The following is a 62,554-nucleotide window of genomic DNA, read 5'->3' as shown; positions in this document are numbered from 1 at the left end:
CAATCTGTCGGAAGGCTGAACGATCTATCAAGGGTGCGAATAGCGCGGTGGGAGGGTCTTCATTTGGCTTAGTAGGAAGAAAACAGCCACACTGTACCCAGCTAGCACATAACGCTCTGAGAACCATATGTTTCTTAGAGCTTGGTGAAAGTGTGGTTGTCCTATGGTTATTTTGCATCAGTGGAAGCTGGTGGGAGGAGCTATAGGAGGACATGCTCATCGTAATGGCTGGAATGGAATCAATGGAATGGTATCAAACACATCAAGCATATGGAAACTACGTGTTTGACTCTGTTCCATGTATTGCATTCCAGCCATTACAATGAGCCCATCCTCCTATAGCTCCTCCCACCAGCCTCCACTGTTTTGCATACAACCTTCCCACAACTTTCTGGGAATGGTGCAGGATAGTTGCTTGGCTTTGGAAAATTTTCAGCACATTTAAGGAACTAGAAATATTTTCTTGGTATTTCATTGTGGCGCGTACTCCTGAGTGGCGCAGTGGTCTAAGGCACTGCATCACAGTGCTAACTGTGCCACTAGATCCTGGTTCGAATCCAGGCTCTGTCGCAGCCGGCCGCGACCGGGAGACTCATGGGCGGCGCACAATTGGCCCAGCGTTGTCCAGGGTAGGGGAGGGAATGGCCGGCAGGGATGTAGCTCAGTTGATAGAGCATGGCGTTTGCAACGCCAGGGTTGTTTGTTCGTTTCCCACGGGGGGCCAGTATAAAAAAATATGTATTCACTAACTGTAAGTCGCTCTGGATAAGAGCGTCTGCTAAATGACTAAAAATGTAAATTCATTACTTTAACAGAATGTTTCCCAAAAGTTCAAACATGGTTACATTTTTTATTTGGTAATGATCTGGGAACGTTTTACAACTGGTTTGACATTGGGAATGGTCTCAAATAGTTCAGAGAATGTCAAGAAACAACGTTCTTCTGTGGGAATTTCAGTAGGCTACTTCAGCATAACGTTTCCTACAGGTTTTCTTCATGGTTCTGTTTAAAGTCATGTGCTCAAATTGCTCCAAGAACGTTAAGAAACAATGTTCTTCTGTGGGAATTTCAGTACTTCGGCATTACGTTTCCTACAGGTTTCCTCATGGTTCTATTTAAAGTCATGTTCCCAAACTGTTCTGAGAAAGTTAAGAAAACGTTCAATAAAAACCATAAGAAAACTTTAGTAACGTTCAGAGAATATTCTAAGAATGTTATTTAAAAATGTTTACATTCTGTTCTAGGCATCAACAAAACTCTCTATTATCTAGCTTGTTAAGTGTGTTCAGGTGTGTTGGCCGCGTCCACTAATTGGCCACACCTGATCTTAATGAGTGCAAGTTTCCTTTGAAATGGGGTCTGTTTGAATAGACTAAAATTACATGGCATGCTAGCTCCATCCTGGTGGAGCAGTGAACTAATTCCATGGCTAGAGAACAGAAGATTATAGGTTTGAATCTCACAGATACCGTGTCAAAATAAATGTGTTCATCATTATTAATGCTTACGGAAATTAAATTACATGTGCCCTATCTGTGCTTGAAGTTCAAAAAAGTTAACTCAAAATAACTGTTATTCAAAGTTTTATTGAAACATTTAGTGAAAGTTGTATGGAAGTTATAAAAAAAAACTCAAAATAGCCTAGAATTTCTGTTTTCAAAGTGTTAATAAAACCTCCCAGGAAAACGTTAAAGGAACCACCCTGTAGCCTAAAAATAAATGTTCCCAGAACAGGTACATTTTTCACTTCTGTTCTCAGAACATGTAAAAAACATTCAGTTTAAAAGAACATTCAGTTTTACCAGTCAGGAAACATATGGCTTTGTTCGCACAACCAATGTAAGACCAAAAACATATGTTACCACAACTTCTAAGGAACCAAATGTGCTAGCTGGGTAACCACTTACTAAACGGTATTTGCTGTCACCACTCTGTGAAGTAGCCTAGTCTACCTACATCAAGCGGGAACGCAGAGCCAGAATTTCGCAATCGCTGCCAGTCCAGTCCAGTCTAGTCTATGCTCGTTCTGAGGAGACAGAGCCCAGGTACAGATAGAAAAAACAATCAAACAGACACTGAAGCTGAATGTGGATTGCTGCTGTAGGCTACTTTATGCATACATGACACACAGCGGATATTAAAGGTGAGATTGAGATTCTATTGTTGTCGTGCATATTGTAATGTATGGTAGGCTATATTGATTCTGTAAATAATATAAACTTCTTTATCGGATATGTCTACAAATGTTGCAATGCGAAGGCTATCAACATTAGGCTAGGTGAGACAATGTTAGGAAGAAATATCATACACTCTGTCTCGAGCCTGCAGCGCTCTGTTGGCTTGGTGCTTTGTCCTTTCTCCGAAAATAATGTTAAAGGAAATGTAAACCATGCGTTATCAGACCGATTGCGGTATTACAACATTGATTGCCCTCTGATGGACATACATCTTTATTTTTCCCACAAATCATTTAGCCTAGATTTGAAACTGTACCTTTTTTTTTGCATATATTTCAATTTCGTTTACAAATACGTTTATAATGCAATGCATTGATGGGTGAGGTCAAAATGAAACTACATCGATATTTTTTTTTTTTTGAACGCTGATAACTATTTCGAATGTTCTACCCTGTTCATAATTTGATGTAATAATTGTGTTATGCAGTTGTTTAACAGTCTTTTTGTAGTTGCTTGTAGGCTATTTGACTTCAGAGACTACTCCGCTCTATATCCCCGTTTCACAGACAGAGAGAAAAGAGAAAGCTGGACAGACAATGACATAATAGGTAGGCAACTGGATAAATATTTTTGCATTGTCTTTAGTCCATCGCATTATTTCCGTATCGCTGGTATAGAGCCTCTTTTGTAGACAGCAAGGCAGGCAGTGATTGTGGATGTAGGATATTGACCCTTTCAATGTGTAGGCCTAAGTGTATATAACTTTTATCTAGTTTTTGGAGGGCAAAGAGCTTGTACTCCTTTCTCTTCTTCATACACACACACACACACACACACACACACACACACACACACACACACACACACACACACACACACACACACACACACACACACACAAGTGGTGCGCGCGTCAGCTGTTTGGTCACCCGCACCCCACCCGCAATTGCTAATAACCCACCTGCAACCGCCTGACTAGGCCTATACTGTGCATTCGGAAAGTATTCAGACCCCTTGACTTTTTTCACATTTTGTTACTTTACAGCCTTATTCTGAATTTGATTACATTTGTCCCCCTCCCCCTCCCCCTCCCCTCAATCTACACACAATACCCCATAATACCAAAGCAAAAACAGATTTTTAGGAATTTTTGCAAATGTAAAAAATAAAACTTTAAATACACATTATACAATGCCAGTCAAATGTTTGGACACACCTACTCATTCAAGGGTTTTTCTTTATTTTTACTATTTTCTACATTGTAGAATAATAGTGAAGACATCAAAACTATGAAATAACACATATGGAATCATGTAGTAACCAAAAAAGTGTTAAACAAATCGAAATATATTTTATATTTGAGATTCTTCAAAGTAGCCACCATTTTCCTTGATGACAGCTTTGCACACTTGGCATTCTCTCAACCATTTTCATGAGATTGTCACCTGGAACACCTGGAATCACCTGGAATGCTTGTCAGAGGAACTTGTCAATGATCTCAAGGCAGCTGGGACCATTTTCACCAAGAAAATAATTGGTAACACACTATGCCGTGAAGGACTGAAATCCTGCAGCACCCGCAAGGTCCCCCTGCTCAAGAAAGCACATATATATGCCCGTCTGAAGTTTGCCAATGAACATCTGAATGATTCAGAGGAGAACTGGGTGAAAGTGTTGTGGTCAGATGAGACCAAAATGGAGCTCTTTGGCATCAACTCAACTCGCGGTGTTTGGAGGAGGAGGAATGCTGCCTATGACCCCAAGAACACCATCCCCACCATCAAACATGGAGGTGGAAACATTATGCTTTGGGGGTGTTTTTCTGCTAAGGGGACAGGACAACTTCACCGCATCAAAGGGACGATGGACGGGGCCATGTACCGTCAAATCTTGGGTGAGAACCTCCTTCCCTCAGCCAGGGCATTGAAAATGGGTCGTGGATGGATATTCCAGCATGACAATGACCCAAAACACCCGGCCAAGGCAACAAAGGAGTTGCTCAAGAATAAGCACATTAAGGTCCTGGAGTGGCCTAGCCAGTCTCCAGACCTTAATCCTATAGAAAATCTGTGGAGGGAGCTGAAGGTTCGAGTTGCCAAACGTCAGCCTCGAAACCTTAATGACTTGGAGAAGATCTGCAAAGAGAAGTGGGACAAAATCCCTCCTGAGATGTGAGCAAACCTGGTGGCCAACTACAAGAAACGTCTGACCTCTGTGATTGCCAACAAGGGTTTTGCCACCAAGTACTAAGTCATGTTTTGCAGAGGGGTCAAATACTTATTTCCCTCATTAAAATGCAAATCAATTTTTAACATTTTTGACATGCGTTTTTCACGATTTTTTTGTTGTTATTCTGTCTCTCACTGTTCAAATAAACCTACCATTAAAATAAATGTTGTCTTTATCTGAAGAAGGTGTACATTTGAGGGTAATGGGGAGCGGACACGGCAACATTTTAGCCTTGATTTATAAAAAAGCAGGTTGATTTTTAAAAATTGTTTTTAATATCTGTGTTTTTGCCTGTACATTGTTTGAGTCATTAATCTTATGCTAAACTAAGATAAATAACTTACATTTTTCTAAACTAATCCAATCAGTTAGTTTTTACACCCGTTACTGAAATCGTTGTTCCAGTCTAAATGGAATGCGTAGTCTCCTCCCAATGTTCCTAACCCTGGCAGTCATTCTGAATGCAGGTTGCGGGGGAATAAAAATTCCAACTGTTGGCTGTTCTAATGCTGGCTGGATTCCGTTAAGAATTATACATCACTTCGCATAATGTGACTTGCAGGTAGGTTTGCAAAATGCAGGTAATGTTCCCAAAGGTCTCAGGATTTTCAGATATCCCAGTTTGTAGCTTCCTGGAAATGGGAGGGAATATGCAGGGAATCTGGACTCTTCAACCACAATGTCTGAGAAAGATACTGGAGTTTTGCAACCCTAATTGCAGGCCAGATGTGGCATGTAAACCAAGAGTTTCAGGGCACTGTATACAGCTAATATAGGCCTCAAGAGATATGTATTGTTATAGTTTCATTTGAATGAAAACATTTGCCTAGAAACTCACTTGGTGACAGCCACGGGACTGATAAAGAACACATTCAACAACCATGTCTCTATCACTAACAAATACAGTCATGGGTGGTAACTACAATTCACTCGAAAAGGCAAGGCACACTGGGAAATTATATTGGAGGCGTGGCTTAGTGGGGGATTGGCTTTCAGTTATCGCTTTTTGGCCACCCGTGAGTGGAAATGTTATACCAGTTTAACTCGTCTATGGTAGAGGTTCATTTTTGCTTCTGATAAGTAATATATGTCTACCATATCCAGTCTGTTCTCCTGTATGTCATGTACAAAGGAGTTTGTTTCTCTGGACTGCATATCTAACTGGCCCTACATTTACATTTAAGTCATTTAGCAGACGCTCTTATCCAGAGTGACTTTAAAATGTTTTTAGTCTTTCAAGGATATTTAGCATGTACAGAATTTGTTTCATGTAAGATTTTGTATATGGAGCACTCACTGTAATATGTTTACAGAATGCTAAAGTAGATTACAACACAATATGTGTAAAATCAACCATTTATTTTAACACATCCGTGTGTCTAGTTAGGGATGACATGTTGTATTACTTTAACATAATCACTGTGTTGAAAAATTTACAAAAATCATGTGTTAAATGTGCCAAAACAATGATTGTGTTAAAATAATACAGCACGTGTTGTTTTTAATACATCTGTTCTGTGATTGGTCAATAATCTAACACATCTAGGGTCTGTTGTATGGTTGTCATCTTTTAACAGATTAATTGCAGGAATTGACACAAAATGTACAAAAATCATGTTCTGCCAACGTGTCGTCCCTAACTAGACATGCGGATGTGTTAAAAATATATATATTTTCTGAGAGTGTAGGCACTGCTATCATCCTTTTTTACCTTTTCAACAAATCTTTCCTAAACATTACTTTTCTGGCCCTCCCTTCTCTTTATTTTCAACTCTCCCTTTCGCAGCGTTTCTCTTATTGAATTAAACTCCGACATTGTCCTTTTTGACTCAGTGGATCAACATAAACTTTTTCTGCCGGTTTCCAAAAGCGTTTGGTGATTGGCGTGTAGGCTATTTGGCGTTTGTAAAGTTAGGCCCTAAAGCTTACGCACTAATGCCAGATATATTATGAGAGAATAAAATCAATACCTATAGATATGCATTGCACAACAATTCTACATTTATGGATTTTTTTAATGTATTGTTTTCTCTTTATTCAACCTGCCCGCCACCCACCCGCCCTTCATCCACACAATATTTCATAACCCTAAACCCGCCCACCCCCCGAATGTAACCGTGAGGTTCTGAGTCATCTCGCACATCACTAACACACACATTTGTTTTATTATCCTTTTGGAGACCAACATATTTATTCCCATTTAAAATCCTGTTTTCCCTAACCCTTAACCCTTAACCTAACCCTAACCCTAATTGTAACCCCTAATTTAGGACCCCTGGAACCCACAAGGTTAGTAAAACCAAACCACACCTAGACACAGTCTTTATTCTCAGATTATTTATTGATATGCATACTGAGTGATATGTGCAGTTTGAGGTAAAAGATGCTTCAACATATTATATTGTAAATAGCAGGAATACTGTGGTTTGGGATTGGTAGTATTCTAGCCTTCTGTATGGACCAGAGTGAATGTCCCATTCCCTATTTAGGCAGCCTTGAAAGCCTGTTTAAGCTTGAGATATCTGTATTTTTGTATGGGTTCAATCCACTGCATCTGCCTATGTCAGCCTTCCACATCTGCAGTGGAAAGTGGCAGAGCTACAGCGCTGTTTGTCAGACCAGGAGACATCCCAAAATGGGTATTTTCACGAAAACATCTGTAGCGTCCGAACTAATATGACCCCTCTATGGAAAGATGAGACTCTCACAAACACGATGGTATTCTCTGTTTTGTTCTACTGTCACGTTCGTCGGGAACAGAGGAGGACCAAGGCGCAGCGTGGAATGCGAACATATTTATTTTTATAAAGTATCACACGAACAAAACGAAAACGTGACGTCCCTGGTTACATACACAAACCAACACGGAACAAGAAACCACACCAAATGAATGCCTAACGGCTACTTAAGTATGGCTCCCAATCAGAGACAACGAGCTACAGCCGTCTCTGATTGGGAGCCACCCTGGCCAACATAGAAATACAACAACTAGAACAAACACAAATGAAAACTCACACCCTGGCTCAACATACTAGAGTCCCCAGAGCCAGGGCGTGACAGTACCCCCCCCTAAAGGCGCGGACTCCGACCGCGCCAACCAAATACCACAGGGGAGGGACCGGGTGAGCACTCCGCCTTGGCGGCGGATCCGGCTCCGGGCATAATCCCCACTCCCTCTCTAACCCCCCAAAGTACCCCTGGTCCGGTCTGGCCCTGCTGCACACTGGTGGAGCGGATTGCTCTAGCTCCGGCGTGAAGCAGCTGACCCGTGCTGAACCAGGCACCGGTGGAACAGGCACGGGCTGTGCCGGACTGACGACGCACACCACTGGCTTGGTGTGGGGAGCAGGAACGGGCCGGACCGGGCTGACGAAGCGCACCACTGACTTGGTGCGGGGAGCAGGAACGGGCCGAGCCGGGCTGACGAAGCGCACCACTGACTTGGTGCGGGGAGCAGGAGCGGGCAGAGCTGGGCTGACGAAACGCACCACTGACTTGGTGCGGGGAGCAGGAGCGGGCCGAGCCGGGCTGACGAAGCGCACCACTGACTTGGTGCGGGGAGCAGGAGCGGGCCGAGCTGGGCTGACGAAACGCACCATTGGCTTGGTGCGGGGAGCAGGAACAGGCAGGACCGGGCTGACGACGCGCACCATTGGCTTGGTGCGGGGAGCAGGAACAGGCCGGACCGGGCTGACGACGCGCACCATTGGCTTGGTGCGGGGAGCAGGAACGGGCCGAGCCGGGCTGACGAAGCGCACCACTGACTTGGTGCGGGGAGCAGGAGCGGGCAGAGCTGGGCTGACGAAACGCACCACTGACTTGGTGCGGGGAGCAGGAGCGGGCCGAGCCGGGCTGACGAAGCGCACCACTGACTTGGTGCGGGGAGCAGGAGCGGGCCGAGCTGGGCTGACGAAACGCACCATTGGCTTGGTGCGGGGAGCAGGAACAGGCAGGACCGGGCTGACGACGCGCACCATTGGCTTGGTGCGGGAAGCAGGAACAGGCCGGACCGGGCTGACGACGCGCACCATTGGCTTGGTGCGGGGAGCAGGGACGGGCCGAACCGGGCTGGCGATGCACACCACAGGCTCGGTGCGAGGGACAGGAACAGGCCGGACCGTACTGGGGACACACACCACTGGCCCTACGCGGGGATCAGGAACGGGCCGGACCGGACTGGTAACACACCCCAGTACCTCTCGCCGTGCCTCTACACTCTCCTCCCCTTTAGTGACCAGTGGCCCCCGTAACCTGGCGGCCTCCTCTACTAACCGCTCCATCGCGGCCCCCTGCTGCCCCGTCGTCCACGGCGTGAGCCCCCCCCTAAAAAATGTCTGGGCGTCTCTCCTACCCGTGGACCAGGTCTCCATGTCCCTCGCCAGACTTTCGCCCTTCTGCTTCCAAGTCCGGCCCTTCTCTTCCTCACCCGGCTTGACCCAGTCGAGGAGGCGAAGGAGATCTGCTAGAGATCTCCCTGGCGATGGCTCCTGGACACGCTGCTTGGTCCAGTCTTGGTGGTTTCTTCTGTCACGTTCGTCGGGAACAGAGGAGGACCAAGGCGCAGCGTGGAATGCGAACATATTTATTTTTATAAAGTATCACACGAACAAAACAAAAACGTGACGTCCCTGGTTACATACACAAACCAACACGGAACAAGAAACCACACCAAATGAATGCCTAACGGCTACTTAAGTATGGCTCCCAATCAGAGACAACGAGCTACAGCCGTCTCTGATTGGGAGCCACCCTGGCCAACATAGAAATACAACAACTAGAACAAACACAAATGAAAACTCACACCCTGGCTCAACATACTAGAGTCCCCAGAGCCAGGGCGTGACATCTACGACTTGACTGAAGGTAACCCAGTACCGGTTTAAAAAATGAATAGAGGTATGGAAGTCGTTTTGTGCCCCCAAGAAAGGGGGTTAAATATGTGTACAAAAAAATGGAAATAATTCCTGAGCTTTCTTATATCTCCTAGATATAGAACAGAGACTTCAAAACCTTATTCCTTATTATTTATTTATGACTCTTTTTTGCCATTTATGAACGTGCTATTCAATGTGTTTCTATAGGCTATAGCAGTGAAGGCAAAACTCAATATTTAATCAAATAATGTTTTATGTCCTAGAGACCCATACATGGCAGAGAGAGGCCACATTTTAGGGGAACATTTCATTTTCAACATTCCTTTAGCCCCATCCCTCAACTGTTTACCAAAACAAGGGGCGGGGATGACCATTTTGTTGTATTTCCAATCGCAGATCACCCCTCTAAAGATCCACTCCAGTTAGGTGTTAGGTGAAGATACATGATATATTTCTTTAAGTCTCTCCCTTTCATTTAACCATCGTTTTCTGTGAATGATCACCCAGTAGCTTGGTTAAAGCTTCAACAGATTTAGCTACAAGCTAAGGTTATGTGCTGCTTTCTGAGAATGATTCTGGGGATAGCAACAAAGTAAATACAGCCTTGAAGTTGAGAAGTTGAGAGAGAGAGAGAGGAAGAGAGGGGAAGAGAAAATAAGAAGAGAGAGGAGGAGAAGCTTTTGACAGATCTGAGGCTTTGAAAATAGTCATTTAGAGTTTAATGCTCTATGGCAGGTTATTTTTTTGGGGGGGGGGTTCTACCTGCTTTTGAGATGAGTAGGGAGAGACATTTGAAATCAGTCTGAAAGCTGTGATTGTGGCGTCAGAAAAGGTTAAAGCTTTCCGCTTGATGTGACTGTCTGAAGCTGCATCCACCTGACAGGTGTTTGATGATCCAGTTTTGGAGGTGTTGCTGAAAATGCAAGGATATGGAATTGTAGTTCAACCTACTTTCTTTAGGTAAACATATGAATAGGTATGCATCTTTCTTAACTGAGTTTGCAAGTACTTTCCAATAAAACATGTCAAGGCTGGGAGGCAAGAATGCTGCTGGTCTGTATTTGTGTATGTTCACAAAAGTGGACATGGCAATTTGGTCAATGTTTTTGCCTAGTGGCCTTTCTGAAGACAAGATGCAGACATAAGGTTCCCGAGTGGTGCAGTGGTCTAAGGCACTGCATCTCAATGCTTGAGGTGTCACTACAGAGCCCCTGGTTTGATTCCAGGCTGTATCACAACCGGCCGTGATTGGGAGTCCCATAGGGCGGCGCACAATTGGCCCAGCATCTTCCGGGTTTGGCCGGTGTAGGCCGTCATTGTAAATAAGAATTTGTTCTTAACTGACTTGCCTAGTTAAATAAAGGTTAAATAAAAAAATACATAGTAGCAGTGGGAGTACCTTTTTGAATTTTTCTCCACTAAATGGATCAGTGATTGACACCTACATTAATTTAATCAATGGGTTGGAAGGAGGAAATATGACAATTAGAGAATACTAATTACATATGGGTTTCAGAATGAATATGCCTCTGTTGATTTTACAGTTGGATAATGTTATGAATAAATAGAGAAAGATTCAATGCCGGGAGTTATTATAATCTTTTTCATACATCCTTCTACATTCACACCCTTCAGGTGTGTGTTTGTCTAACATCTCCTGGGATCCATCCATCCTCCCTTTCTCTCTTCCTCCTCATCTTGCTTCTCCTCTCCTGTCTTCAATACAACACTTTCACCTCTCTCTTTCTCTCTTTTCTCTCTCTTTCTCATCACCCACCTCTCTCTCTATTTCTCTCTCTGTCTTCCCTCTCTCTCTCTTTCTCTCTCTGTCTCCCCCCCCCCTCTCTCTCTCTCTCTCTCTCTCTCTTTCTCTTCGTTCCGTTTTCTGAAACCGCTCCTCCACCTCTGCTGTCCCCCTAATTAATTTCTACTTTCCCAAGATGGCTTTCTCAGGTCCTCTCTTTCCTCATCTCTTCATCCCCTCCCCCCTCTATTCATTTGCATCCTGGCTCTACGCTCCATGTGGCTGGCTCCTGGAGTCAGCTGGCTAATTGGGTCCCATCTGTTGGGAGAGAGAGAGGTCTGTGCCAAATCCAGGCTAATTTGTGTCAGAATTTTTACAATATTGACTTGAGTTCTGCTGGGGCAACGGCACCATGTTCACTGTTTCAGTGGTCTCAGACTCACAGAAACAACTCTTTGTTTTTTTCTAGTTGCTCATGGACTCTGTGCCATAGACTGACTGGGCAGAAATGATCCAAATAATGCTCCCTCCCTCCGTCTCCCATTCTGTACTCGAATATTTTTTAAGTGTAACGATGAGTTGTGTTGGTAACCTAACCCTTCAGCTTGAAATGCCTCCACTCACTCCATGGAATTGTAGTTTTTCGGTATCATAGTTGGGTAAGACGTTGTCAAGAGGGCGGTCATGTGTGTTTGCGAGGCAGAGGATGCAAGATCAATACCAATACTGTACTTCTGAGTGAGGAAGCTATACTGTTAAACAAGCAACGTGAGCCACATTACATAAGGACTAGGCTGAAGTGCAGACAGATAAAGGCTTCATCACAGCTGCGTTGTTGCTATGTTATTGTTCCTGTTCTGTTCTGACCAAGTAAAAACCAAACATACAGTACTTCCTCCCACATGATCTCTGCACTGTCTATAATCTCACACTGATTGCATCAAGCCTCAGCAGCTCAGAAGCAGAATGAAAACTACCCACCGTATTGAGGATGTGGTGAGTTCTTAAGCTTGGTGATGATCTGCAGTTGGCATGCTAGCACCCTTAAAAACAGGAACTTAAAGAGGAACACCAAAAGACACACAACACAAAAGTGCCTGTTCACACGACATGAGAGAAAGGCAGTCTATCGGATCTTGGCCACTATGCATGACTTATCACACTGCAACTCTTGAATGTTCAATAAGACCATCCGGTGTGTTTGGCTTTCATTTATGTCTGCCTGTTCTTATTAATGCATAATATGTAAAATCTGACAAATGCAACCTGTTTGAAAATGTGTTTGTACCAGTCATATGTGAACCTGCAAGAGAGAGAGAGTTTGTGTGTTCTGGCTTTTTCATGGTATAATTATATTTGGCCTTGTTTACTATAGACTGTTACAAGTCTAGATGCTTGAGTTGACACATCAACCCTGTCACTTTATCTTCCACATCATGCTGACCCATCTCTCTCTCTCATCTCTCTCTCTCTCTATCCCTTTCTATCTCTCTTTCCCTCTATCTCGCTCTCCCTCTCATTTCTCTCTCCCCCCCTCTCTTTCTCTCTGTACCTGATTACTTTGTGATTCATCATGGTTCTCATCTCCTTCCCCTCTGTGAGAGCTGTTTGTAATAAATGTGTTTTATGCACTTAAAAAAAGAATTTCAGACAATTGATGGGGTGCCAGCAGTGATCTTCTATAATGACGGAACGTCTTTGTATCTTCCACCTGAAAAATGAGTGAAATGTATTTTGCAGAGGTAGGGTGAACGGCCGGAATGAAACAGGGTGTAAGATATCTGGCCCTGTTATGTTACATTTCCTTTCTCAGCACAAAAATAATAAAGAGAGGAGTGAAGATTTCAATTGTGATATTGAGATGGAGAGATGCTATTGAGATGGAGAGAGTGAGGGAGAACTTTCAAAGTAAGAGACCACAAGGTTACCCACCCGGTTTTGATAATTGAGACACAAATTCAGGATGAATGGCCCAGGGGACTGTACTGGTGTTGTTTGATGTGTTCCTTCATGTACTTTTTGGCACTTATTTGAATTTAGCTGATATTGAGTTATTTAGGCACATTTTTAGCAGTGATAGTCTAAGTCCACAACCTGTTAGTGAGCAGATATTGGTGTGTATGTGTTTGATTCTTTAAGTCTCTCCCCGACATTCAAAATGAGCTTTCTATGCATACAAACACACAGGCATATTGATACACCGACAGCGTCCCAAATGGCACCCTATTCCCTATATAGTGCACTACTTTTAACCAGATCCCGGGCTCTTGTCACATACACCAAATAGGTGCAGTGAAATGTGTTGTTTATCAGGGTCAGCCATAGTAGTACAGCACCCTTGGAACAAATTAGGGTTAAGTGCCTGGCACAAGGGCAAATTGACAGATTTTTTTTCGAACCAGCGACCTTTCAGTTACTAGCCCAACACTCTAACCTCTAGGCTACCTGCCGCCCACAAGTAGGGCTCTGTATAGGGAATAGGGTGCCATTTAAGATTCATTTACCCACTGACTTGGCCATCTATCCTTAATGACAGTATTTAATGCATTTCCGAGGCCTTCCTTGATCCCCGGTATTTAAATGCTGTTTTTCATTCACTCACTTACTAGTTTTGCTGCAATGAGTTCAAATTAGATCAATCACCATCTTGTTTTAGATGACATTTCTTCCTGTTGATGAATTATGTTATTTCTAGCTTCCTGGATGTATTCTAAACTGGGGCTGTATTTAAATGGTGCACTACTTTTGTCTAGAGCCCTATGGGAACCCAATGGGACCTGATCAAAAGTAGTGCACTACAATGGGAATATGGTGCCATTTGGGACACAGACAGTGTCTAATGGCGATGGTTAATGCATCCATTGTTGGCAGATGAAAGTGATTTTACTCTGCTTCCAGCGAGCCATTAAAGTTGACCTATGCAGAAATCACTCCGCCATTTCCTGGTTGCTAAAACGCTAATAGTTTGCCTAATTTCAGTTTATGTGACAAAATAAGCTAGTATAGTGTAGAGAATCATTGTACCATCTAATCCGCTGTGAAATATATTTTCCTTAACCAAAAATATTGTTGTTTCAGCTGTTTGAAGCTGGTGTACAAAACCAAAAGTAAAAAAAAAACACTTGAGAACGGGAAGCATAGAAATAGCGCACATAGAACAGATCTACCGCTTCTTAGATTTGCTTTCAAGTAGAATTTCTATGTGAATTTGGTCAGGTCGCCCAAAAAGTTACATATTGCCACTTTAAGACAACGAGAGAAGGTAGAGCTAACATCGGCAGTGGTGGCAGTGATTATTTTTGCATTTAGCTGTAGCTAACCCATCACAACATTGAAAGATGAAATAAAGCATAACCACACTCACAGTTGTTTTCATAGAAAAGTTTCCGCACAGCATGGCTTCACAGCACACGTGGTCTTCTGTTACATTTCGGTTTCTACTGAACAGACCTTGTTGTTTTCGGAGTTTGTATGACCCCCAACAATCAAGCCACCTAAAAGACCTGTGAAGAAGAGATCATCTTCGACCTCGAGGGATTGCTGATGAGTGGGTAATTAGCCAGTGTGTGTGAGACAATGTAGTGGCAGTGGTGGCTGGTGAATGAATGGAATGGTTTGATAGTGTTCCATGAATTTCACTTCACCCACTACTACGAGCCATCCTCCCCTCACCAGCCTCTAATGTGTGTTGGGGAGATTCATGGTGACCTCCAACACAGGGTGTACAGTCGTGGTCAAAAGTTTTGAGAATGACACAAATATTAATTTTCACAAAGTCTGCTGCCTCAGTTTTTATAATGGCAATTTGCATATACTCCAGAAAGTTATGAAGAGTGATCAGATGAATTGCAATTAATTGCAAAGTCCCTCTTTGCCATGAAAATGAACTTAATCCCCCCAAAAAACATTTCCACTGCATTTCAGCCCTGCCACAAAAGGACCAGCTGACATCATGTCAGTGATTCTCTCGTTACCACAGGTGAGAGTGTTGACGAGGACAAGGCTGGAGATCTCTCTGTCATGCTGATTGAGTTAGAATAACAGACTGGAAGCTTTAAAAGGAGGGTGGTGCTTGAAATCATTGTTCTGTTAACCATGGTTACCTGCAAGGAAACACGTGCCGTCATCATTGCTTTGCACAAAAAAGGCTTCACAGGCAAGGATATTGCTGCTAGTAAGATTGCACCTAAATCAACCATTTATCGGATCATCAAGAACTTCAAGGAGAGAGGTTCAATTGTTGTGAAGAAGGCTTCAGGGCACCCAAAAAAAGTCCAGCAAGTGCCAGGACCGTCTCCTAAAGTTGATTAAGCTGCGGGATCGGGGCACTACCAATGCAGAGCTTGCTCAGGAATGGCAGCAGGCAGAGTGCATCTGCACACACAGTGAGGCAAAGACTTTTGGAGGATGGCCTGGTGTCAAGAAGGGCAGCAAAGAAGCCACTTTTCTCCGGGAAAAACATCAGGGACAGACTGATATTCTGCAAAAGCTACAGGGCTTGGACTGCTGAGGACTGGGGTAAAGTCATTTTCTCTGATGAATCCCCTTTCCGATTGTTTGGGGCATCCGGAAAACACCTTGTCCGGAGAAGACAAGGTGAGCGCTACCATCAGTTCTGTGTCATGCCAACAGTAAAGCATCCTGAGACCGTTCATGTGTGGGGTTGCTTCTCAGCCAAGGGAGTGGGCTCACTCACAATTATGCCTAAGAACACAGCCATGAATAAAGAATGGTACCAACACATCCTCTGAGAGCAATTTTTCCCAACCATCCAAGAACAGTTTGGTGATGACCAATGCCTTTTCCAGCATGATGGAGCACCTTGCCGTAAGACAAAAGTGATAACTAAGTGGCTCTGGGAACAAAACATAGAAATGTTTGGTCCATGGCCAGGAAACTCCCCAGACCTTAATCCCATTGATAACTTGTGGTCGATCCTCAAGAGGCGGGTGGACAAACAAAAACCCACAAATTCTGACAAACTCCAAGCATTGATTATGCAAGAATGGGCTCCCATCAGTCAGGATGTGGCCCAGAAGTTAGTTGACAGCATGCCAGGGCGGATTGCAGAGGTCTTGAAAAAGAAGGGTCAACACTGCAAATATTGACACTTTGCATAAACTTAATGTAATTGTCAATAAAAGCCTTTGACACTTATGGAATGCTTGTAATTAGACTTCAGTATACCATAGTAACATCTGACAAAAATATCTCATAACACTGAAGCAGCGAACTTTGTGAAGACCAATACTTGTGTCATTCTCAAAACTTTTGACCACGACTGTAGAGTGTATAGACGTGAACAGAGTGTGTTCCCTTGAGCTCTCCAGGCTCTTTCAGGGGTGACTTATTTTCCTCCTCTGTGAGACCAGTCAGGCAGTCAGGCAGTCAGTCAGGCAGTCAGGTAGGCAGGCAGTCAGTCAGTCAGTCAGTCAGGCAGTCAGGTAGGCAGTCAGTCAGGCAGTCAGTCAGACACGGCTAATCATTCTTATCAATACTAATTGCCTCAGGATGGTGTTTCATGCTTGTTTTAACACATACTCAGAAAAGTCTGGACAACTCTCAGGACAGACAGTGGCAGAAATCAACGCTGTCCTGTCACCCCATCTGTATTTGGGCCATATTGGAAAATCTGTGTGTACCATCATTCCAACTCATTGTCACTCAGTTTTATGCCAGACAATGGAGTTGGCAAGAGAACAAACATATCTGGGACCAGGCTAGGAAACCAGTATAAAGGACTCAAAATGGAAGTACTTTAGCGTTGATTCGGTTGCTCTAATGATCATCATCATTACCTTGAAGGAAGAGGCTGTAATTTTTTGTGGGGGAAACGTTATTTGTCATTTGATCCAGAGATGATTTATGGATGGAGTGTGTGATGTAAGATGGACGATTAACGTACAACGGTTGGAGAGACAGACCTAGTACGTAGCTGTCAGTGAGGAATTTGTCATATGATAATTTAATGTTCATGACGCTGTTGACTGGAAAGTATTTCACGTCTGAAGAGTCATTGTTGATTACATGCCAAAGAGAAACTGGAGTGTAAGAAGAGATATTTGAAGCCCAGAGAGAGAGAGAGATTAGTGAGAGAAATGAGAAAGAGAGAGAGAGAGGGTGATAAATGCCTGTCAGAGTAAGATTGATGCTTACAGTGTAATATCTCTGAGCTGTGAAGGTCTAACCCTATAAAAACTATAGAATGATGTAGTGACAGAGAACAGAGATTTGACCCCTCAGAGAGTATCATTTACTGCTTCCCAAATGGCACCCTAATTCCTTTATAGGTTACTACTTTTGACCAGGACTCACAGGGCTCTGGTCAAAACTAGTGCACTATAAAGGGAATAGGATGACATTTGGCAGGCATACAGTGTAGTTTACTAGGTACAGTTGTTAATGTGACACTGCACATGTCGACCCATGACCTTTTTATTGACCAGATGATGAACTGCAGCCAATAGACTCATCAACCGTAGTTCACAATGGCCTATTTTTTTCTTCCTATTTTTTTCTTCCCTCGCTCTCTCTACTTCTCTCTTTCTAGTGCACTATGTAGGGAGTAAGGTGCCATTTTGGATGCAGGCTCAGTCTGCCTGACTGGCACTCACTCTCACATAAAATCAAATCAAATGTTATTTGTCACTTGCTTTGTCGCAATGGTGTGTTCGAAACCACCTAAACCGAGACCGATTCAAGACCAAGACTGGAGCAAATCGAGTCCGAGTCAAGACCGATGGGGGACAAGGGGTCAGAGACAGAATCAAGACCGAGACCAGAAAAATGTCAAATTCAGGACATTATTGTAATTTCGTCAATTCACCACCATAATAAGAGTTACAAATGTTCACATTTCAGAACAACTTATGGATTCTTTAGACATTCATAATAGTGAAAAAATGCATGCTAAGGGAAAATAGAGCCACTCTACAAATTATTACTAACCCAAACACAGTGGGGAACAATGGGCCTTCTACGCCATCAGAGAAAGGCTAAGGATTTATAAAAATAATGATAATTGTATTATTATTTTAAATGATGTTCTGATTTAATCTCTTCAGTTTTTGTTGGAAAGGAAAGGGTTAACCAATCAGGATTTTTCTTTGCTGTCTCAGGGGAGATAAATCTAGCTAGCAAAGTCAGCCATTGGCTAGGCCAACAGAAGCTAGATAAAGGCATCTGCCATTCAACATTTTGGGCAACATTTTGGGAGTGAAAGTGGAATCAACCAATCACATTTTGACTTAATGAGTGGGACCATTTTCACAAAAACGTATGTGGAAAATTCTGCCTTCTTGAAGGCCAACAGGTCACTGCGCAATAGTGAGCAGTAGTTTTCCCACAGTCTAGCTACAGTTGAAGTCAGAAGTTTACATACACTTAGGTTGGAGTCATTAAAACTCGTTTTTCAACCACTCCACAAATTTCTTGTTAACAAACTATAGTTATGGCAAGTCGGTTAGGAAATCTACTTTTGCATGACACAAGTAATTTTTCCAACAATTGTTTACAGACAGATTATTTCACTTATAACTCACTGTATCACAATTCCAGTGGGTCAGAAGTTTACATACACTAAGTTGACTGTGCCTTTAAACAGCTTGGAAAATTCCAGAAAATGATGTCATGGCTTTAGAAGCTTCTGATAGGCTAATTTACATCATTTGAGTCAATTGGAGGTGTACCTGTGAATGTATTTCAAGGTCTACCTTCAAACTCAGTGGCTCTTTGCTTGACATCATGGGGAAATCAAAAGAAATCAGCCAAGACCTCAGAAAAAAAATGGTAGACCTCCACAAGTCTGGTTCATCCTTGGGAGCAAATTCCAAACATCTGAAAGTACCATGTTCATCTGTACAAACAATAGTAAGCAAGTATAAACACCATGGGACCACGCAGCCATCATACCGCTCAGGAAGGAGACGTGTTCTGTCTCATAGAGATGAACGTACTTTGGTGCGCAAATCAATCCCAGAACAACAGCAAAGGACCTTGTGAAGATGCTGGATGAAACAGGTACAAAGTGTCAATATCCACAGTAAAACGAGTCCTATATCGACGTAACCTGAAAGGCCGCTCAGCAAGGAAGAAGCCACTGTTCCAAAACCGCCATTAAAAAAGCCAGACTACAGTTTGCAACTGCACATGGGGACTTTTTGGAGAAATGTCCTCTGGTCTGATGAAACAAAAATATAACTGTTTGGCCATAGTTACCATCTTTATGTTTGGAGGAAAAAGGGGGTGCTTGCAAGCCGAAGAACACCATCCCAATCGGGAAGCACGGGGGTGGCAGCATCATGCTGTGGGGGTGCTTTGCTTGCAGGAGGGACTGGTGCACTTCACAAAATAGATGGCATCATGAGGAAGCAAAAAATTATGTGGATATATTGAAGTAACATCTCAAGACATCAGTCAGGAAGTTAAAGCTTGGTCGCAAATGGGTCTTCCAAATTGACAATGACCCCAAGCATACTTCCAAAGTTGTGGCAAAATGGCTTAAGGACAACAAAGTCAAGGTATTGGAGTGGCCATCACAAAGCTCTGACCTCAATCCTATAGAAAATGTGTGGGCAGAACTGAAAAAGCGTGTGCGAGCAAGGAGGCCTACAAACCTGACTCAGTTACACCAGCTCTGTCAGGAGGAATGGGCCAAAATTCACCCAACTTATTGTGGAAAGCTTGTGCAAGGCTACCCAAAACGTTTGACCCAAGCTAAACAATTTAAAGGCAATGCTACCAAATACTAATTGAGTGTGAATGTAAACTTCTGACCCACTGGGAATGTGATGAAAGAAATAAAAGCTGAAATAAATCATTCTCTCTACTATTATTCCTTCATTTCACATTCTTAAAATAAAGTGGTGATCCTAACTGACCTAAGACAGGGAATTATAACAAGGATTAAATGTCAGGAATTGTGAAAAACTGAGTTTAAATGTATTTGGCTAAGGTGTATGTAAACTCCCGACTTCAACTGTAGCTAGCTTTTGTTGTTGGCTAGTTTGCAGTTTGAACCTGTACACCGGGGTTCCTCGAAAGCCTTTTCTGAGGGGTTACTCAAGGATCCTTTTCAATTGGAAAGGTTCTGCCGGTGTGGCAACCCAAAAGGTTCTTCCAGGCACCTTTACTTCTAAGAGTGTATGGTAAGTTTAGCATATTGTCTCCTGGACGTTAGGGGCCCGTCCCAAACCGCACTCTACTCCCTATAATGTGCACTGCTTTTGACCAGAGCCCACAGAGCCCTGGTCAAAAGTAAACACAATGTAGGAAATAGGGTGCCATTTGGGATGTAAACTAGCATATGCATGAAGGAGGGTTTTTTAAATTGGTATGTAAGTGGGGTCTTGTTTTGTTTCTCCCTCCTGTCCTCTATTCGCTGGGCAGGTAGCTAGATATTTTATTATCCCTCTCTTTCCTCCCTTTCTGCCTGCCCAGCCATAGGCATCTCATTTTACTTTCAGATTTGACTCAGGGATTGAATCTGAAAGTTATTTCCCCTACCGAAGAATGATCTTGCTGTGGTGGTGGCTTGGTTGAGCTGTAGTCAAACAGGGTAGGGTTTCTTGCTGGGTAGGACTGACTGAGTCTGTGAGGCTGGAAACGAGGGGAGGGTTTAGGGGAGTTGTTAACAGGTTGTTATCCCGATAGGGGAAGTGTGTGCGAGTGTGTGTGCATGCGTGTGTACATGTGTGTGTACATATATACAGTACTAGTCAAAAGTTTGGACACACCTACTCATTCAAGGGTTTTTCTTTATTTTTACTATTTTCTACATTGTAGAATAATAGTGAAGACATCAAAACTATGAAATAACACATATGGAATCATGTAGTAACCCAAAACGTGTTAAACAAATCAAAATATATTTAATTTTTTGAGATTCTTCAAATAGCCATCCTTTGGCTTGATGACAGCTTTGCACACTCTTCTTCTTTCAACCAGCTTCACCTGGAATGCTTTTCCAACAGTCTTGAAGGAGTTCCCACATATGCTGAGCACTTGTTGGCTGCTTTTCCTTCACTCTGCAGTCCGACTCATCACAAACCATCCCAATTGGGTTGAGGTCAGGGGATTCTGGAGGCTAGGTCATCTGATGCAGCACTCCATCACTCTCCTTCTTGGTAAAATAGGCCTTACACAGCCTGGAGGTGTGTTTTGGGTCATTGTCCTGTTGAAAATCAAATGATTTTCCCACTAAGCGCAAACCAGATGGGATGGCGTATAGCTGCAGAATGCTGTGGTGGACAAGCTGGTTAAGTGTGCCTTGAATTCTAAATAAATCACAGAGAGTGTCACCAGCAAAGCACCCCCACACCATAACACCTCCTCCTCCATGCTTTACGGTGGCAACTACACATGTGGAGATAATCCGTTCATCCACACCGGGTCTCACAAAGACATGGCGGTTGGAACCAAAAATCTTAAATTTGGACTCCAGACTCCAGAAGAAACGTTCAAAGTTCTTGAAATGTTCCGTATTGTTCTTGCCATAATATGGACTTGGTCAATTACCAAATAGAGCTATCTTCTGTATCCCCCCCTTACCTTGTCACAACACAGCTGTGGTCCTCTGTAGCTCAGCTGGTAGAGCACGGCGCTTGTAACGCCAGGGTAGTGGGTTCGATCCCCGGGACCACCCATACACAAAAAAAATTATGCACGCATGACTGTAAGTCACTTTGGATAAAAGCGTCTGCTAAAAGGCATATTATTATATTATATTACAACTGATTGGCTAAAATGCATTAAGAAGGAAAGATATTCCACAAATTAACTAATTTAAATGCATTCCACGTGGCTACATCATGAAGCTAGTTCACAGAATGGCAGGATTGTGCAAAGCTGTCATCAAGGCAAAGGGTGGATATTTGAAGAATCTCAAAAACCATTTTTTTCTTTAACCCTTGAACGAGTATGAGTGTCCAAACCTTTGACTGGTAGTATATGTATATATTTATATACAGTATATATATATATATATATATATATATATATATAAGATTTCAAGATGATCCCCCCCTTTCTTTGACCTTGTGGAGCTTGTTTGGGACAGTTTGTTGAAATGCCTGCCCTATTGTGTTGAGTCTGCGGGGTGGAGGAGTCAAAACAAACGCCTGTGGAGATCTTGATTGGGGTTTATTTCCTGGTTACACAAGGAAACAGAGGTTGTGTCCCAAATGGCACCATGTTCCATACATTGTGCACCAATTTTGATCAGGGCACATAGAGCTCTATTCAAAAGTAGTGCACTATGAAGGGAATATGGTTAACACAGCACAGCAAGCCAGAAACCAAAACACTTTTTTTGTCCAAGCCCTCAAGAACTACAGTATGATAATCTGTATCATCAGAGCTTCCTATACAGTTCATCTCTTTCCGTAACGTGTTCAGGCTGGCAATTAAGGAGAATGAGAGGCTCAATTAAAGATGTTCCAGAATTGCTGTATTCGAAACACTCTTCACTTCTGCACAGTTTTCCTGACGTTCTTACGGTAATCAAGCTGTTTTTAACATCCCTTTAACTGTCGCTTCTGCAGAGATATCATTTTCTAAACTAAAACTCATAAAGAACTACATAAGAAGCATTAGGTGCTTGGTCTGAAATGAGCTTTTGAACACCTTAGTAAGCTCCATTCATTGCACTGGCGCCGTCGTAGCCTCGACCACGGCATTTGTTCGCCGATATCCCCCTTATACTTTCAATCAGTTCATTTTGTTATTTTTCAAGACCTGGGGCACTTTTTCAGTCACATTCCCGAAGCTCAAGAAACAAGCACTTAGCTTCCTAGTACATACTGTATGGAAATTAAAAAAGGTTTCTGAATTAATGACTTTTTGGAGGGTTAGTGTCAAAATGATATATATATATTTTTTATATCGATGATATTTATACAGACGCATGGGCCCCCAGAGCTTGTGGGCCCCCCCTGCCTTGCGTGGGCTGCGGGGCTGTCCGGTTTGCCAGTGACTATTGTCTTTCTCTTTGAGTCAACAACTCACCACACTTTATGCACTGAAGTGCTAGCTCAGTACTATATTCATTCTCTGATCCTTTTATTGGATGGACAACATGTCCGTTCATACTGTAAGAGCTCTGATAGGTCCTCCGGAAGTCATCATAATTCCTGTGTAATTCTATGGAAGGGGGTGAGAACCATGAGCCTCCTAGATTTTGTATTGAAGTCACAGAAGAAAAGGTGAGTAAATTATTCTGCAATGTTCATGGAAATGAAAGAGGAAATAGATGCCTATTTCTAACTATTTTAGAATGCAAAGATGCAAAACATTTACGTCCGCTCTTCTCACTAACTTTTTGTGAAAAATATAGATGCTACCATGGTTACGGATAATCGTAAATAATGATGTGTGAGAAAGTAACAGATGCACAAATATTACCCCCCCCCCCCCCCCCAAAGAAAATGCTAACCTCCCCTATTATTGTAGAGGATAGCATGGCATGGCGGTATGATATTTGTGCGTCTGTAACTTTCTCATTCATCATAATTCACGATTCATTCAGGATTATCTGTAATCATGGTAGCAACCACATTCATGTAGAAGTGTTTAGAAACATATTATATTTTTATTGTTTTATTTAAAATCCAAACTTTTGGAGTATAGAGCCAAAAGAAGAAAGAAATGCTTCATTGAGGGCAATGTATTTTGAGCACACAAAGGCTTCATAATTCATAAAGGTCTTGTTAACTGACTGATAATATCTCAAATAACAAAACATATAAGATCTCCTAAGCCTGTGTTAACCTCAGACCTTATTTTCGGCATATATCCCAAAACCCAATTATTTCCCCCATTAATATCTCCAATAGGAATGGCCAACGAACCAGAGGTAGAAAATACTAACTCATTTCCGGTTTTTAGGACTACAAGCTGGCAAGCTCTATTGCACCGTTATGGGAGATTCTGGAGCGGCTCCTTAGACAGTGGGTGTTTCTCAATATGCATCCTACCGTGCTCCACACTCATGCTCCGAGTGCATTCTCCGACCACGTTCTCTTGAGTATGTTCTTGTGAGGACGAGAGTGTGGAGAATGCATAAAACAATACATTTGGGAAGCACTCCCCCTACTGTATTACCTCACGCTTCACCTCCCCATTCACTGAACCTTCTTCCAAGATATAAACAAAGCCAACATTTTACTTCGTAATTATCAGCTAGAAATGTGAAACGTAATAATCTAGCTAGCCAGCTAGTTAAACAGGAATAAATGACATAAAACTAATGTTATGCAAGGTAGATGTACATTTTTCGTGGGTGTCTACCAATTCTTTGTGGCTAGAAAGCTAGCTAGTTAGCCCTGTTGACTTAATATGGACTTACCATTTCACTTAACTGTCTTCCAGCCAGGACAAAAATGGCAATAGAGACAAAACAAGATATACACAAAGCAACCGATTTACTTCATAACTGTCAGCTAGCTGTATGTGAATCGTAATAATGTAGCTAACCAGATAGTTTAACAGGCAAAACGTATATTATTCAAGATGTCAATTCTTTGTGGGTAGCTAGCTAACAATTCTTTGTGGCTATCTGGCTAGCTAACAGTACTAGTAGCTAACCAGTTAGCCCTATTGACTTACTATGGGCTTGCGATCTACGGTACATAGGCAGGTAAACATGCCAAAATTAACACAGTATGTACACAGCATGCATTGAGTTCAAGAAATGTGGCATCATTTTTTACATGGTTGCATCATATTTCTTTGCATACTTTCCATTGAAGCTTGCATCGATGCATGCTTCAAGATATGTACAAACGGAGCACGCATTCGAAGTGCCCTCTGTGCTCAGTTTCACATACTTTGATTAGGACTCATACTCCGACACTCCCGTGCTCCAATTTGCGTGCTCGGAGCATGGTAGTATGCATTTTGAGAAACACCCAGTGTTTTCCACCACCATCAACAAAACACCAAATTATGACATTTTTGGTGGAAGAATGGTGTCACATCCCTCTAATAGAGTTCCAGACACTTGTAGAATCTATGCCAAGGCAGATTGAAGCTGTTCTTGCGGCTCATGGTGGCCCAACACCCTATTAAGACACAGGTTAGTGTTTTTCTTGTTCTGGAGGCAGCTCTGCAGAGTGGTCATTAACTGGCACAGCCACGAAGTCATAAAATCTGATTTTAAACCTAACCCTAAACTAAGCCACACTTCTAACCGTAATGCCTTACCCTAACCTTAAATTAAGACCAAAAAGTACATTTCTGTTTTCATGAATTCTACAATATAGCCAATTTTGACTTTGCAGCCGGCCTATCAGCAGAAATCACTCAGTTCTGCCTCCAGGACAAGACTCGTGACAATAAACATCGACACTTTGTTTGTTTTTCGAATATTTGGGCAGTTATCTGTATGTTGCTTATTTTTATGTAAGGCTTGTGAACCATGTACGCATGCAATTATAATGAATTAGACTGCAATCTAATACAGTGGGGAGAACAAGTATTTGATACACTGCCGATTTTGCAGGTTTTCCTACTTACAAAGCATGTAGAGGTCTGTAATGTTTATCATAGGTACACTTCAACTGTGAGACGGAATCTAAAACAAAAATCCAGAAAATCACATTTTATGATTTTTAAGTAATTCATTTGCATTTAATTGCATGATATAAGTATTTGATACATCAGAAAAGCAGAACTTAATATTTGGTACAGAAATCTTTGTTTGCAATTACAGAGATCATATGTTTCCTGTAGGTCTTGACCAGGTTTGCACACACTGCAGCAGGGATTTTGGCCCACTCCTCCATACAGATCTCCTCCAGATCCTTCAGGTTTCGGGGCTGACCCTGGGCAATACGGACTTTCAGCTCCCTCCAAAGATTTTGAATTGGGTTCAGGTCTGGAGACTGGCTAGGCCACTCCAGGACCTTGAGATGCTTCTTACGGAGCCACTCCTTAGTTGCCCTGGCTGTGTGTTTCGAGTCATTGTCATGCTGGAAGACCCAGCCACGACCCATCTTCAATGCTCTTACTGAGGGAAGGAGGTTGTTGGCCAATATCTCGCGATACATGGCCCCATCCATCCTCCCCTCAATACGGGGCAGTCGTCCTGTCCCCTTTGCAGAAAAGCATCCCCAAAGAATGATGTTTCCACCTCCATGCTTCATGATTGGGATGCTGTTCTTGGGGTTGTACTCATCCTTCTTCTTCCTCCAAACACGGCGAGTGGAGTTTAGACAGACCAAAAAGCTCTATTTTTGTCTCATCAGACCACATGACCTTCTCCCATTCCTCCTCTGGATCATCCAGATGGTCATTGGCAAACTTCAGACGGGCCTGGACATGCGCTGGCTTGAGCAGGGGGACCTTGCGTGCGCTGCAGGATTTTAATCCATGACGGCGTAGTGTGTTACTAATGGTTTTCTTTGAGACTGTGGTCCCAGCTCTCTTCAGGTCATTGACCAGGTCCTGCCGTGTAGTTCTGGGCTGATCCCTCACCTTCCTCATGATCATTGATGCCCCACGAGGTGAGATCTTGCATGGAGCCCCAGACTGAGGGTGATTGACCGTCATCTTGAACTTCTTCTATTTTCTAATAATTGCGCCAACAGTTGTTGCCTTCTCACCAAGCTGCTTGCCTATTGTCCTGTAGCCCATCCCAGCCTTGTGCAGGTCTACAATTTTATCCCTGATGTCCTTACACAGCTCTCTGTTCTTGACCATTGTGGAGAGGTTGGAGTCTGTTTGATTGAGTGTGTGGACAGGTGTCTTTTATACAGGTAACGAGTTCAAACAGGTGCAGTTAATACAGGTAATGAGTGGAGAACAGGAGGGCTTCTTAAAGAAAAAACTAACAGGTCTGTGAGAGCCGGAATTCTTACTGGTTGGTAGGTGATCAAAATGCAAATGAATTATTTAAAAATCATACAATGTGATTTTCTGGATTTTTATTATAGATTCCGTCTCTCACAGTTGAAGTGTACCTATGATACAAATTACAGACTTCTACATGCTTTGTAAGTAGGATAACCTGCAACGTCGGCAGTGTATCAAATACTTGTTCTCCCCACTGTACCTACCACAGTGTATTTTAGAGTTTTCCACCACCATCAACAAAATACCAAATTAGGACATTTCTGGTGGAAGAATGGTGTCACATCCCTCCAATAGAGTTCCAGACACATGTACAATGCCTTCGGAAAGTATTCAGACCCCTTTACTTTTTCCGCGTTTTGTTACGTTACAGACTTATTCTAAAATTGAGTAAATTGTTTTTTTCCCCTCATCAATCTACACACAATAACCCATAATGACAAAGCAAAAAATTATTCAGACCCTTTATTCAGTACTTTGTTGAAGCATCTTTGGCAGCGATTACAACCTTGAGTGTTATATAATATAATATTATGCCATTTAGCAGACGCTTTTATCCAAAGCAACTTACAGTCATGTGTGCATACATTTTTACGTACGGGGGGTCCCGGGGATTGAACCCACTACTCTGGCGTTACAAGCGCCATGCTCTACCAATTGAGCTACAGAGGACTTGGGTATGACACTACAAGCTTGGCACACCTGTATTTGGGGGTTGTTTCTCCCATTCTTCTCTGCAGATCCTCTCAAGCGCTGTCAGGTTGGATGGGGAGCATCGCTGCACAGCTATTTTCAGGTCTTTACAGAGATGTCCAATCGGGTTCAAGTCTGGGCTCTGGCTAGGCCACTCAGACATTCAGAGACTTGTGCCGAAGCCACTCCTGCGTTGTCTTGGCTGTGTGCTTAGGGTCGTTGTCCTGTTGGAAGGTGAACCTTCGCCCCAGTCTGAGTTCCAGAGCGCTCTGGAGCATGTTTTCATCAAGGACCTCTCTGTGCTTTGCTCCATTCATCTTTCTCTCGATCCTGACTAGTCTCCCAGTCCCTGCCGCTGAAAAACATCACCACAGCATGATGCTGCCACCACCATGCTTCACCATAGGGATGGTGCCAGGTTTCCTCCAGACGTGACGCTTGGCATTCAGGCCAAATAGTTCAATCTTGGTTTCATCAGACCAGAGAATCTTGTTTCTCATGGTCTGAGAGTCTTTAGGTGCCTTTTGGCAAACTCCAAGCAGGCTGTCATGTGACTTTTACTGAGGAGTGGCTTCCGTCTGTCCACTCTACCATAAAGGCCTGATTGCTGCAGAGATGATTGTCCTTCTGGAAGCTTCTCCCATCTCCACAGAGGAACTCTGGAGCTCTGTCAGAGTGACCATCGGGTTCTTGGTCATCTCCCTGACAAAGGCCCTTTTTCCCTGATAGCTCAGTTTGGCCGGGCGGCCAGCTCTAGGAAGAGCCTTGGTGGTTCCAAACTTCTTCCATTTAAGAATGATGGAGGCCACTGTGTTCTTGGGTACCTTCAATGCTGCAGAAATGTTTTGGTACCCTTTCCCAGATCTGTGCCTCGACAATCCTGTCTTGGAGCTCTACGGACAATTCCTTCGACCCCATGGCTTGGTTTTTGCTCTGACATGCAAATGTGGGCCCTTACATAGACAGGTGTGTGCCTTTCCAAATCATGTCCAATCAATTTAATTTACCACAGGTGGACTCAATCATGTTGAAGAAACATCTCAAGGATGATCAAAGGAAACAGGATGCACCTGAGCTCATTTTTGAATCTCATAGCAAAGGGTCTGAATACGTACAGTTGAAGTCGGAAGTTTACATGCACCTAAAAATTCCCTGTCTTAAGTCAGTTAGGATCAACATTTTATTTTAAGAATGTGAAATGTCAGAATAATTATGGCGAGAATGATTTATTTCAGCTTTTATTTCTTTAATCACATTCCCAGTGGGTCAGAACTTTACATACACTCAATAAGTACTTGGTAGCATTGCCTTTAAATTGTTTAACTTGGGTCAAATGTTTTGGGTAGCCTTGCCAAGCCGCTTTTTCAGTTCTGCCCACAAATGTTCTATAGGATTGAGGTCAGGGCTTTGTGATGGTCACTCCAATACCTTGACTTTGTTGTCCTTAAGCCATTTTGCCACAACTTTGGAAGTATGCTTGGGGTCAACTTAGTGTATGTAAACTTCTGACCCACTGGAATTGTGATACAGTGAATTATAAGTGAACAAATCTGTCTGTAAACAGTTGTTGGAAAAATTACTTGTGTTATGCACAAAGTAGATGTCCTAACCGACTTGCCAAAACTATAGTTTGTTAACAAGAAATGTGTGGAATGGTTGAAAAACAAGTTTTAAGTACTCCAACCTAAGTGTATGTAAACTTCCAACTGTATGTAAATAAGGTATTTCTGTTTTTTATATTAATAAATGTGCCAAAAAATATAAAAACCTGTTTTCACTTTGTCATTATGGGGTATTGTGTGTAGATTGATTAGGAAAACATTTAATTTAATCCATTTTAGAATAAGGCTGTAACATTACAAAATGTGGAAAAAGTTGAGGGGTCTGAATATTTTCCCAATGCACTGCAGAATCTATGCCAAGGCGCATTGAAGCTGTTCTGTTCTGGTGGCTCGTGGTGGCCCAACGCCCTATTAAGACACTTTATGTTGTTGTTTCCTTTATTTGTATGTACACTCTTGGGAAAAAATTGCTATCTAAAACCTAAAAGGGTTCTCTGGCTGTCCCCTTAGGAGAAGCCTTTGAATAACCCTTTTTTGGCTCCAGGTAGAACCTTTTTGGGTTCCATGAAAAAACTTTTCCACAGAGGGTTCTACATGGAATCCAATATAGTTTTATCTGGAACCAAAAAGGGAACCCCTTTGGAACCCTTTTTCTAAGAGTGTACAGTAAAGCTTGTGAGCCATGTACACACACAATTATAATTAAGTGGACTGTAATCTAATACCTAACACAGTGTTTAATAAACCATATTTCTATCCCAAATGGCACCCTGTTCCCTATATAGTGCACTATATAGTGAATAGGGTGTCATTTGAGACACAACCCCTGTCATCCTGGCTATGGCTGCATATATACAGCAGTTTAATCTGAATACTAAATGTTATTATTAAAAGCTTTTCCTTCCCTCCCTGGTGTAGGACAGTGTCTGTGTCCCAAATGGCACCTTATTCTCTACATAGTGCACAACTTTTGACCAGAGTTCTATGGGCCCCGGTGAAAAATAATACACATACATAGGGAATAGGGTGCCATTTGGGACACAGCCTGGGACAGTGTATACCTGGTAATGAGGAAAGTACCCCAGAGCCTATTGCATTCATTGTGCAGCAGGCAGCAGCTAGAGCGGTATAATTAAGTCATGAATTGCTTTAGTGCCTGGACAGCACTGTAATGGTTCTGGAGATTAACAATTAGGCTTACCTGTATGTACAAGGTGTGTGTGCTGTGTCCTTTTTCAATCTCTCTCTTTCTCTTTCTCTCTCTCTCTCTCTCTCTCTCTCTTTTTCGCTCTCTATGTCTCTATATACTCTCTCTCTATTTATCTACCCCCCCCCTCTCTCTACCTCCAGAGAGATTATCAGTAGGTGATGACGAAATTCAGAAATTGCAGCTGCACTTCACGGAAGCTTCTGTGAAATCATAGAGCTCTAGGTAGAAAGAGCACGGAAATGTTAGAGCCAGGCTAGCCAGATCTGTCTGGCCGTGTCTAGACTTGACAGTTCATGCAGCTTTAGTAATCTGATCATTGAGTTCTGTTCATGGAATTCCGAACGCGTCATGCATCTACACCTACAATTAAATGTGTCTACCTTGTCCACAGTGTGTCCAGATTCCCTTTTCCCGTGTTGAATTCAAATGCCAGTATGCATTCTACAAATGGTGGAATAGGCAAAATATGATAATAACACAACAACTGATGGCAGTAGCTAACTACTGTAGCTAACTAGCCAGCTAACCTCTGTAACTTGCCAACAAGCTAGCAAGCAACGCTAAAGGGATTGCAAATGGGTTAGCATAACTCTAGCCAAACAGAAAATAGTTTCTATAAAAATTAGCTACCTGGCTAGAGTTTATGAGGCCAGCAAACACGCTCCTTACGTGCTAGGAACATATTTCCTCCAAAGTTATAATGAAAAGGTGCCTCTTGGTCCCAAAACACAAGTTTTCTGGGGACTTGTGGGAGGAGTGCTGATGATGTCGCCCACTGTATGCTCTTTCGGTAGCTTGAATGCGTCCAGACTGAGGATAAATCCTCACACAATGCATCCCTGAACATCTCCTGAAGTGGTCAGCCAGATCTGAACACAATCAGACCACAAAGTGACTTTTGTGCATCCTGACCCATCTTTTCAATGCGATCTTCGTATTCTGATAGCAGAAGTCGCATGTAAGTGTCAAATGTAGACACAACCTCTGTGATTCAGCTAACTCTTCTGTTGTTGATTGTCATTCCAAACATGTAGCCAGAATGACAAGGACGATTGAGGAGTTGGCTAGGGCACAAATAGGCCTAGATCTAGCAGGATAGGGGAATCAAATGTACCTTGGTTGTGTGATAGAACTCCTTCCCACAGATCCCAAGTCCAACAATCATTATGCTACAGGGTCTCTCTCTCTCTCTCTCTCTCTTCTCTCCCTCATTTTTTTCCATTCCCTCTAATCACTACAGACAGCTGAGCTGTAGAACCAAAGCCTATTAGACAATGCAGATGACAAGAAAGAGATGGAGCAAGAGAGAGAGAAAATGAACGAAAGAGAAAGAGAGCAGCAAAAAGGGAGAAAATTAGCGGTGGAAAGGCCAGGGACGGAGAATAAGCCATGTCTGGCTTGTCTTAACATTTCTGCATACCAAATGACACCCCATTCCCTACATACACTGTAAAACATGTCCTGTAATTTTTAAAGTAAATTACTGGCAGCACAGTATCCAGTAGGTTACTGTAAATGTATAGTAAAATACTTGCAGCACAGAAGACAGTACATTTCTGTAGATTTACAGGACCTTTACTGAAACACAAATTTACAGCATATTACTGTAACACATGACTAATGCAACATGCTATATTTCTAGAATTTACAGTGCATTACTGGAAGCACAGTGGTTAGTAAACTGTTGCAGATTTACATTGCATGCAGCTAATGCCGTTTGATGGGCAGAATTTCTGTTACATATATTTGATATTGGTATTTCAATAGTTTCAATACCTATTTTGTAATTTGTAATTCACTGGCCTGAAGAATGATTCATGTATTTTCAAAAATTTTAATTAGAAAACATCTATTTTGTATTTTCTAAGTAGCCCGCTTAACTACACTAACATTCTCGGTAACGGTAACATAATCTTTTTAAGCAAAATAGCTGCCTCTGATTGGGAACCACAGCCGGCCAACATAGAAATAGATACACTAGAATGTATCCAAATCACACCCTGACCTAACCAAAGGTCAGGGCGTGACAGTACCCCCCCAAAGGTGCGGGCTCCGGCCGCAAAAACCTGACTCATTAGGGGAGGTTCCGGGTGGGCATCTAGCCTCGGTGGCGGCTCCGGCTCCGGCTTCGGACGTGACGTAGGCAGTAAACTCTTCTCCCATCCTGCCTCCCCTTTGCACGCCCGGTCCGGTCTGGACCCCGGCGCGATTCTCCCCCTCTCAGTCCTCCCACAAAGCACCTAGTTCTGTCTGTACCCTGGTGTGGGAGCCCTCGACCCTGGAGAGGGGCTGATGTTTGGTCCCGGCCCAGCAGTCCTCCCACGATGCACCAAGTCCTGTCTGGACCCTGGTGTAGGAGACCTCGACCCTGGAGAGGGGCTGACGTCTGGTCCCGGCCCAGCAGTCCTCCCGCGATGCACCAAGTCCTGTCTGGACCCTGGTGTGGGAGACCCCGAACCTGGAGAGGGGTTGACGTCTGGCTCCGACTCGGACCCCGGTGGAGTGGATGGCTCCAGCATGGGGGAAGAGTAGACGACCGGACCCGGACTGGGCACCGGTGAAGCGGACTGCCCCGGCCTGGTAGGGAGCAGATAACCGGAGCTGGACTTGGCACCGGTGGAGCGGACTGCTCTGGCACAGTAGTGGAGCAGCTGACCGGAGCTGGAGCAGGTACGCGGCGCACCGGGCTGGTGACACGCACCACTGGTTTAGTGCGAGGAGCAGGCACGGGCCGTACCGGGCTGGGGACATGCACCACTGGTTTGGTGCGAGGAGCAAGCACAGGCCGTACCTGGCTGGGGACACGCACCACTGGTTTGGTGCGAGGAGCAGGTACGGGCCGTACCGGACTGGAGACACGCACCACTGGTTTGGTGTGAGGGGCAGGTACGGGGCGCACCGGGCTGGAGACACGCACCACTGGTTTTGTGTGAGGAGCAGGCACGGGCTGTACCAGGCTGGGGACACGCACCACTGGTTTGGTGCGAGGAGCAGGTACGGGGCGCACCGGGCTGGAGACACGCACCACTGGTTTGATTCGAGGAACAGGCACGGGCCGTACCGGTCTGTGAAGGCGCACTGGCGGCACAGTTCGTAAAGCCGCCGCATAGCCTGGTGCCTGCACGGTCACACACTCCTCAAAGCGAGTGTGGGGAGTTGGCTCTGCTAAACCTGGCTCCGCCAGCCTCTGCTCTAAGGCCTGCTGCTGGAGGGTTAACTCCTCTCTCAGCTCCTCCTGTTGCCTGGCCAGCTCCTCTCTTCGTGCATCCACTGAGTCCTTCTCCCTGTGAGCCTCCTGCAGCGCCTCCTTCTGAAGGGAGAGCTCCTGCTCCCGCTTAACTTACAGCTCCCGTAAGGCGGTGGTCTCCTCTCTCAGAGTACTGAGCTGCAGGTCTTGGAGGGCATCTATCATAGCGGCTTCTTCTATCGCTATCTCCCTCTCCACAATCAGCCCTTCCAGGGCTTCCTGCTGCTCCACCAACCACCCTGTGTGCCCCCCACCAAAATGTTCTTGGGGCTGCCTCTCGGGTTTCCTTCGTGATTGGGACCTTTTGAGTCGCCGTTTTTTCTCCCTTCCTGCCTCCGTCTGCTCCCAAGGAAGGCGATCCATACCTGCCTGGATCTCTTCCCACGTCCATGATCCTTTTCCGTCTAATATCTCCTCCCATGTCTATGATGTCTGCTCCTCCTGTTCACGCTGCTTGGTCCGTTAGTGGTGGGATCTTCTGTCACGTTCGTTGTGTAAAGGATCGGACCAAGGTGCAGCGTGGTATGCGTACATAGTCGTTTATTTTAATAAACACCGACAAAATAATAAAATCCAACAGACTGTGAAGTTCAAGAGGCTAAACATCAAACAAGCCAAACAGAAACAAGATCCCACAACATAGGTAGGCAAAATGGCTGCCTAAGTATGATCCCCAATCAGAAACAACGATCGACAGCTGCCTCTGATTGGGAACCACACCCGGCCAACATAGAAATAGATATACTAGAATGTATCCAAATCACACCCTGAGAACAGAGAATACAGGTGATCTCTAAGGTCAGGGCGTGACAGTAAGTCGCTTTGAATATGAGCGTCTGCTAATGAGCTCTGCCCTCAAACAAGGCCAAATTTGATAAAAAATTAAAGTAATTTGAGTGCGGAGCTCATTCGAATAATACCCAGCAGTGTGCTTTGCAAGTGTTCATGTTTAAATTTACATTTCGGGCATTTAGTAGACTCTCTTGTCCAGAGCGATTTACAGTCAGCAATAAACGAAGGTTGATAAAAAAAATAAACACATCTCACAGTCATAGTAAGTCAAACGTTTCTGTAACCGTTACTGAGTAAGTTGTTGTAGTTAAAGCAGGAATCCGCAGGTTGTGTGCACCCCTATGTCGCCCCACTTCTTCTGTAGTGTTTTCTAGTGATGGGGAAATGAAGCTTCCTGAAGCATTGAGGCTTTCCAGGCAATTGTCTCGAAAATAGGTTCATTACTCGAGCCTTTGATCAACACAGTGTACACTAGTGGCACCTGCTGGTCAAAATAACTTAATTATTATTAATGACGTCCCACAAGCTGTAACGCGTACGCAGAGTAGCCTTTTTCTTCTTCTACCGAAACCAATACCAAACCAATCATGTGGTTGTTCGATGAAACGAAGCTTCGGACATCATTGATCACGTGCTTCTGATAAAGTGATACAGGCATCAGCACACTGCTTCGAAGGAAACTGCTTAGCGACTTCGACGCATGCCTCAGAGCTCCGGTATCAAGCGTAACATCACTAGTGTTTTCACTTTGAACGAAAATAAGGGGGTTGATCCCTGAGCCTTCTGGGCAATGTGTTTGACAGGTAGCTTAGTGGTTAAGAGCCTTGTGCCAGTAACCGAAAGGTTGCTGGTTCTAATCCCTGAGCCAACTAGGTGAAACATCTGTTGATGTGCCCTTGAGCAAGGCACTTAACCCTAATTGCTCCTGTAAGTTGCTCTGGATAAGAGCGTCTGCAAAATGACTAAAATGTAATGTAATGCGTTAAATCCCACCTACTCGAATGACCCTGCTGCCCCGGAGCTGGAGAGGAAGTAAAAGTCACTTGCACGCTAACATTACAGCTGCCATTAACAAACACAGAGCAGAGACGCCAACAAGCTTGCTAAATTGTTTCCAGATAAACTGTAAAAAAAGTAATAATAATTAAAAAGGCAGGGTTACAAACAACACAATTTGGGTAAATATTGGACAGAACACACGTTGGGTTATTTTGACCCATTCAGTTGGGTCACAAACAACCCATTGTTTTCTTTAAGTTGGGTTGTTGATGCTGGGTTATTGAGCTATGATCCCCCAGGTCAGATCAGAATACTTGGTAGAGGTGTGGCCTATTGGGGGTGTGGCTTTCAGATTGGTATTTTTGGTCAATTTTTTTTGCAGTATTACTTTAGTGCCTTGTTGCAAACAGGATGCATGTTTTGGAATATGTTTTATTCTGTACAGGCTTCCTTCTTTTCACTCTGTCAATTAGGTTAGTATTGTGGAGTAACTACACTACTGTTGATCCATCCTCAGTTTTCTCCTATCACAGCCATTAAACTCTGTAACTGTTTTAAAATCACCATTGGCCTCATGGTGAAATCCCTGAGCAGTTTCCTTCCTCAACTGAGTTACCCATCTACCAATAGGTGCCCTTCTTTGCGAGGCATTGGAAAACCTCCCTGGTCTTTTTAGTTGAATCTGTGTTTGACATTCCCTGCTCGACTGAGGGACCTTACAGAATCTTTGTATCACTGAGGGACCTTACAGGGTAATTCAAAACACTAATATTGCACACAGTGTCCATGCAGATTTTTACTCCTGAACTTATTTAGGCTTGCCAAAACAAAGAGGTTGAATACTAATTGACTCAAGACCTTTCAGCTTTTGTAAACATTTGTAAAACATAATACTACTTTGACATTATGGGGTATGGTGTGTAGGCCAGTGACAAAACATCTTTTTAAAATATTTATTTTAACTTTATTTAACTAGGCAAGTCAGTTAAGAAATCATTCTTATTTACAATGACGGCCTACACCGGCCAAACCCGGACGACGCTGGGCCAATTGTGCGCCGCCCTATGGGACTCCCAATCACGGCCAGTTGTGATACAGCCTGGAATCAAACCAGGGGGTCTGTAGTGATGCCTCAAGCACTGAGATGCAGTGCCTTAGACCGCTATGCCACTCGGGAGCCCAATCTCTATTTAATCTATTTTAAATTCAGGCTGTAACACAACAAAATGTGGAAAAAGTCAAGGGGTGTGAATACATTCTGAAGGCATTGTATGGGGCACCAGAGAGAGTATAGATCAGGGTTTATAGATGGAGAAAGAGAGAAAAAGACAGAGGGAGGGGGAGAGCGAGGGGGGGAAGGGGGGAGGCAGAGGGAAAGAGAGAGAGAGAGAGAGAGATAGAGGTGGGGGAGAGCGAGGGGGAGGGAAAGAGAGAGAGTGAAAGATAGAGTTGGGGGAGAGCAAGGGGGAGGGAGGGGGTGGCAGAGAGAAAGAGAGACAGAAAGATACAGGTGGGGGGAGAGTGAGGGGGGAGGGGGAGGCAGAGGGAAAGAGAGAGAGAGAGAGAGAGAGAGAAAGGTGGGGGAGCAGAGGGGGGCAGAGAAAGAAGAGAGAGAGAGAGAAAATTGAATTGAACATTGAATTGAGAGAGAACGAGAGGGTGAGAGAGAAAGAGAGAGAGAGGGTGTTTTTTTAAATCTCTCTATTCCTCCTTCCCGTCCACCAAAGCACTAACCACCATCGTCTCATCGCCTCATCTCACACAGCTACAGACGCACAAAGGATCGCAATATCTATCAGGGTGTTCCTTCTTATCATCTTCCTATGTGAGTATATATTTATATTACCATTTGCATTAGAATAAACAGTGAACCAATGTGAGTGAGTCCAATAAGGTTTGTTTGAACAGCCTGTCTGCCCCGCTCCATCTGTGTTTGTAGCTGACCACCCAAAGAATCTGCAGATAACCATCAGCTTTCTGTCCAAGTTCTAAACCCTGTTCGTAACACATACATAATTGTAAGAAAACATTGGAGTGCATGGGGCTTTTACTAAAGAGGATATACCTATTTTATTTTGGTTAATAAGTCATAGAATTGATCAATCTTTCTTTTTTTTTGGTGTCTTGTTACCATGACAACGACAGCTCCAAATGACGGGAGAAATTGAGGTTATCTGGAGTCCTCTGACCCCAGGTTCAGTTTTCAGATTCAACCTTTGATTTGAATATTTATCTCACGTGTTATATCCCCAAGAGAGACATAGCTAGGATATAATCAGGCATGTTTCTATTGTGACAGACAGCAGCTGGACTGGGATGCATGACGTGTGTGGGGGTGTGTGTACCTCTCATTGACATAGTATGACTTCCCCCTCTCTGATTATGTGTGTGCCACTGCTCCACATTGATTGGCTTTGCTGACTGTGCATTGTATAGGTCCTCAATGTGTCTTTCATTGACTGTGTGTAGGCTGTGGTGTGTGTTTTATTGACTCCTCTCTTAATGTGTTTTTGCCTTTGCCTTTAACAATCAGCTCATAGTGTGTCATTCCCATTGATTAGCTCACTAAATGTTTTTGTTACTATACTGATTTCTGTCTCACACTGCGGAAGTATGTGTGTGTGTGTGTGTGTGTATGTGTGTGTGTGTATGAAGGGTAGCGTACAGTGGAAACAGAACATTCGGCGTTAGCACTTTACATTCATTAGGGTCCATTAACCTCCCGAGTGGCGCAGTGGTCTAAGGCACTGCATCGCAGTGCTAGCTGTGCCACTAGAGATCCTGGTTCAAATCAATGCTCTGTCGTAGCCGGCCACGACCGGGAGACCCATGGGGCGGCGCACAAGTCGTCCAGGTTAGGTGAGGGAATGGCCGGCAGGGATGTAGCTCAGTTGGTAGAGTGTGGTGTTTGCAACGCCAGGGTTGTGGGTTCGATTCCCACGGGGGACCAGTATAAAAAAAATCATCAAATAATGTATGCACTCACTAACTGTAAGTCGCTCTGGATAAGAGCGTCTGCTAAATGACTAAAATGTGAAATTCAGACTGATGCAGCGGTTGCGTCCCAAATGACACTATATTCCCTATATAGTGCACTGCTTTTGAGCAGGGTCTGTATAGGGAATAGGGTGCCATTTGCGACACACAGTGAAACAATAGGGCCCTTGTGTGAAGAACGGCACTAAAGGGCTATGGTATGGACTAAGGTGTGATGAATAGAAGAGATTGCACAGAATGTGTTAGTCTGAGCCAGCACATTAGCTACTGCATTCAACCTCACTGTACTTGGGAGGTAGGATCGAGACTGTGTGTGGATAGCTGTACCACAAATATGGAATAGGATGTTCAACAGCTGAAGTATTTATTTCATCCTGTAGTCTACTTGTTATAACCTGCCTCATACCTTTTTCTCATCTGCAAACATGTGGCCTATCTCTCTACACTTTCAATAATTCAACTGTAGTCCTAAATGGAACAATGTTAGGATTATTGAGTGTCTCCTTTAGCCAAATGTCAAGCTCCTCTCCTTCCTAGAATACAGTGTTATTACAGTATGTTATGTCTGTCTGTCTGTCTGTTTGTCTGTCACTCTATGCTGAACTGCTGTTCCCAAGGTCTTTCACCAGATTACTTCAGTAGACATTGTGTAAGGGTGTGTAGGAGGAAGGGCTAAACAGCTGCACACGAAGAAGGAAAATATTATATGAAAATATGATGTAATTAATGTAAATGAATTTATATGCAACCCCAACATACCTGGCTCATGTTGGCTGTATGTGGAAGGGACAAGAGAGAGCGGAAGTGTGTTTGTGTGTGTGCGTTTGTTCGTGTGCATGCATGTGCATGCTTGCTTATGTGTGTCTGTTAGTTGTTTTGTGTCTGACCTTTGATTACCCCCCCACCCCAAGCTGAATGGAGAGATGGGCAAAAAGAGTAATAAAAGGGAAGCAGTGGGAGAGACAGACATTTAGCAGACGCCATTAAGATCAGGTTTGTGGTTACTGTGTGTTAACATTGAAACGTTGTATCTACATAAACCAAATAACATATAACTTTAAATAAACTTGCTTCTCACAGAGAAAACTAAACTAAACATACTATATAAATGTACTAAATATACTAAACAACATGTATTCAATGTCTTAACAGATCAAAATAAATCCAAAACAACTTCAAATCATGAGCATGCTAATGAAGAAAATAGCAAAGGCTGGATATTTCCCAAATGAATTGTTTATTTAATATTTTATCTAGCTACAACATTGCCACTCCTATTTGCCATATCTTCAATTTAAGCTTACTAGAAAGTGTGTGCTCTCAGGCCTGGAGGGAAGCAAAAGTTATTCCCATACCTAAGAATAATAAAGCCCCCTTTACTGGCTCAAATAGCCGACCAATCAGCCTGCTACCAACCCTCAGCAAACCTTTTGGAAAAATTGTTTTTGACCAGATACATTGCTATTATACTGTTAACAAATTGACAACAGACTTTTAGCATGCTTATAGGGAAGGACATTCAACAAGCACAGAACTTGCACAAATGACTGATAATTGGCTGAGAGAAATGTATGATAAAAAGATTGTGGCGGCTGTTTTGTTAGACTTCAGCACAGCTTTTGACATTATCGATCATAGTCTATTGCTGGAAAAACGTATGTGTTATGGCTTTACACCCCCTGCTATATTGTGGATACAGAGTTATCTGTCTAACAGAACAGAGGCTGTTCTTTAATGGAAGCCTCTCCAACAAAATCCAGGTAGAATCAGGAATTCCCCAGGGCAGCTGTCTAGGCCCTTACTTTTTTCAATCTTTACTAACGACATGCCACTGGTTTCGGCTAAAGCCAGTGTGTCTATGTATGCGGATTACTCAACACTATACACGTCAGCTACAACAGCGACTGAAATGACTGCAACACTTAACAAAGAGCTGCAGTTAGTTTCAGAATGGGTGAAAAGGAATAAGTTAGTCCTACATCTTTCAAAAAACTAAAAGCATTGTATTTGGGACAAATCATTCACTAAACCCTAAACCTCAGCTAAATCTTTAATTGAATAATGTGGAAATTGAGCAAGTTGAGAAGACTAAACTGCTTGGAGTAACCCTGGATTGTAAACTGTCATGGTCAAAACATATTGATACAACAGTAGCTAGGATGGGGAGAAGTCTGTCCATAATAAAGCGCTGCTCTGCATTCTTAACAACACTATCAACAAGTCAGGTCCTACAGGCCCTAGTTTTGTCGCAGCTGGACTACTGTTCAGTCGTGTTGTCAGTTGCCACAAAGAGGGACTTAGTAAAATTGCAATTGGCTCAGAACAGGGCAGCACGGCTGGCCCTTGGATGTACACAGAGAGCTAACATTAATAATATGCATGTCAGTCTCTCCTGGCTCAAAGTGGAGGAGAGATTGACTTCATCACTACTTGTATTTTTGAGCGGTATTGACATGTTCAATGCACCGAGTTGTCTGTTTGAACTACTGGCACACAGCTCGGACACCCATGCATACCCCACAAGACATGCCACCAGAGGTCTCTTCACAGTCCCCAAGTCCAGAACAGACTATGGGAGGCGCACAATACTACATAGAGCCATGACTACATGGAACTCTATTCCACATCAAGTAACTCATGCAAGCAGTAAAATTAGATTTTAAAAAACGGATCAAAATACACCTTATGGAACAGCGGGGACTGTGAAGCAACACAAACATAGGCACAGACACATGCATGCAAACACATGATAACATATGCACTATACACACATAGATTTTGTGTTGTAGATATGTGGAAGTAGAGTAGGGTCCTGAGGGCACACACTTAATATGTTGTGAAATCTGTTGTGAATGTATTGTAATGTTTTAAAAAATGTATAACTGCCTTAATTTTGCTGGACCCCAGGAAGAGTAGCTGCTGCCTTGACAGCAGCTAATGTGGATCCATAATAAATACAAATACAAATATGTGAGAGAAATGTGAACACTATGGGGATGTTGACCTTAGGATGTTTAAAAGGGCAACTACAGAACTTACACGAGCCAAGTAATAACTGAGCAATAGCTTTCAACCAATGGAAGTTCAAAAGATAATTAACCACATTTAAATAATTAAAACAATAAAAACTAAATCAAACCCAGTTCAGAACTATTGCCTTTTTGAGTGAACTTTGGAGATGGCAGCCCTGTGGATGTCCTTCGTCCAAAGCTTGTTGAATGCATACACTTAAACAATCAGAAAACACACCAGATAAAATGGATACTGAAAACTTTTAGATTTTGGCATCTTAAAAGGTAGACACAGCAGCTAATGGGCGGGTTTGGCTTTGGAAAAAACGGGGTCAGCAATTACAAAGTTGCCTTGATGTTGTTATGCTTCTCACTGAAACTGGAATTCTATATATTTTCCAGCAAGGAAACAATGTTTCTGCCTTGTATAAACGCTATATAAACAAACAATGTAGCTAGCATAAAATGGGACTTAGGCCTATGCAATCTACCTTTAAATGTGTGTTCAACTGTTCCTAGAAAGCCACAGTATACAAGATTTTTCTCCAGCCAAGCCTCAACACAATTGATTCAAACTTCTGAACTAATTATGATATTCAATAGTGATGTAACGTTTGATACCGGAGCTCCGAGGCATACGTCGAAATCGCTAACTTCAAAGCAGTGTGCTGATGCGTGTATCACTTTATCAGAAATAAGTCATCAATGATGTCCGAAGCTTTGTTTGATCACATGCTTTTTCAAACCATGTGTTGCAAAATGCGATATCCCACTGTTTTCGCCGTGGTTAAGGTGCTTTCTTCGATTCCAAGCTGCTTTCAAACACTGTGCTCTACTGGATACTGTACTTACAAACATAGTTAGGATTTTGTACAGATAGTTTCACCTGACCGGTAGCTTAGCAGGTAGAGTAGGGAACTATGGCACATTCAGGGATGAGAAGGTATGAGGTCAAATTCTGTTGAAAATTGTTTTATGTGAAACCACACTTTCTGCACTGTTGTTCAAATAATTGAGTTGCAGTTCTTGACACAAACCAGTGCACCTGGCACCTACTACCGTACCCCGTGGAAAGCCACTGAAATCTTTTGTCTTGCCCATTCACCCTCTGAATGGCAAACATACACAATCCATGTCTCAAGGCTTAAAAATCATTTTTTAATCTGTCTCCCTCTTCATCTACACTGATTGAAGTGGATTTAACAAGTGACATCAATAAGGGATCAAAGATTTCACCTGGATTCACCTGGTCAGTCTATGTCATGGAAGGAGCAGATGATCAAACTTCAACCAAAAATAATAGGACAAAACTGACTGTGAAGTAGTCCTATTTGTAGAAAATCGCATAGGAATCAAAATCCTCTTTTCTCAAACTCTGGTACTTGACCAATGTTTACCATTTGCATAGTTATTTGTTCAATTCCAGCATTCACTTACAGCATGTTCATCAATATCTGTCACGTTTCTTTTGTCTTAGTACAGCGATATTTCAAAAAATAAAATTTAAAATCCTTCAGAATATCAGAATAATTATTCTACTCTTTGACCGTGTATTTTTTCAGGTTTAATTGCAGTTCTTACGTTCGGCCAATTTCGGGTCTCTAGAATCAGAATCACCTTTATTCTCCAAATACATTTGCATTTACAGAAATGTTACTTGGTGAAATGGTGCTGTCACAGTAAACAGAATATGCAAACAGACGATTAACAGGTTATACAGACAACATATATAGAAGCATAGTTTACACAAATCCACATGCGGTATGTACACTGTAAGCTATGAACTACACGCTACACTATAAACACTAAGCTACATTATACATGATATATGTAGAGATGTATAAATAAAAAACTATTTTACAGGATGATGTGCAGTGGGGGAAATATGTATATGAAAAGAGTCAAGTGCATATGAGGATGTACGGAGAGCGCAAAGAGTAGTGCAGTTCAAGGATGATAGTGCAGGGTGCGTAGTCCATGGATGAGTAGTGCAGAGTGCATAGTGCATGAATGAGATAATCGTTGTGGACCATGTGGCCGGTTGTTGATGGCCCGGCGCATGGGAAGAAGCTGTTCAGGTAGCCAGAGGTTTTGTTCGTGATTGACCTGGGCCCGGTTTTCCAATGGCTATGGAACTTAGGCTTATAAGTGGCTAATGATTAATGATTCATCTTTCCTACAACGGCTGAAGATGTACCATGCGTCTTCCAAAACACCACGCAGAGAGAACGGTTGCTAAGTGCGTTGTTGGAGCATGAGTCGATAATGATAGGATCAAAAGAAAGGGAATGCTGTTCCCGGATCAGCTTTCTCTGTTCAAATCTTACCTTAACATTAGAATTATTTCACAATACTTACAACGGATCAGCTCCTAGAGAGATATTACCACCTGCGGCTGCAAATATTGATGCTGCTTATTCTAATGCTTACCCAAAAAAAATGCACTAAATCACAGAATTTGGCACATCATTGTGCATGTGTTAGGCTACACATCATGAAATATATTGAGACAAATTACAGTAGCCTACAAGTAGCAAAAATAACTCAATTGATATGAACATGAAATGTATTTCAATATGATTGAAATAGGCCTATAGTCTGCTGTTTATATTTGAATGCAGTCATCTCGGTTTTCATTTAAAGCATCATTTTATATGTCCCTTGTTTGTATCAATTGCAAAGACATTGGCATCTTTGAATTTGTAGTCAACTTTATTCTGATGTTATCAGTGGTCACAAAGTGTCACGCCCTGACTTATGGGACTCTTGTATGTTAAGTCAGGGTGTGGAAATCTGTTGTATATTCTATGATCACATTCTAGTTGTTGTGGTTCTATGTTTGGCCGGGTGTGATTCCCAATCAGAGGCAGCTGTGGCTTGTTGTCTCTGATTGGGGATCATACTTAGGTAGCCTTTTTGCATCATTAGTTGTGGGATCTTGTTCCGTGTTAGAGGCTTGGATTGTGTTTAGCCTTAGGACTTCACGTTACGTTGTTTTGTTGTTTTGTTTGTGTGTTTATCGTTGAAAGAAACATGTATGCATTTCACGCTGCGCCTTGATCTGACCCGTCTTTAAACGAACGTGACAGAAGATCCCACCAAAAATGGACCAAGCAGCGTGCCCAGGAGCAGACATCCTGGACATGGGAGGAGATCCTGGACGGAAAGGGATCCTGGACATGGGAGGAGATTCAGGCTGGGATGGATCGCCGTCCTTGGGAGGAGACAGTGGAGGCCCGGTTTAGAGAGGAGCAACGGCAACACAGAAGGCGCCGGCCGAGGAGGAAGCCCGAGAGACAGCCCCAATAATATTTTTTTTTTGGGGGGGCTAAAGGGGTGGTCGGGGATCGATGGAGAAGAGCCCCGACGACTGCACTCGTGGGGGCTGAGGGAGGAGTCATCACGGGAGGACGACTGGGCGCGGAGAGTGAAAGACTGGTACAGTCGGAGATCTCTAACGTCAGTTCCCAGTCCGGTACACCTCGTGCCTGCGTCTCGCACCAATCTAGTGGTGCATGTGCCCAGTCCGGCCCGGCTCGTTCCTGCTCCTCGCACCAGGCCAGTGGTGCGTGTTCCCAGTCCGGTACGGCCCGTGCCTGCTCCCCGCACCAAACCAGTGGTGCGTGTCGCCAGCCCGGTACGCCCCGTACCTGCTCCTCGCACCAAGCCAGTAGTGCGTGTTCCCAGTCCGGTACGGACCGTGCCTGCTCCCCGCACCAAGCCAGTGGTGCGTGTCGCCAGCCCGGTACGCCCCGTACCTGCTCCCCGCACCAAGCCAGTGGTGTGTGTCCCCAGTCTGGCCCGGCCCGTTCCTGCTTCTCGCACCAGACTAGTGGTGCGTGTTCGCAGTCTGGCCCGGCCTGTTCCTGTTCCTCGCACCAAGCCAGTGGTGCGTGTTCCCTGTCCGGCCCGGCCCGTGCCTGCTCCCCGCACCAAGCCAGAGCAGTCCGCTCCACTGGTGCACAGTCCAGCTCCGGTCAGCGGCTCCACTCCGGAGCCAGAGCAGTCCGCTCCACCGGTGCCTAGTCCAGCTCCGGTCAGCGGCTCCAGTCCGGAGCCAGAGAAGTCCGCTCCACCGTTGCCCATTCCAGCTCCGGTCAGCAGCTCCAGTCTAGACCCCTTGAAATAAACATGTATGCATTTCAGGCTGCGCCTTGGTCTGACCCGTCCTTAAACGAACGTGACACAAAGACTGTGTATCCTGTGTATAAAGTCACGCGGGAGGGCCAAAAAACATCTAACGACGCACTTAGCTGTTCTACAAGTGGTCGGAGGCAGCCGTTAGATTACAAGTGTTTTCAAGTGCAACCTTAATAATGATGGTTTTGAGAAACAAAGCCTCCTGCCATCCAGGACCTCCACCATGTATATCTCACTAGGTCAGGATATTTAAGCCTCCATATATCCACTAGTTCTAATATATCCATGATATTCATGATTTCCTTAAGTGCATGAGGGTGATAGCTTGTAGTGTGATTTCCTTTACGGTCCATTGAGGTATTTAAAACCGTATTATAATCTCCCACCATAATAATAGAGTATTGTATTGCTTGTAGGTTTGATAAATTCTTATATTTTCAAAGAAGCGTGGATCATCATTATTTGGACCGTATAGATTAATGAGCCAAATCTGTTTATGGTCCAATAACATATTAAAAATAATCCATCTACCTTGCGGATCTGTTTGGACAATTTACACATTCGGATCAAAATGATTGTTTATTAATACCATAACTCCTTTTGAGTTTCTTTGCCCATGTGAGAAGTATATTTGCCGTGATATTTGCATTGTTACTAAGTAAACCTCCAATTGTTCTCCACTATTCCACCCGCTAAATCCTCCACCCATCCCAAGTTGGGATGTCATCCCAGTGACCGGCAGACCACCCCCGTCCCCCCGGATCCCATGGACCCCGAGAGACCGGGACCCATCCTTTGAAGGACTAACTCTGCCAGGCAGGCTCAGCATCTTGAGGGGGTGGTGCTGCTTTAGTGGGTCTCTGACCGCATTTATCTTTCTGTCTTGGCTGTGTATAGGCTACTTAATCTAACGATGAACTTAGCCTTAATATGCTTTTGGAAAACTGGGCCCTGAACTGTTTCCCAGAGGGGTCTTTGGAAGAGGGGGTTGAAGGGGTCAGCGATGATCTTTCCTGTATGCTTCATTGCCCTGGAGTCGTGCAGGACCTCGATGGAGGGCAGGTGGCAGCTGATGACACTCTGCTGCAGTTTGCCCTTAGAGCGGCCCAACACATTCCCAAGTCAGACAGTGAACGAGGAGGTGAGGATGAAGTCGATGATGTTTGTGTAGAACCGAATCAGTATTGTCCGTGAGGGTTTGAATTTCTTACCCATTTGGGGCTGGTAATTCCTTCAGAGTTTTGCTGGGATATCTGTCAGGAAGCGCATTGCTGTTGTCGTGTAGTTTGGAGACATTATGTAAATCACAAACGCCACCTTATCTGTCAGAAGAGAAGAATAGACGGCACTCATTTTTCAGCGTTTGAGTTTGCCAGAAACGAGGGGGGATAAGAGATGAGATGAGGGGTGATGAGGGGGTAGAGGAATGTTAAAGACTGTTGATTTGCCAACATCTGGGGACGGTTTCAGTGGGAATGAAAAGGAAGAAAAACACTTGATAGCTGACTGTCCTCAAAAAGGAATTCATAGCTGCAGGGTCCCAGAGGGTGGAGGATTTAAAGCGCTAGCAAAGCTAATTTATTGTCACTATATATCAATGTTAGCCTACCCTCTGGAAAGATAGAATTTGTTTTAGTAGCTTTCATCACTGTATTTTCATGTGTGCACTAGGTTGGATAGAATGTGTACTCAAGGATCTAGGAGGGTGTTTGATAGTGTGTGTGTGTGTGAGTTGGCCTACATAATGGTTGTGTGTGTAAAGGTGATTGAGATGAGAAGAGGGGAGGGGGGGAGAATGGGACACGAGTGTGTCCCATATTGATGGATGAATTTCAGTCAGGGCCAGTGAGTGTCTGCGTCTCAAATGGCACCCTAATCCCAAAGGGCTCTGGTCACAAGTAGTGTACTACATAGGGAATATGATGCCATTTGGGACGCAGGTTGAGTGTCTGGGCTGGCCCAGGGCCGGGATTGTGGTGTGTGCCAATCATCTCATCGATCTGTTTGTGTTTTCACCAGAGCTGTCCACCGCTGCACGCCAACCAGTCAGATGAAATATCTCTCTCCTTTCTTTACCTCAACCTTTTCTTTTGCACTTTAAGAGACGAGAGGGAAGAGAGAGAGACACAGAGAGAGTGTGAGGAAGAAAGAAAGGGAGAGGGGGTGTGAAAACTGCCGACAGACAACAGTACAGTAATCCCTCAAACTCAGTCCCAGGGCAGCAGGTGTCATGGCGGCCTACTGGGTCTGATACTCTGGATTGAGAATCTGTTTTGTTGTATTCCTCAGATCAGGTTTATAATTTGTCGCACAATGTATTGTACACATCTTTCTTTTGTTTCAATTGGGGACAACTACCTCACAGCTATCTAGTCAGAGCATTAAAACTATGATCTACTCATAATTTACATACTGTACATGAATAGATTTATGAGCAGAGAGTTACTGTAATCCAATATATTCCATATACAGCAGCAGTGCTCTTGAAATCTATTTTTGGGGGACAAAGTACAGGCAGAAAGCATGTGCGAAAGCTAAATGTTGTTAGCTAGTGATTTGATTCATGTTTGTCAAGAGAGCCTTACTGAGAAAATTACCCTCTTGAATTTTCAATATATCTTTGAAGAGGAGGAATTAGGGTTTATAATTGGTTTATACTCAAAGGATTATCAGCTATTTTAACTTAGAACAAATATACTGTAGTATAGACACATTGTGGACTGTTTTAGAATGTATTTATCTGTATGCCCACACACAAGGACAAGCTGGGAGATTTTCCTACTGAAATAGTCATTTATAATCCACTCAGTGAGCTAAGAACCTGGTCGCATTGACTGATTAATGACCAATCAATGCTGCTATTCCATTGATCCCCATTGATGGTGTAACTGGGTCCTAAATGGTACCCTATTCCCTTTATAGTGCAGTACATCTGGTCAGGGCTCATACAAATGTAGGATCTTAATTTGACCACCCTGTTGCAAGATAACTTTCCTGCAATGCAGGACATTTAAAACTCGTATTGTATTTGAGGTTTAAAAAGGCTTCAGCAGTTTTTTATTTCCACAAAAAAATGTATCAACCCCTACAAAAATTGCCATTTGGAACGCAGGCGTAATTCTTTGAAGCCCACAGTAAGGCCCTGCCTTAGTAACTAATGACAGGGGATATAGCTGTAGCCTACCATTGTGTTTGCCTCTGAGCTAAGATAAGCCTTTGTCTGCATCCCAAATTGTCTGCGACCCTATCTATGCTCTACGCAGTACACTACTTTTGACCAGAGCCCTATGGGGCTCTATGAATATAGGGTGCCATTTGGGAAACACCCTTTAACTCTATTATCTCTGAGTGGGTGGCTGTTGATTGGTTAATAAACTGGCTAATTGTTAAGTAAATAATGTCTATGGGTGGTTCCCTTTACATGATAGGAGGCTCAGTATTCGGTACACAGAGCATGGATTTAATCTCTAGTAGCTAGCTACCTCTGCACCAGTTTCACAACACAAGGATCTATGGTGCTTTTGCTACCGCTGTGCTACAGTAAAGAGAGAGAGAGAGAGAGAGAGAGAGAGAGAGAGAGTATTAGTACAGTAGCAGCATCATATACAGTATCAGCACTGCATATAGCGGTAGTCAGGGTATGCACAGTACAGTGTATACCAGTAGTAGTCAGGGTCTACATGATACAGTTATATAACTGTAGTCAGTGTATGCATGATGCTGTTTAAACCAGCTCTACAGCCTTGGGGAAGAGCTAAGCTGCTCAGGTAAGGTTCTAATATGAGATTATAATGAAACTCTCAGGTCTGCCTAGGTTTGGCTGTTTTTCTCTTTTCCATTGCCTGGCAACAGAGACGTGTGTGTGTGTGTGTGTGTGTGTGTGTGTGTGTGTGTGTGTGTGTGTGTGTGTGTGTGTGTGTGTGTGTGTGTGTGTGTGTGTGTGTGTGTGTGTGTGTGTGTGTGAGAGTGTGCTTATGTGCTTGTGTGTGCATGGTACAGAGAGACCTGAAGGGAAATAGACATAAATTATGTTATTGTTTAAGCGGAAGTTGTAGCAGACGCCCTCTACGTTCACCATACATGTCCCTCGACAACATGTATGATCTTGATTAAGCTTGATATCTCTGGCAGTGTTATTTCAAAGATGATCTAACTATGGTATGATCTTGAAATATCCCTGTGGGAAAAACTGGTTGAAATAGCGTCTTTTCAGCTGTAAAACCTGGTTGAAATTACAACTTTCAACCAGTTTTGCCCAGTATGATAGTTTTACAATGACGAGGGACTCGAATGGTTAAGAGTTGTAATATGTATTACTGTTACTATGATTATAATGACAAGCGACAAAGTAGCTGGTGTTGATCTTGATAAGGTGACAAGAAACAGTTTCAGGGCAGGCAACTCTAAAAATGTGCAAAAATATCCCTTCTCTCTCTCACTAATATATCTTCACTCCTTTCCAAGACCCCCCAGCAACATTACACTCAAGTAATGTGACAGTTCTTGTCTTTGAGCAATGAGTTATATCTCCACTCACTTCCCTCTGTTTCTAGATATCATCTGTTTGACTGACTTGCTGAGGAAAGCTCTTGTGATGTTATTGAACACTAGAATAGATATGTTTTGAAGGCGGTGTGTGTTTGAAGACTAAAGTTTGTGTGTGTGTCTGTTAAAGGCGGTGTGTGTTTGAAGACTGTCTGATAGCGGAGTGCGTCAGAAAGAAATTGAGAGATCAAGCATTAGTAGAACATCAAGTGTGTGTAGTCTTCTCATGCTGTAGTGCTGTCCTTGGGGTAAGAAGCTCAAGCTGTCTCTTGTAGTGTGTGTAAGCTTGCTTGTGCGCACACACGCACGGGCACACACACCTGATTCAGAGAGGTTGGGTTAAATGCGGAAGACACATTTCGGTTGAATGCATTCAGTTGTGCAACTGGCTAGGTATCCCTTTCCCATTCCATTCACATACACTCCTGCTGCGTTGCCTGCCGATGTGTGAATGATCTCATTCCCAGTCCTGAGTGAAGTTGTGTGTGTGTGTAGAGTACCTGCTGGTTAGAAGCAGGATATATGCACTGTGTTAAAAATGGTGGTGTACACACGAGTGAACAACAACCCTTATTCACATTTTTAACAGATATGGTTAATGCTTAACAGTCAGCTAAATTTGAGTCTGAAACTGTGACTTAATTTGTAATAGGATCAACTTTTTCCAAGCTGTCTGGTTCAGTTGTAGTTTCCTTCACATCTCTACAATCAGTAACTATGTCTGGCAGATAGTAGATAGAGCCACCCATCCTCTCCTTTCAGCTGCTCCTTTAATCACAGAGATAATAGTCCTACTATCTCTACTTCTCATCAGTGCTGTCTAAACTTGTCTTTCATCATCAGACAAAGGGATTGTAATGCTGTTGATAATTAGGATGTTTTATTCTGTTATTTCATAATTGAACGGGTTGATGCCATTGCATGTAGAAGACAGAAACATTGTATCATCCGTTGGATCTGGTTAGATATTACAAGGATATGTATTATTTCAGTTTCAAAGATATACAAAAATGACAATCTTGATTGCTTGTATGCCATGACCGACATCAAGGAAAGGATACTAAACCTGGATGTATTTCACATTGAGTTAACAACATTAAGGCTGGGGTTAAATCCGGATGTGCTTTGTCAGCTGTGCACCTGTAAAAGGCAATGTTCCCGCCTTCGTGGAGACCACATTCAGAGTAAACGCTGCACTCGGCTCAATTGGAAATGACCTTTAAATGTCAAACCTGCTATAACGCGGATCTACCACTGATCGGATTTAATCCTGACCTGAGAGACCTTGAGAAGAAAGATGAGTAGTTATTTTATACGGGGATTTAGACTCCAGCCTTGTTTTACCTCTCTGCACAACACACAACCCAGCTCGGTGTCATGACATCAGACTGAAAGCATTTTGAACAGGCAGCAGGCTACGATTCTGAGTAGGCGTCAATAGACATCATGCTACAAAGGGCTTTGAATTGGTCTGATTTAACAAACAAATAATTGTCTTTGTGTGGACAGCACAGTTGATAACATTGTTAATGCTCTTGGATGCATAGACAACACGGAAAGCCCCTTCTCTCAATTGATTGACGTCACTTCAACAGTATTTCATCCTTCCATGATATCTGTATCTACACTGAGTGCACAAAACATTAGGAACACCTGCTCTTTCCATGACATAGACTGACCAGGTGAATCCAGGTGAAAGTCATCAATCGTACAGCCAGACCCCAAATCTACCATGTTCAACATGTATACAGGTACGAGTGTAAAGGGCTACAACACTTTATGTTTGTGTTTCCTTTACTTTGGCAGTTACCTGTATCTATGGTAATGGAGCCAGCTGCTAGATAGACATTGATTAAGACAGAACAATGTGAGGTGTCTGATGTGTTTCAGAATCAGGGAAATTCAATCAGTAAGTCTGGTCCTAGTGTTGTATGTATTCTCTCCAGTTTTCCACTAGGGTTTGTTGATAAGAAAGGAAAGGTAGCCAAAGACGTGGTCAAATATTGGCTTTTGGAGAATGAGATGCAAGCTCCTCAAGAGATATATGATCACCTCCCTCTCCAGGACACACACCCACGGACACACACATACACACCTCCCCCTCCTCAGCTGTATTACTGATGTATCCGAGAGGTAGTGGATTGTGTGTTTGTTGGTCACGCTCATGTGGGTGTGTGGGCCAGAGCTTATAGTACTGCTGCCTGGCAGGCTCGTCTGTGGATGGGGACTGTGTGTGTGTGTGTGTGTGTGTGTGTGTGTGTTTGCTTGCAGATGGGGACTAGCTCCTTAAGATGGAAATTGCCATAATGTGTCCTGCAGCAGTCTGCTGCACAGGCCCCTGGACACACACGGCACACATCACAAGGCACACACACACACTTTTCATCATCGAGATACACCTTTCTCAAGGGCAAATGTGCTCTTCTCTGTTCGCCTGTGTGCTTCACTTGCGATGTATAAGAACATTTTAGTCTAATTAAGATGAATTGTTGCGTGGAGGATTAACATAGGAGTTAGTGTGGAGCGTAAAAGTACTTGGCAACTCAGTCAATTAACCCCTAGTTTCAATTTACAGAGAGTAACAGTTTCTGACTGTGCCAGAGTTTTTAATCTTAGTACCGGTAAGTAAGTGGCCACCCTTGTAAGTGGCGTACTATCAATGCCTTTTCATGCATACAAGTACATAGTAATGACTTTTTGCGAAAGTGCATGTTATTTTGTAGGAGGCGAGCCTTTCTTTCAGAAAAGGGAACTGTTTAGTTTCGATGCGTGTCTAATGTCTACACGCTGCATCCCAAATGGCACCCTATTCCCTATTTAGTGCACTACTTTTGACTGGAAACCCAAAAGGAAATAGGGTGCCATTTGGGACTCAGCTTTGTCCTCAGTATCTGAAGGTAATGGGTGTTAACCTGTGTTTCTGTTCCCTTTCTCTCCTCTACTCCCTTGTCTTCCAACTCCCCTGCTACTTTTTACCCCCCTCTCTGACCTGCTCCAACCAGTGTATAATTTTTGGGAGTGTGTGTGTCCTTTCCTTGGTTATTTTTAGCTGCTGTCTTTAAGGAGGAGTGCGCTTTTTCCTTCGGCTGATCGTGTGTGCTGTGGAGCGAGACAGGGGAGACTGGAGGGACACAGTGTGTGTGTGTGTGCGTGTGTGTTCCAGCTCCGCTCAGCGGAGGGAGTGTGTCTGTCCTTTCGGATGGTCCCAGGGGGCCAGAGGGGCTGTGGAGATTGGACAGGGATAGGGGGCACCAGTAGGGAACTCGCCATCATTACTTAATCATATTCCCTTCCTACAGTCATATCATATGATGGACCAAACCTTGGGTTGTATTAAGACTTTTCTGAATTAATTCACAGTTGCTTTTAAGTGCTTTATAGAGGATGTTCAGAAATTAGATTTGCCATACCTCCTATAGTTCTGCTCAGTGACAGTGAGGTGTGTTTTTTCTCCCACACTAGGTGAAATGTGAAAATGGGTCCCAAAACTATAATGAGAGAGAGAGAGAGAGAGAGAGAGAGAGAGAGAGAGAGAGAGAATGAGTCACCTAAAGAAAGGTAGACAGAGTAACAGTCGAGAAATAATGTATTTAGAGAGAGTAAATAACAGAGGATGGAGGGGAAGAGAGTAAAGGATGCAGGAGGGAATGAGAGGATAGTGAAAGAGTGAGTGTATGGGAATATTGAGCCACAAAGCATTTTTGTCAGATCAAAGCTAATCCTTATCTTATGAAGGGTTTTTACTAATACCCCTGGTTCTCTTACCCCTAAGGCAGGTCTCTCTCTCTCTCTCTCTCTCTCTCTCTCTCTCTCTCTCTCTCTCTCTCTCTCTCTCTCTCTCTCTCTCTCTCTCTCTCTCTCTCTCTCTCTCTCTCTCTCTCTCTCTCTCTCTCCCTCTCTCTCTCCCTCTCTCTCTCTGTCTCCTCCCCTGTAACTAAAATTACTGGGATTTTCTGCATTTTACTTGACTTTGAAATGGTGGTAGAGAATGCAGAACGGTTTAGAGAAACTAGGTCAAGCGAAGAGTGAAGGGGGTATCGCATCAGAACCAAAACAGAAAGATGCATTTTGCCTGGGGAGGGATAGAGGGAGAGAGGAAAAGAGGGGGAGGGAGGAAGTGGGTGAATTTCAGATGTGTGTGGCGGAGACGCTAACCGCTGCAAATGGGATGCTTTACAGTGGATTTAGAAACCTATCACAAGACATACATGTTTGTGTCTCAAATGGTACCCTATTCCCTAAGTAGTGCAGTACTTTTGGCCAGGGCCCATAGATAATAGGGTGCCATTTGGGACACAGCCGGTATGTCACATGGATGTCTTCACTATGTCTGCAAGTCCATTACAACTTGTGAGCAAACAGCTGTGAGAGCTGAGGAGTTTAATTGACAAGATCTAATTTGACAAAATGAATAGTATCTATGGTCACCTTGAAAATAAAAAGGTTTCACGGTTGTTCCATGTCACTGTCCCTCTGTCAGTCAGTTACTAAGACATGTACCTACTACCATGCAAGCTACAGTGTCCCTATAGGGCTGAGAGATGGAAGAGGAAAGAAAAAAGCTTGCCTTGCTTTGAGTCCAACTCTCCATTTCACACTCCCAGCTCACAGAGACCCTCTTTGGCATTTTAACAGCAATATTTTGACAGAACGTAATCATCTGTAAATGTCAGCGTCATAACAGAGATTCTACATGGATTAAGGGCAATTCCACATTAATGGAATTACGCTAACATGCTACCCAGACCGCAAGCGCACAAGTTGATTTTGTCCCCCCCACACCAGACGCGATCAGGACACGCAGGTTGAAATATCAAAATAAACTCTGAACCAATTATATTAATTTAGGGAGAGATCGAAAAGCATTAAACATTTATGGCAATTTAGCTAGCTAGCTTGCTGTTGCTAGCTAATTTGTCCTGGGATATAAACATTGGGTTGTTATTTTACCTGAAATGCACAAGGTCCTCTACTCCGACAATTCATCCACAGATAAAACGGTAAAACTTTGTTTTCTAGTAATCTCTCCTCCTTCAGGCTTCTTCTTCTTCTTTGGACTTTAAATGGCGTTTGGCAACCAACTTTATGGTGCATTACCACAACCAACTGGACAGGAGCGTAGACCTCAGTTCATCTTTCAATCACCCACCTGGGTAGATGCTCCTAAAAACCAATGAGGAGATGAGAGAGGCAGGACTTGCAGCGCGTTGAGCGTCACAAATAGAACCAAGATCTATTTTAGCGCCTGGCCACGCAGACGCTCGTTGATGAGCGCGAGTAGTGTGGGTGCAATGATTGAATAACATGTATGTGTACATTTATTTTCCAACGCTCACACATGCAACACGTACGGTGTGGTTAGCATGTAACACTTGAAATGAATGCCAAACAAAAACCATTGATTTCAAAGTTGAACAAACCATAAAACTCTATGCACAAGGACTACTTAGAAAAATGTACACAGTAAGTAAATAAAAAAATCTGGGAAAAGTGTGCAAAGTTTGGTAACAGAATTACAGTAACATCCTGTTAAAGTAGTCCTTGTGCATAGAGCTGTATGGTTTGTTAAACTTTGACATCAATGTTTTTTGTTTGGTATACATTTTAAGTGAGAAATCTGAGTCTCAGCATTATTCTGTTACCATGGAATTGACCTTAACTAACATGGCTGATATGATTACGTAAGAAGAAGAGTGGGAGAACAAACTTTCACAGAGCCTGTGGCCAACTAATACGTACGTTGATTTTTTATGTATTCTGTGTACAGCGTGATGACCAAATACATTTCCTGCTGTGGGATAATGAAGTTAACTGAACTGAAGATGCAAAATAATTAGCCTTAGTGCCCAGACTTGCCCTATTGTGTCTGATGTGGATATGTCATGCATGATGATGATGTCACTTTCCATCACGTGTGGTTGTGGCATGTGTTATGACAACCTCCTTTCTCTTTGCTCTGTATGATGTGGTGTGTATGAGCTTCGTCACACGTTTCTGTAATGTTAGTTATTTCTCTGTCGTGTGTGTGTGTGTGTGTCTGATGAGAGCTAACTGTGTGTTTGTGTGTGTGTGTGTGTGGTGCACATGCGCATGTATCACTGCATTGTGGGTGTGTGTCTGTGTGTGTGTGATTCCTTCTGATGTTGCAGCCAGGCGGGCAGGCAGGCAGAGAGGCAGAGCGTGGATAGGGGCAGGGCAGCTAACTGACTTATCTGTGTGAAAATTAATGCGAGAGATCCAGGCTGATGAGGGACGAAGGCTGCACCCTATTCCCCATAGGGCTCTGGTCAAAAGTAGTGCACTATATAGGGAATGGGGTGCCATTCGGGACAAACACAAAGCCTACGTGCCTGGCTTCCCGCTACAATGCCCATAACATGCCCCTGCTCCTATTTCTGCTCCATCAGTGTTGATGCCCACTTCTATACATACACACACACACCCTCTCTATCCCGTAAATCTCTTCAGCCCATTAACACTGCTGTCCTCTCTATTGTTTCACAGATGAACCACCATGTGACCTCGATCGTCCTGTGACATCACACCGACACTGAGACGGCCAGGTGGGTGGAAGGACACCGAGCAGAGGCTACGTGATCAAACAGCACAGCTTTGCTCTGAGGAGGATTCAAGTGCCTTATAGAGGTTCTGGATACCATTTGGCTTTCTGCTACTACAGTCAAATAATAAGAGACATTCTTCTTTGTCATCCTGGTTAACAGTTGAGCACGTTCTCTCCCTTCTCCTGAAACTATAAAGCACCTAGCCTTGTGAAACCAGCCTATTCTCGTGATTGCTAACATTCTGATAAGTGAAGTGAAAGGAAACGTGAAAGCTACTATAAAGGACCAATAATAACAATCCATAACAAAATGGAGACTCGGTCTCTCTCGCAGGACTCCATCTTGGAGTGTCAGATCTGTTTTAACTACTACAGCCCGCGACGGAGGCCCAAGCTGCTGGACTGCAGACACACGTGCTGCTCCGTGTGCCTGACCCAGATGAGGTCCAGCCAGAAAGAGATCCGCTGCCCCTGGTGCCGTGGCGTCACCAAACTTCCCGCCGGCCTCTCCGTCTCCCATCTCCCCGATGACCCCGACATCATCACCGTCATCGCAATCCCACACGCCTCCGAGCACACGCCCGTCTTCATCCGCCTGCCTAGCAATGGCTGCTACATGCTGCCCCTGCCCATCGCTAAGGAAAGGGCACTGTTGCCCGGCGAACTGGGCTGCCGGTTCCTGCCAGGTGGCAGCGGGCAGCAGAAGGTGGATGTGGCAGTGGTGGCCATGCCTGAGCTGCAACCCCTGGGGATGAGTCTCGACAGCCTGGAGGAGGCAGAGAGGAGGGGAGCCGGGGGAGGTGGTGGTGGAGGGAAGGGCTCCACGTGGTCCGGGGTGTGTACAGTGATCCTGGTAGCCTGCGTCCTGCTCTTTCTCCTGGGAATCGTGCTCCACAACATGTCCTGCATCTCCAAACGCTTTACTGTCATCTCCTGTGGCTGAGGGGAGGGGCCAGACATCACATCAATCACCATGTTCCCTCCCACTCCCTCCTGCTGTAGCTCTACCCCCCTCCTCAGCCTGGATTATGACGAGAATAAAGGATTTTACACCTATCATGGATGGCCAAAAAAATGACAGACAGAGACAGAGAGAGAGAGGGGGGAACTACAAATAAACTGGGGACTGAAACTCATTTGCTCCTATTATTGATTTGGAGATATTCTGGAGACACAAAAAAACACACCTTTCAGTCAACTTGATGCACCCCTCTACACCTCAACCCCCATGACAATATCCCCCTCCCCCCAGTCCCCTGTTCTCTCAGAAGGAGGGCCTCAGCCTCATGGAAACCTCGTGGAAATTTGAGGTACCCTGTGGACCTATGGACCCGGGGACCTAATTTGGGGGCCCCTGTGCCCCCGGGACCTGGTGGTGATACACCATGGTTGTCCTGGTCCATTTCCTTCTGTGGTCAGTAGTCAGTCAGTAATCATGTTGTTTAGCTAAGTGTCAGTTCTGAGCACATACAGTATCTCCAGCTGGAGCTGCAATATACAGTGTTTGGACTTATTGGTAGATCTGGGATCAAATACTAATATACTAATCTTTTCAAATACTTTGAGTGTTTGCTTAAGTCTGCCTGGAGTGCCAGATGGGTGAGGTATGACGTTTTTGGACTTTTCTATTGGTTTATTAAACCAGGCAAGTTTAAACAGATAAGGTATTTCAATTGATTTTCCAAGTATTTGAAACCCAGGTCTGCTTTCTTTATTTCTGTCCTCAGTGCTGAGGCGTAACAGACAGTGTATACAGTAACTATGTATAATCCACTACACCACCTCTAGCCAAGGGTTGTTCCAAGAGGGACTGAACAATCAATACTGGTGGTGGTGGTTCGCTGTGTCTGTGTCCCAAATGACACTCTATTTATTATATAGTGCACTATGCAGGGGATAGGGTGCCATTTGGGGCGATTGCTTTGTTTAAAATATTATCCTAATCTCTCTAACGCTCTAAAAACAGAGTGCTTACTTACTGTTGCTCCAATATATAATGCAGTACTATATGTATGTGTTGGTATTTTGATCAATAATGTTTTAAAAACAAAAACAGGGAAATATGTGATCTCTGTGTTGAGTTATGAACATATAAACCAGCCTATATTTGATAGAAAGCACATACTACATGTCTTCAGTAGCCAGCCAGCCTAAAGTAGTAATGATTGAGTTACTGTAGTGTTGCAATGATTTGTCTAACCCCAATGCCCTTTACTGAGAACAGATGGTCATTGCTTTTAATATTGAACTCTCTGGACAGTATTTACATGAAGGGAGATCAGTGTGAGAGATAGAGCATGTGGGTGAGCATATGACTTTGACCTGCTTATCACGGACGCCCACCCACATTCTCTATCTCTCATACTGATCTCCCTTCATGTTAATACTGTCTTTGATCTTCATATGGGGCTGTGGGGTCACAGTAAGGTGGTGTGAGGGTGCTGGGAGGGGCTAGGAGTGGGCGGGCGGAGGGTCAAAGTCTTAATGCTAATCACATTGATATATGAAGAGTTATACATATTTTCTTCTTCTTCTCCATGTATGTGTCCCAAATGACACATTTTTACCTATTTAGTGCACTGCTTTTGACCAGTGCCCATAGTGCCCTGGTCAAACGTAGTGCACTATATAGAGAATAGGGTGCATTGTGGGACACAGCCCATGTCTTTGTTGTTGTTGACAAAATTATTATGATCCGGTATCTACTGTATTAAAGCAATTTAGTGTAATCACAAACAAACAAACAGGGTGAACTATTTTGTAGCAGCCATGTACATACATGTACAGACATGATTGTATTTCTCCTTGTTGTCCTTCTTTCTATTTGTGTTTACATGTTTACTTCTGTCTGTCTGTAATAGTAGCCTGGTCTAGAATCAGTTCTTATTACAGCAAGTTAGAACCCTTGGTGGACAATGTTTAGTGGAGATGCGTTTAGACTGATCTAGGATCAGTGCTCAAGACAGCGGGTTAGTTAGGCACTTTGTTAGGGTTACAGAATTCGGTACATTTTTTACAACATCCTGGTTGGAACCAATCACAGCCAGAGAGGAGGAGGTTGTAGAAATGAGAGACTCCAGTTGTTGTGGGGATTGGCTGTTCAGCTGGCGGCTATCAAACTGGTGCCGGAACCACCAATGGCCATGATGGAACCTCTGCCTGAACACTATATATGCATCCCAATAGTGCACGATATGGGCACAGGCTCTCTCTATCTCCACCGCCCTCGAAAACATCAAACAGACCTCCTGGGCTGCCACTGTGATTGGCACTAATGTAACTCAATATTGGACTCCTTAAAAAGGCAGTCAGTGAGTGAGAAATCTCAGTTTGATTGCCGAAAATATCTGTAGGTAAGAGGTGAACAGCCAATCCCCAGAACAACTGGAGTCTGTCATTTCTACAACCTCCTCCTATAGATCATTCCCCGGTTTTAAACTGGGGAATTATCTAATGGTATGTACAGTTGAAGTCGGAAGTTTACATACACTTAGGTTGGAGTCATTAAAACTAGTTTTTCAACTACTCCACACATTTCTTGTTAACAAACTATAGTTTTGGCAAGTCGGTTCACGACATCTACTTTGTGCAATTTTTCCAACAATTGTTTACAGACAGATTATTTAACTTGGAATTCACTGTATCACAATTCCAGTGGGTCAGAAGTTTACATACACTAAGTTGACTGTGCCTTTAAACAGCTTGGAAAATTCCAGAAAATTATGTAATGGCTTTAGAAGCTTCTGATAGGCTAATTGACATCATTTTAGTCAATTGGAGGTGTACCTGTGGATGTATTTCAAGGCCTACCTTCAAACTCAGTGCCTCTTTGCTTGACATAATTGGAAAATCTAAAGAGATCAGCCAAGACCTCAGCAAAAAAATTGTAGATCTCCACAAGTCTGGTTCATCCTTGGGAGCAAATTCCGAACGTCTGAAGGTGCCACGTTCATCTGTACAAACAATAGTATGCAAGTATAAACACCATGGGACCACACAGCCGTCATACCGCTCAGGAAAGAGACACGTTCTGTCTCCTAGAGATTAACGTACTTTGGTGCGAAAAGTCCTATATCGGCATAACCTGAAAGGCCACTCAGCAAGGAAGAAGCCACTGCTCGAAAACCGCCATAAAAAAGCCAGACTACGGTTTGCAACTGCACATTGGGACAAAGATCGTACTTTTTGGAGAAATGTCCTCTGGTCTGATGAAACAAAAATAGAACTGTTTGGCCATAACGACCATTGTTATGTTTGGAGAAAAAAAGGGGGCCTTGCAAGCCGAAGAACACCATCCCAACCGTGAAGCACGGGGGTGGCAGCATCATGTTGTGGGGGTGCTTTGCTGCAGGAGGGACTGGTGCACTTCACAAAGTAGATGGCATCATGAGGAAGGAAAATTATGTGGATATATTGAAGCAACATCTCAAAACATCAGTCAGGAAGTTAAAGCTTGGTCGCAAATGGGTCTTCCAAATGACCCCAAGCATACTTCCAAAGTTGTGGCAAAATGGCTTAAGGACAACAAAGTCAAGGTATTGGAGTGGCCATCACAAAGCCCTGACCTCAATCCTATAGAAAATGTGTCGGCAGAACTGAAAAAGCGTGTGCGAGCAAGGAGGCCTACAAACCTGATTCAGTTACTCCAGCTCTGTCAGGAGGAATGGGCCAAAATTTACCCAACTTATTGTGGGAAGCTTGTGGAGGCTACCCGAAATGTTTGACCCAAGTTAAACAATTTAAAGGCAATGCTACCCAATACTAATTGAGTGTATGTAAACTTCTGACCCACTGGGAATGTGATGAAAGAAATAAAAGCTGAAATAAATCATTCTCTCTACTATTACTCTGACATTTCATATTCTTAAAATAAAGTGGTGATCCTAACTGACCTAAGACAGGGAATTGTGAAAAAACTTAGTTTAAATGTATTTGGCTAAGGTGTATGTAAACTTCCGACTTCAACTGTATGCCACCCTGAGTATTGTTATATTAGACACATTTATAAAAAAGGCTGTAAATATATGGTGCCAATAAACCAGACTAGTCCGTTTCATTGTCTGTAGATAGATACCACAGTAAACAGCAATAACAGTAGTTAATAGGGATGCAACCCAAAGCCTTACACCCACCCAGCCAGCCAGGCCTTGGCAGCGTCCCAAATGGCACCCTATTCCCTATAATGTTATAGTGAACTACTTTTGACCAGAGTCTTATGGGCCCTGGTCAAATATAGTGCACTATATAGGAAATAGGGTGCCATTTGGGAAGCAGTGTGTCTGGCTCTAAAGGGTTTCTTTAGGTCAGTGGTAGGTGGTGAGATTTCTTCTTGTTATCCATGCCTGTGTCCCAAATGGCACCTTATTTCCTATTTAGTTCACTACTTTTGACCAGGGCCCATAGGAATCTGGCCAAAAGTAGTTCACTATATAAGGAATAGCAGGTGCTATTAGGGACGGCGCTAAGATGTTTGTTTCCATGCTACAGTAAACCAGTTAAACTGGAATCATTTTCAGATGACACTGTTTACTTTTAAACAACAGTCCATGTACAAAGCCAATGACTACATCCTGTAGCCTTAAGCTTTTACTGCAGTGGGCTAAATCAGGGTCACACAAAGTGTTTCTTGGTAGTCTTCAGAAAATCTACTTTGAAACAAAAGTATAGACCTCACACACATGATTATGGGCTTAACAGAAGACACCTGTACCATGTCAGATATAGAGTTAAAATGTATTACATTTTGAGTTTGCATCACAATATTACACTTTATATACATCACAGAAGACTGAAAAATATATTTCTTTAAACATTTGACATAGAAACACCGGATCTTCCGAGTTAAAAAATTATAATGTTTATTAATTATGAAAGATATTCATAACATTCCACCCATGAGGCCATTAGGTCATTTGACTGCAGGAAA

General features: G+C 43.5%; 1 protein-coding gene across 1 annotated transcript; it reads left to right on the top strand.

The window, feature by feature from the left end:
* Positions 1-2,049: 2,049 nt before the first annotated feature.
* Positions 2,050-59,361, top strand: LOC311108985 (E3 ubiquitin-protein ligase RNF152-like). The gene is made up of 2 exons (XM_084151766.1): positions 2,050-2,143; positions 56,571-59,361. The coding sequence occupies exon 2, from the start codon at positions 56,939-56,941 to the stop codon at positions 57,569-57,571; it is 633 nt and encodes a 210-aa protein (XP_084007892.1). The 5' UTR covers positions 2,050-2,143; positions 56,571-56,938; the 3' UTR covers positions 57,572-59,361.
* Positions 59,362-62,554: the final 3,193 nt, after the last annotated feature.

This window comes from Coregonus lavaretus (assembly GCF_964263955.1).
Source record: "Coregonus lavaretus genome assembly, chromosome: 34".
Taxonomy (NCBI): Eukaryota; Metazoa; Chordata; class Actinopteri; order Salmoniformes; family Salmonidae; genus Coregonus; species Coregonus lavaretus.
The sequence above is the reverse complement of the archived record's forward strand: the minus strand, read 5'-3'. Positions and strand labels throughout refer to the sequence as shown.

What these genes read in the sequence shown, in the direction of transcription:
- LOC311108985 (XM_084151766.1), top strand. Translation starts at nt 56,939, where the DNA reads ATGGAGACTCGGTCTCTCTCGCAGGACTCCATCTTGGAGTGTCAGATC.